We start from the raw sequence: 69159 nt of genomic DNA on the forward strand, positions 1-69159 counted from the left end.
CAATACTTGGATTTAAAATTAGTAAAATGGGGGCTGGGAGTTTGGCCTAGTGGTAGAGTGCCTGCCTAGCGTGCACGAAGACCAGGGTTCGAATCCTTGGTACCACATATACTAGAAAAGACTGGAAATGGTGCTGAGGCTCTAGTGGTAGAGCTCTAGCCTTGAGAAAGCCCAAGGACAGCGCTCAGGACCTGAGTTTAAGGCTCAGGACTGCAAAAAATAAATAAAATAAATAAACTGTAGTTGGTATTGATAATCCATATCAATTCTCTCTCTCTCTCTCTCTCTCTCTCTCTCTATATATATATATATATATATATATATATTTGTACATGTGTTAAAAACACTGGAGTTGGACTGTTGTGAAAACGGAAGAATGACAGGATAATGCAGGTGATTACCCAGATTCCAACAATAGAAAATCCTAAAACGTCCTACTGAATATAATTAATAAACAAAAAGGGAAAAAATATGAATAAATGCTTAAGAAAACATGAAACGGGGGAAACACGCAAGCCTTTATGTACAAAACCCCCAAACTGATGAAAACAGGAGAACAGTCCTGGACAGTGTCCCTCCCCGTAACTGCCAGCCTCAGCACCACGCTGGCCCTCTGGCCTGAGATCTGTGACAGAACCACGTGGAAGGAAAGGAGAGCAAGGAAGAGGAAGGAAGTCACCAACTGACGGCCCAGCCTCGATGGCCTGCGGCGTCAGACCTGGCGGAGGCACGAACCCAGGGCCAGGCCTGCTTCTGGTCCTCAGGAGGCGGCTGGACTTTTCCAGCCCTCCTTCTCATAAAGCCCAGCACCGAATCTGGAAAAAATTGGCTGTACACGGTCATCTTAGAAGTCAGCGAGCTCAGATGTGGAAGCTCTTGGCCTGCCGCTCAGCCCCACCTCAGAGTCAACCAAGAGCCAGCCAGGACCCGGCCCTGGACACCACAGGGCCGGCCAGGACCCGGCTCTGGGCCCCACAGGGCCAGCCTGGACCCGGCCCTGGGCTCCAGCACCGTGTCCCTTTATGCCGGTCACCCTGGAAGCCTTTTCTGATGGATCTCCTGCAATGGGCCGCGCAGGCAGTGGGACGAGAAGTCTCTAACAGCCTCCAGGATGTAACCAGTATGTTTCAATGATAGACTTGTTTACCAGTGGACAGAACAGACAGGAGTCCTCACTCTCACGGAGCTTACGTTCACATTGTAATTCTATTCCAAGATGGTGCCACCGGTCTATGTTCCTCATAGACCACGCCCAGGTCCCGGGGCATAACCCCCGCCAGGGGCCACATTCACTGTATTGTGTCCCCATAGGCACTGAGGTCATTAACTGTGAAAGGATACACTGCATTATTATTTTACAGGGTGTATGTCTGTGTCTGTCTGTCTGTCCCAGGGCTTGAACTCAGGGCCTGGACACTTGTCTCTGAGCAGTTTTGCTCAAAGCTAGTGTTCTACCATTTGATCTACAGCTCCACGTTCAGCCTTTCGGTGAGGAAATGGAGAGAAGAGTCTCACAGACGTTTCGGCTGCCAGGGTTAGCTTTGAACCTCCATCCTCGGGTCTCAGCCTCCTGAGTAGCTAGGATGACAGGTACGAGCGGTGTCTGACTGTTTTTTAACTCTGAAAAGGCACTTTTGCACACACATTGTGATTATTGATGGGTCCGTGCCGGGTGGAAGTGGTGCTGCAGGGCAATCCAGCTAAAACCAGCCCAAGGCTTTATTACACACACACACACACACACACACACACACACACACGCACGCACGCACGCACGCACGCACTAGCCTCTACAATTCCAGAGTCAACAAAAGCAGATTGTGTTTCTTTGGAGATTTGCTGGCTGTCATCCTGAAGACGGGAAGGGGGAAGAACTGGAGAATCCACTACATCCTGGCAGAACCCCAGATCCCACTCTGAATTACAGCGGAGAGTGTGATTCTAGAGTGGGGGCTTGTTCTCAGACTCGGCCTCCAAGGGCCCACAAGACCCCTGACGTTTGGGCAGTGATGGGCAAAGAGACAACAGGCAGGGGTTAACTTTGAACTTCGAAAGCCCACATTTCTTCCCCAGGGAGGTGGAAGGCCCACCATGATGCTAAACCAGCCATCTCATTTTTGCCAGGTAAAGGCATACTGGCCCTTCTTTAAAGCAGAGGAAGTACTTTTCCATAAGTGGGGAGCAAGGATGGAATGATGGGTTGGCTTGTCCAGGAGAATGTTTATTCACGATGAGGGATCTAGACATTCCCCTTGTGAAGAAAATAAACTCTCCCAGTCATGTAAGGCACAAATATTTTCATTTAGCCTTTGACCTCTGGGTTGATTGCTAAACAGACGGACATTTTGATGTGATCGGTTTACTCCCCCCTTCCTCTCCCTGTCTCCTTAACTATTTCACTAAGCACTTTAAACATATACTAAAGTAGGGTGAGTCTTATCCTGAACCCCAAGGATCCATCACCCAGCTCCAGAGTTCTCAGGCCCCTCATCTTCCTCGTTCCCCTTTATCCAAGGCTCCTGGAAGCAAAATCCAGGCGTCATACCAATTCAGCAGTGTTTCCGAAACGTGTTCTCTAAGTCAGTGAATCCATAAATAACCACAACACACGATTCCACGTCACTGAATAAGGAAACGTTGCATTTAAATCACATAATGGATTGACGACCGGGAGAATTCCCTGGGTGATTTGAAGCTGAAATCCAACCGTGTCTAGTGAGATTCTTTCAACGACACCCGTTCTTTCAATGCCCACGCAAGCTCCCCAAGAAAAGCAATTCTTAGTCCTCACATCTCAAACTCAGAAACTTTTGAGTGAATTATTCTGATTCCTCTGTAACGGCTGGACTCTGAGAATTAGAACTGCTCTCTACTTGAAGCTTCCATCGCCATTGATTATGATGATAATCAAGTGAATTATTCTTCCCCTCTTAAGGCCTACTGAGGTCTTTATACCAGTGGGTAATAAAGACTCCAGGACGGGAAAGAGAGAGAATAATAATCTGAAAGCTCAACTCGGGCAAGTTTCTCAAGAACACACTGGCTGCCTTGGGGGGGGGAAGACAACACTGGCTTTATAACAAGCGTGAACTGTATATATTAGTTCAGTCGTAAATATTTACATAGAAAATAACGTGATGTCGAGAATATGCCTCCAAATCATTCCAGGGGAAAGAGGGGTGGCCGTGAATGGAAGTATAAACAAAACTAGATGGACCGTGAGTTAATAAAAGCTGATGATGGATGATGGGAGTTTGCGTATTATTCTGTCTAATTTGGTATGTTTAAAAACAGCCAGAACGACTTTTATTAAAGAGGATAAGAACCACATGCAAATAAGCCAAGTCGGGAAGCACATTCTGCACACCTGACTCCCAGAATCCTTTTGGGAAAAGGAGCATCTAGTACAAACCAAACTTGGTCTGGGATTCATCACTTTTCAGTGGCTCCAAAGTGCAGCTGAAGACTCAAGAGACAGGAATCGAACAATGTCTGAACCGACTGTTGTCCACCCTTCTTTTATTAGGTATGGGCTAGGCTAGTTTTATGAACATTAAATGCAACCAGCTTCAGATGGCATGAATCATTTCCTGGTTTCAGGGGGGTGACTATTAGATGATCAGAGGGGGAACGTAACATTTTCCTGGAAAATATGGCCCATGAATCAAGCCAGCCTCAGAGAAAAGAGGGGGAAAATGCAGCTTAATATTTCAGAGCAGACTGAGAACTCATGAAAAATGAATCCTTCAGCTGACACTTTTATAGGAAATATTAAAAACAGAGTAATGAGTGAACAAACCCTAATGAAAGTGAGGAAAGGGCTCACTGTTGGTGACAAAGGGATCTGTATGTTGATCAAACAGGAAATCCAGAGAGGAAAAAAGTGCACAGTTCTATGAGGGGGAAGGGGGATAAGGAGGGTCTGCTGACAGAATGTGGGCCTCGGCCATAAAAATGGGCTCGCCCCAGACTCCAGTACCTGCACAGCCCGAAGCCATCTCCGGGGCCGCAGGGGATGAGATGGGCACTTGGACAAACCTGGCACTGGCAGAACCCTGGCGAAGATTCAGGGAGCAAAATCGCCACCACACTGCCAGCCCTATCCTGAGAGAAAGGTCCTTTGAAAACCCTAGGTTCCCAGAGGAGGGTGAGGAAAAGAGGAGGAGGAAGAGGAAAACGCAGAAGAAGGGCAGAGAGGAGTGAGCAAAGGAAACGAAGAAAACAAATGGCCATCGTTTACCTTCTTATCTAAAAGAGCAAGTGATGCTTCAAATCTTCCAAAGAGGAAAAAAAGGGGGCGGGGGGGGCCTAAAAAAAAATCCCAAGTCAAACTTTGTTGTTCTTTAGACAGATAACCTGGTTGAGCTTCCTTCTATTTTAACTGCATCTGTCCCTCCCATTTCACTTCTCCAGCCTGGAAAGACTAGGGTTCAGGAGTTGATTTTGTTTTTGTTTTTGTTTTTGAGAACAATGCCCCTATTTGTTTGGGGGGCTTACTAATTAACCCAGTCATGGATACACTAAGGTGTAGTGTATAAACACAACAGCTGTGGCTCCGGTACCTCGAATCACAGGCCCACAGTGAGAGCATGCAGGACAGCTGCTGTATTTCCGCTTACAAAGTGAGATTTTTATAGACTTCCATGGATATAGCAAACACATTTCACATTTAGTTACGCTGAGACAGAACCTAAAGTCCACACTTTGCCAGACAAGTGCTGTTTGAAGTGACTGAATGTAAAACTCATCCCTACTGTTTAGGGGGGAAATATGCTTTATCATTCATATATACAAAACATAAGAAAAGTATTTCATTTTCACATCGAGAGAAAGGTGGGATTTTTTGTAACCTTTCATGCATCCTTTTGGAGAGGACTCTCCGAAAGCAAAGACCTCAAGAATGCAAGTTGTAATAGGAATGGCTAGTCAGCTGCACTGATTTCCAAATCAGCTAACTAATTATCTTGGTACAGTTTTATTTCACACATAAGCCTCTGTCTTTAAAAGTTTTCTTTTTAACCAAAAGCCAAATCTGAGAACTGTATTTTAAAAAAAAACCACAATAAAATTAGACTCTTGTGTCACTGATGTTCAAAAGCAAAAAACAAAACAAAATAAAAGCTTAAGAGCCAAGAGTATCTATTGCCTAAACTCATGATCTATACAGGACACAAAAAAAAAAAAAACAAAATAAAATCACCAAACCCCACAGATCAATGTCTAAATTGTACATGTCACTTATAAGAAGGTATACACAAAAACATGCATACTGAGAACCTTGAAATTGTGAGAGCCAAAGCTGTCTTGGACTCTACAAATATCCATTGATCGAAGAATCATAATATTAGCCGTAATGTAGAGAATAATCTGAGTTTCCCCAGCCAAAGCAGCAGGCAAAAAGTCTGGAATACATCTTAGACCCACAAATTCCAGTGTGCTATACTCAAAATAACACAGCTCTTGGAAAAGACTGACAGCACAGGAAAAGCGCTAAAGTTACTGAATGCTGATAAATTGCTGATAAATTTCAATGCAGGTAACATCCATTCTTTTTTCTTTAATTTTAATGAAAAATCTTGGTGTTTCAAGCCATAAAAATAGGCAACAATAATTAAAGGTCTAAGACCTTCAGATGATGAACCTTTGTTCAATTATTTTTTGCCTACCTTCACTAAGGCTTTTTTTTTCAATTTTTTAATTTGTTGTCTACCTACAATCATCTCTTTTTGTTTTTTTACTATTTAAGCACAAATTTCCATTAATTTTTATGGGTGCATTTATTAGTGCAACCAGTTAAACTTCCTAAAGTTCTCCTTCATAAAAATATAAATACTACAAATAAATGATGTGCGAGGATATGTTTCCTCGGTGGATATTTTATAAAATAACAAGATGTATGCATTTATCAAACAATTGTTTGTCCATAGAGACTCTTGGCTTTACAATATGATCATCCCGTTAAAACACTGGATCAAAATCAGCATGGGGCACTGGCCAAAGCCCCCTCCCCCAAATTAAAATCCATACAGTTGTTCCTCTCTTTTGTGAAACATGAAATTCCTCTCTTGCCTGGTTAGGTACTTCTGGGGCCATGTCTATGATTACAGCAGTTTTGTTTTGTTTTTTTTCTGACTCTGGGAAACAAAATGCAGGTCACTCGCATCCACAGAAGGGTAATTTTGCATTTTCCAGAAGTAATAGCTTGCAGACCAGATGCCACGAGTCTGCGCGCTGCGTTCTCCTCCCCGGGTTTCCACAGGACTCCTCCATTCCGCGGAGCACTTCCAAAGACAGGCGAGGTTCTTGGCCTTGGCAAATCTTTGCCTTTGCAGTTTGGAGAAAGCCTCTTCATCTGGGTAAAATTCAAGTTTAATTCTAAGTCCACTTATTAAAAACCAACCAACAACCCTCAGCCAGAAAACTGCCGTCGGTCACCTGTGGCATTCCTTGTGACCCAGCCCAAGAGGGGGACTCGCCTGGACCCGCTCTGCCCACAGGCTTGCTCCGGGCGGTGGGGCGGAGAGGGGAGAAAGGTGGACACACGGATTCGAACCCACACCCGGAGCGGGTAAGGCTCGCGTCGGGCGCCTGGGTTCTCTACGCCAGCCCTTCTCAAGTTCTTCCTGCAGCTGCGCTGCGCCATCCTCCCCGGACCTGGGCCTGGCCGGGCTGTGGACGTGTGCGCGCGTGTCTGTGTGCGCGTGTGTGCGCGCGCTTTCCTCTGCGCTCCGTCGTGGGCACGGCCTGGGGACCGGGCCTGCACCGGGACCCCCCCTCCCCCGCGCCCTCTCTCTTGCTGGCTGGAGTTGTGGGTCTCACGCCTGGCACTGGGGCCCCCCCGCAAGCTCCCCGGCCCCGGGCAGGGAGCCCCGGCCAGGAAGAACCGCGGAGGCCGGGGGAGAAGGAGGCTGGACGCCGGAGAGGCCTGAGCGGTCTCTCCCCAGCTCCCCTCCCGCCCCAGCCCTCCGACGGGGAACCGGACAGTTCTCGGCCCCGCTCTCCTGCACCTCCAGTGCTCGGTGAATAATGACGCCCGCGGCGCGGCCGGCCCGGCTGGGTTCCCGCGGACCGCGGCAGCCCGGGCCAGGCCGGAGCGCGGGGCCTGGAGACCCTGGACGGGGCCAACGGGTCTCCCGGACGATCAGAGTCCCGTCTGACTTGGGACGGCGGCCCGCAGCTCCTGGAGACCGGGAGCGGCCCAGGCCGGGGGAGGGGGACGCGGTCTGGCTTGGTTTCCGTGGCCACACCGGGGTGGCGTGGTAAAGAGAGGGGCCACGGGGAAGAGAAGACCAGGGCAGGCCTGAGACCCCGCCAGCTTCCCTCCGTCCTTCCTCCTTTTCTTCCTTCTCAGGTTAGTAGTGTCCCCAGAGTCCAAACCCGCACACCTCTCAAGAAATCAAGGCACCATTTCCGCCTCCGCTCCGCACAACCGGCCTAGGCCCTGCAGGGGGAGGGAGATGGGGAGGTGAGGGTGGCCGGGACCCGTCCCCGGGGACCCAGCGCGGCCCTGCAGTGCGGGGGCTCCACCAGCACTGCCCCCCAGCCTTCCCTCAGGGCCCCACCTCATTTGTTTTCCAGATTCCCCCCACCGCCCTCCCAAGCTGGAGAGTTCTCAAGACCAGAGGAGACAGATCTGATTTTCCAAAATAAAAGACGGGGAGGGCGGGAGGGAGGGAGGGAGGGGGCCTTGGCCTGTGTGGTCCAGACGAGTGCGGGTGCCGCGGGGAGCAGCCCAGAACTCGAGACCGCCAGAGCCACGGCCCTGGGGCCCGTCCTGACTGCGATTCTCGAACACAATTCTGGAGAATTGGAATCTCTCCCTCCCTCCCTCCCCCCCCCCTCTCTCTCACACACACACACACACACACACTTCTCAGGTGTGGCTGTGGGCTCACTGGGGGACAGCTGGCGCCCCCCTCTGCGCACGTTTGAGGCTGGAGACGCTCGTGGTCTCCCCAGCCACATCCCAGCCCGGGCGCAGGAAATCCCGGCTGCGAAGCTGCGCCTCCCCGGCCTGGAGCGGCCCCACGCGCCACCGTCCTTCCCCTCGGCTCCCAGCCCCGCGTGGCTGCAGAGCAGGGGGCGCGGGCCTGCGCCCCGTGCCGTGGAGGGCCGCTGGCGAGGGGAAGGGGGACAAAAACGCCGTTTCTGGGGGGTGCGTTTGCTGCCAGTTAGAAGGGCCTCGGTGCCCGCGGGTCCATGCACGCCCACGAGCCGGGCCTGGCCGAGCTGGTGTGGCCGGCGAGGCCCCGGCAGCGGGCTCAGGCCGGGCGCCGCCGCCCGCCTCGCTCGGCACACGCGCCACGAGTTCCATGCAGAGGGGTTTTCAGCAGCAGAAGACGACAAACCAGAGGCCCAGCCATGGCCCCGGCCGCGTCCGCCTGGAGGGCAGCGAACGTCCGCTCTGCCGACGCGAAAACGCGAACGCGACACCAGAACCACGAGTTTCAAACCCGCGGAAAGCGAGGCGCCCTCGCCGCGCCCGGCCTCTCAGCCTTCAGGACGGAGGAGGGAGCGTTGTGTCACCGCAGAGGCCTGGACGGGGTCCCCGGGGGGCCGGGGCGCGGGGCTGACGGGGCCGCGCCACGGGAGACACCTCGGCCCGGAGGGGCGGACGCCGGGACCCGAGCGTGGCTTCCCCGCGCCCGGCTGGAAGGCCTCACGTGAAGGCAGGCCGTTGCGCAGGCCGGGGTCCCCGGCGTCCCCCGCCCCCGACGCCCAGCGTCCACGCCGCGAGGAGGGGCCGGGGACCGAGAGGGGGGCGCCCGCCCGGAGCTTCCCGTTCTTCGCCCAGGATCTGGCCTCAGGCAGCGGCTAAAACCCCAAAGTCACGTTTGCGCCCCCCACGCCCTTCCATGGGAGGGCGGGGGGCGGGGGGCGGGGGGGGGCGCACTATCCCGAACCGCGGCACGGGAGGCTGCGGCCGGCCAGCCGTGACCACCGCACCCCAAACCCGAGCCGGCTGGGCTGGGGATCCGGGGTCCCCACGGGGGGGGCGCAGGCCCTCCCCTCCCGACGCCCGCCAGCGGCGGCCATTATTTATTTATTCATTCATTTATTTCGAGTTCTGGAGTCCCGACAGCCAGGGGAGACAGGGAAAGCGAGGCTGGGCCTGCTCGCCCCGGCGCCCGCCCCGGCCGGCCCCGCGCACGCGGCCGGCTCGGCGCCCAGGGCTCTGGAGGGGGAGCTGGGGCGCGCGCGGGGCCGGCGGCGGGGAGGCTCCACTTACCCGGGCCGGGTCTAGATCTCGGACGAGGTTGGCAGCTGCGAGCGGCTCCGCGGTGCGCGGCCGGCCTGGGGAGGGCCCCGAGCCGCGGCCCCGGCCCCGCGCACGCCGGAGCGTCCGGGCCGGAGCCGCCGTCCGCGCGCGCGCGCGACCGGAGCTGAGCCGCGGGCCGGCGCCTCGGCGGGCCGGGGCGGTGCAGACCCCAGCCCAATCCCGCCCCTCCCCTGCGCCCTCCCCCGGCCCCGCGCCTAATGAGGAGGGTTCTCCGGGCCCCGGCCCGAGACGGGGTCTGGCCTCACATCCGCCCGGGCGCCCGCACCAACACCAGACCCTCCACCCGTCCCCACCTGGCCCTGGTCCAAACAGAAAGACCCCAGACCCGCGATCCAGTTCTTCCGGGGCGCCCTCGGGCCCCTGCCCGGCTTCTGGTCACCAGGCTCGGGGTGCGCGGCGCGTGCCGGGCCTGCGTGGGTCTGGCGCTCGGTGGGCAAAGAGCCCGGAGCCTGGGCGAGCTAACCTGCTGTGACGCTGCCAGGCCAGCTGCGAAGAGAGAGGGGCCTGGGCCGGCCTGCGGCCTGCGAGGCCTGGGCGGCTTCAAGTTCAAGCTGAAGGTTTGGCGAAGGGAGCAGTTCGGGAAAGGACAGCAGGGAAGGCTAGGGTTTCCGGAAACGGCCTGGGTGGGGCCAGCTAGCTCCGGGTTAGACTGGAGGGGGAACCGGGCAGGGCCTAGGAGGAGTGGGACCTGTTGAAGGCCTTTTTTTGGCCTTCTTATGACCCGGGGTTTAAACTCTGACACCCCAGCTGTGACTCCGTGGATGGTCCATGAGCCTTGATCTGGCGCCAGACAGAACCCCATGGCTCTCAAACCACGCCACTGTATAGACACGTCCACCGGTGGCCAGAGAGGGGAGCATCAGGCCAGAGAGCTAGGACTTGGCTTCCTCTCCTGCCCAAGCCCACACTTCTGGTCCCACTCTCACGTTTGCATCACATGAAGCGAAAATCCTGTCCCTGCTGGGAGACCAACATGATGACCCATACCTGGGGTGGGGAGGTGGGTGGATGGGTGGGTGGATGGATGGATGGATGGATGGATGCCTGGATGGGTAGATGGATGGGTGAGTGGATGGATGGATGGATGGATGGATGGATGGATGGATGCCTGGATGGGTAGATGGATGGGTGAATGGATGGGTGAGTGGATGGATTCATGGATGGATGCATGAATGAGTGGATGCATGGATGGATGGATGGATGAGTGGATGAGTGGATAGATGGATGGATAAGTGCTGGCTGGATGGATGGGTGGAGGATAGGTGGGTGGGTGGATGGGTGGATGGATGGATGGATGGATGGATAGATGGATAAATGGTTAGGTGGGTGTGTGGCTGGCTGGCTGGATAGATGAATTGATGGATGGATGGATGGATGGATGGACGGACAAGTGGATGAATGGAGGAGTGTATGGATTGTGTAGCTAGGTGGATGGATGTATGAATGGATAGACAGATGAATGGATGGATGAGCGGATAGGTGGATGGATAGATGGGTAGATGAGTGGATGAGTGGATGAATGGAGGGCTGGATGGGTGCCTGGGTGGATGGATGGATGGATGGATGGATGCTCAAGATAAATCCTCAGAATCCTTTAAGCGAGGCAATGGATATAGGGGGAAAGGAGGAGAGGAAGGAGGAGGAAGGGGAAGAGAGGAGAGGGCCTGGTTTGCAGGCCTGGTGTGTGTCAGGAAGAGCCCCAGCCCTCCAGAACGGCATCCCATCGCAATTCCCTGTCCCTGTCCCGGGCCAGGGGACAGGGGGACGCTCTCCAAGGAGCTCAGGTAAGCCCCAGAGGGAGGGGGCTCCGGGAAGGACAGGGAGAGACCCCAATTCAGACGGCCCGAGGGGGCTCCCGGCGGCTGCGGCCTCTGGGCACCGCCAACTCCCTCACACCAGCGAGGTTGGAAAGCAGACACGTGGGCTCCCCGAGCCGGGAGCCGGGCCAGGCTTCGTCGGTGGGCGGCGGACCCCGGCTTCCGCCCGACCCCCGACGCCCCGCCGAGGGCGGGGTCCCCTCATGCATATGCATGAGCACGTGGACGCCAGGGCGGGGAGGGGCGCGCGTGCGCACTGCCTGTCCAGCAGGCCCCAGCGGGGCGCTTTCCAGAGACACCCCCCCCAAGGCGGCTGGCGTGATGGTGCAAAGTGAGATCGTACACACGCACACGCGCACACGCACGCTGGGGAGGACCGATCCCTCCAGAAGCCAAGCTCTCCGCTTTGCCCACGCCCCCTCCCCGGCGGGGCGGCTTCAATTTTCTTTTCCAGAAACTCAGATTCCCCCCCCCCCACGTAAAACCAATTACTTTTCCTTTAATAATAGCAAGATGCGCTTCCGGTAGCTTAATGGACGTGGCACGCGAAGGCTGTGGATGTCCACCTGCCGATTGGACGTCTGCAGCCTCCCGCGCGCCCGGGGCGCCCCGCGCGCCCGCCCCTCCGGCAGGGCCTGCGCCCAGCCAACGCTCCTCAGGCTGCAGCCCCGGCCCCACGCATCATTCCCATCGTCCACCGCTAACTCGGGCAGCTCAGCTCCACAAACACGCCTGCAGCGCAGCCTCCCCTGCAAACCTGGCCGCCCCTGCCACCAAGCCAGCCTCAGGGCCTTCGGACAGCCTGCAGGGGGGACTTCCCTGGGTGGGGGTGGGAGCGGGGGTTCCCCTGGCTCGGAGAGAGCCTCTGGGCCCCCACAGCCAGGCCCCCAACAGTCCGGGACACTGTTGTCACCTTTGTGTGTGACATCACCGCACGTCCAGCCGACTGCACCCCAACGCTGGAACTTACTCCTACGTGATGTGCCAGTTATCCGCCCTCATAGCAATCTTACTTTCTCTCTCTAGTTGAAATGGGAGACTTTCAGAGGCGGGATAGGAGGTTGTGAAGTTGAAAAGTTAAAGCCAGGCTTTCCTGTCTCTGCTAGACTAGGGAGGGCCCGTCGTTCCACGGACATTGTATTTTCAAGGAATCTGAGATGGAGGAGACACAGCCAGCTGTGATCCTCTGGATGAAAAATAACTTCCTCTCCCCCTGTCCAGTGCGACCACACGGTCCTCCGGAACTCTGGATCCACAGAGGGCAACTTGGAGAACTGGGAATGTGTGAGCGGGTCAACCAGGGAATGGTCACACCTCCAAGCACTCTGGAAGATCCAGGGCCGGACTTCCAAGTCACTTCCTGAAAAGTGGCAGCAGTCAACTCCAGCTCTACCAGTCCTGAGTCACCAGGCTCCTGACACTGCCCGCACTGGGCCTTGACGAGGACTTCCTGAAGCTTCCAGCGCCGGGTTGGGTATTTTGGAAGCATCTCAGTTGCCAATCCTTTAGAAGTTCTGAGGAAACTTCACAAGCAGCAAATTAAAAAACAAAACCAAACCATCTAAATGCCAAGTCCATCAGGAAAGAAGGTGAATGCTATTTTCATTGTCAGCTAAAGAAGAAGGAAAAAAGAGGGGGGAAAAAGGCAGATGAAGCAATTGAAAGGTTACATCTTTCTTTTGGAGGTGGCTTGCTTCTTAAAGGTTAACTTGAATGCTTGACTTTAAAAAATCAAAATCATCAGCTGCAAATGCTTAAAGCAGCTGGGGGTAGCTTTTGAAGAACAAAACAAAGGATCTGAAATGTTTGAAAATTACTTAGCCCCCATGTAAATAAATGGTGCTTGGATATTTATAGGCTTGCTCTATAAATGTGCACACACACACACACACACATCACAACTCGTTTCTCAGCTATGATTGCTTATACTCAGGCTTTTTCTGTTGACACAAAATAACATTTTTAATAACTTGTTAGCTGTACTAATCATTTGATGGATGCTGGAACCCAATGCAGCACAATGTGAACCAGCATGGCTTTCTGCCTAAATCAAAATCTGCAGCTACACAGAAAAACTAACCATTTGCAGCATCCTAGGCTCCTGCTAAATAGAGTTGAACAATATATTTCGTCTTTCACATTCATGTATTTCAAAACCTAATAGCCCATGAAGAAAAGTATGAAGAATACATCTCAAGAAGCAGACATTAAAGGTACCAGCAAAAAAAAAAAAATAATAGACTACATTTAAGTTTAAAGCATTATTTTGGACGGCTTACATCATTAATGACTTTTTTCCCTTTGTGGTGGGAGTGTTGGAGGGCAGAACACAGAAGGGAGTTTGCATAAATGTTGGCTTCTCCGAGAAGAGTTCCACTGCCGAGTGTACACACACACACACACACACACACACACACACACACACATCCACTGCTCTTTTTTTTAATGACCTTTTCAGAGAACCCTTCAAATGTATCAAAAAATTCTTTGACTGCCAAAGTCTAATAAATACTTGGAATACTTCAACATTGGCATTTTTAAAAATAAACATGTACTTCTAAAAAATTGTTTTATTCTTTCAGCTATGCTACATAAATCATGCTGGATATTCAGTTACTTGCTACTAGAGCCACAGTGACATTCAGGCGCATCGTAAGAAGCAAACTTCATTTAGAAATGGTCAACGCAGAGTTACCCCTTCCCAGCTTCTTCTGACAGAATTCCAGAAGGGAGGGCAGCGCTGTGGTTCCCCCTCTCATCTCCACACCTGGCTCTCAACCACCCTCTCCAGTGGGGAGAAGGGTTCTTAAGTGAGCTGTGACTTTCGAGAGAGGGGCCATCCCCACTCCTCTTCCTGCGGTTAACTATTCCGTTCCACGCCTACAGGCATCACAAGTACCATCTTGTGCATCCGTTTCAAAACTTGCAAAAGGCTGTGTGGGACCCAGCCTTGGGTCTCACTCATTTCTGGAGTTAGCAGAAATTCCCACTTAACACATTCACCTTCCTTAAATCTCAACAGAGTTTGCAAGGTGGCGCTCTTCTCAAGAAAGACCAGACGTGGCTGTTGCCGTCAGAACATTTTTTAAGTGAAAACATCACTATCTCCAACTTTTCATCAGCTGCCAGAAGTCAGCCAGCCAAGCTGCTCATCAAAGACTGACAACCAGTGGCCAGTACAAAGAACCCGAGGACGAAGAGAACGAGCCGGTCAAGTATTTTTAAAGAGAGCCCAACAACACAGGCCACAAACCTAATCTGAAACTTGAAGCGGCTTGAAGACAGATGTGAGGACATGCAGTGTCTCTGGGCCCTCTGCCTGTGACTTCCTGCGTCCCCCGCCTTGCTCCCCCCCCCCACCTTCTCTCTCACTCACCCAGGTCCCTTCAGCCACAGCCAAGGGTCTGATTTGTGATCCCCATCTACTCGGTCTGCTTAATGGGCGATCCTGCAAGCCACAGCTAGAGACAAAGGAGCCCACTTTCCTACCAGCCAACCGAACTTTCAGGAAGCACCAGCGCTTGCAAATCGATCAAACTAAACTGCAAGAAAGACAATCTGATTTAGAGGAAAGGGCTTTCTGCCACAGTCATTAAGCACAAGTAATTTAGATTTTTTTTATATTGTCTCCTCATTTACAAATTTACTGTATCAACTCCAGCCAACGGAACGAATTTCTTAAGTAAATGAGAAATAAATAAAAGAGATAGAAAGATAATCAAATTACATAAAAAATAATTCTCCTCTCCAGATGTATGCTTAAGGACTAATAACAAAATTATAGGAATAATAACATATCCCAGGAAATAATTAATTTAAAGGAGCATCGATGTTGGAAAAAAAGAATCTATAAGTGAAATGCTTTATGGACATTTATGCTTTTGTACAAAGAAGGCCCGGAGAAAGCATGAGTCAACATCCTGAAAAATTAGTTATGGCCATAATGGTATAGACAACAGCAACTGCAAAATACGACAGTGTAAACCTTCGACCCGTTTTGGGAGGAGGGAATTTAATTTGAAGGGATGGGGGGGTGGTACGTGGTAGAATCCTCAACTGGCATCAAGTTCATTCACAGAATGAACTTCTAGGCACCCTCTCCTGCCTGGCCTGTGCAATCTACTCCTGTTATTTTTATGGCTGTTATTCTACTTCGGTAAAGGTCATTTAAATTATACTGCGGCCCGAAAATTTGTTTCATAAATTTTGATATAAATACTAATTACACCCTCTCGGAGAGTCAGCGGGGAAGTGTTCATTTATCAGGTTTATAGGACGGGCAGTTGACGGGAGGAAGGAGGGAGGGAGAGGAAGGAGGCAGGCCTGCCCGGCGAGGGGGCAGGCCGGAGAGGGAGCAGGTTGCTGGCTCGTTGTTGGGTCTGGGGGTGAAGAAGAAAGTCCTGCCACAATGAGATTCAAGAATCTTTAATAAGGTACGAAAGGTTACCAAACAGTTCTGGGAACTAAAGTGTACATACGAGGTTTTTTTTTTCTTTCTAGCCATAAATATTGAATTGCTGTAGCATGGATAAAGCGGCCCTTTACATGCGGATAAATATGGAAACTACGAAATATATACAATAGGTGGTTGCATCTCTTTTTCTTCTGTGTGCCGAAAGCAACGGACAGTTAATAGTTTATATCTTTTTTCTTTTTTAATATCACTTTACATAAACAAATGGAACAGTTTGACACGGATATCAGGCTCGTAACTCTAAGACAGGACGCGAAACAACTTTTACTGCACTAAAGTACTCAAACTTTGGGACGAGATGTTTGCACTTTATACATTTAAAAAGAAAAAGCACATGAATGCCGATAATATTCCGTGAGGCCGACGTGGGGGGACGGTGACCGTACAAAGTAATTCACATTTTGGTGCACATGGACTAGAACATTCTTGCCATTCAGTACAAACAGTGGGCTTGTGGGCGCCCCTCCCCTCCCTCCCTCCCCTCCCCTGCCCTCCCCCCAGGCGAGGACCCCGGACTCCACCACCCCACCCGCCCCGCTCCGACCCGGAAGAGCACTATGTACAGAGTCCAACGGGAACGACGGTCAGCTAGTCATTCTGTATTTACAAGAAAGCCAAGGATAAAAATAAGATTAACCCCACGGAGAGAAGAGGAGGAGGAGGAAGAGGAGGAGGAGGAGGAGGAGGAGGAGGAGGAGGAGGAGGAGGAGGAGGAGGAGGAGGGAGGGAGGGAAGAGGGGGAGGAACGGAGTAAAAAGAAGAGAATAAAATCGAAGCCAGAAGTGGCTCCGGGCTCCCGGGGGCGGCTGCCCTGCGGCCGGGCGGCCACCTCCGTCCCCACAGCCCCGCGGCCTTCTCCAAAATGAAGACGAAAAATCAAACTATTCACAAGCAAACCAGACGGTTGTGGGGGGGCGCGGAGCCCGCGGGAGGCCTGCGGAGCCCTCGCGGCCCTGCGTCCCGGCCCGGACTCGGTGGCCTCGGCGCCGCGGGGCGCGCGGGGGGCGCGCGGGGGGCGCACGGCCCGCTCAGTCTCGGCGGCGCGGCGCTGGCCGCGGCCTACACGTACCACTCGTTGAAGTTGGAGGACAGCGCGCCATGGCCCGCGGCGGCGGCGGCGGCGGCCGCGTGGTGCACGGCGGGCGCGGGCGGCGACAGGGCGCTGGCGGCCGGTGCGTCGGTGGACGGGGACACGATGGTGGGCGGCGTGGACGACTCGTAGCCCGAGCTGGCGGCGGGCGAGGGCTGCGAGCCCTGCGAGGACTCGTGCACCTGCGGGGACACAGAGCCGCGCGGGGCGGCCGGTTGGCTTCCTGTCCCCGGGAGGCGCGCGCGCGGGCCTCCGGCCTCCCCGGCCCCGGCCCCGTTGCTCCGACCCCGGCCCCGGCCCCGGCCCCGGCCTGGCGGGGCTGCAAAAGGAAGCCCTCCCTTCCCGCCTTCCTTTTCCTTTCTTCACTCAAGGACCGAGCCGCCCGGTAAAGTGGGGGCGCAAACCCCTCTCCCCAGGCCCGGGCCTGCGCCCCGCGCCCGGGAAGGCGCCTGCAGCCCCAGCTCCTACCTGGGGGACGAAGGCTGGCACAGGCCGCTCCCGGGGCTGGTTTCTGGCTGGCAGGGTGAACCCTTGCATTTTCCACGGCCGGGGGTTTGCTCTGCGCCCCCCCCCTGCTTCCTCCTCCTCCTCCTCCCTCCCCTCGTCCCCCTCCTCCTCCCTCTCCTCGTCCTCCTCCTCCGCTCCGGCTCTCGCCCCGGCTCAGGCCCGCGGAGCCGCCCCGCAGCCCGGGTTCCTGCGGCCGAGGCGGGCGCGCCCGGCCCGGCCCCGCGGTCACCTTCATGTGCTTGCGCAGCGAGCTGGGGTGCGTGTAGGACTTGTCGCACATCTTGCACAGGTAGGGCTTGTCGCTCGTGTGCACGTGCATGTGTTTTTTGCGGTCGCTGCTGTTGGCGAAGCGCCGGTCGCAGCCCTCGAACTCGCATTTGAAGGGTTTCTCCCCTGGAGCGGAAAGGCGAGGGGTGGTCGTTATTATTATTATTATTATTGGTGGTGGTGGTATTAAGAATAAATTCAGGGGCCATTTCCAGACTTTACATATTTTTTAAAGACGAGAACAAGCCAAGCGCCCGGATCGGAGCCCGCCGAGCCTCGCGCCGGGCGGGCCCGCAGCGGGCGGCGGGCCGTGGGGCGCCCTGGGCCCTGGGGCGCTGCTGGCCCGGGTCGGGGTCGGGGTCGGGGTAAGGGCGGTGGGGGAGTCGTTACTTGGTCCTGGGTTTTGTTTTTCAGACCCGATTGCCGTGGTGGACCCCACGCTGGCTCCTCGGGCGCCCCAGACCCGGGATCCCGCACCCAGGACTCACGCCCCCAGCCGAGGGCGTCCAGTCCCCCCCCCCAGCAACCGATCCTCTCCCCCCTCCGCGCCCTCCCCTGCCCTCTCCTGCCCTGGAACACGCGTAGAGAGCCCCGAGCTGGGCTCCCCGCGTTCCTTCCCGAGCCGGGTGCCCGGCTCACACTCCCAGCTCCCTTCGAGACCCCCACCCCACCCGGAAAGCCGCCCCCCCCAGCCCGTGGCCCTGGGGCTCCACAACTCCCCCCCTTTTTAAAGCCGATTTGTTTTGTTTTTTTTCTCCCCAGGCCAGCTGCCAGGAACGCACCGATTCCACAACAGACCCCACGCAGTAAGCAAGTGAATGGCAAGGACCCCGGGCCGCCCCCTTCCTCCCAAACACGCGAGCATCCGCGGGACCCACGCGCGTCTCCGCCGCGCCAACCACGGCCTTTCACCGGCGCCGCCGGCCTTCCCTCCCCGCCGCGCCGCTCGCTGCTTGCCGGCTTTCTCCCTCTCTCTTTCTTTCTCTCCCTCTCTCTCTTTCTTTCTTTCTCTCCCTCTCTCCCGCCCTCTCTTCTTCCCCTTCCCCCTTTTCTTTCTCTTTCTCCTTTCCCCACTCTTTAACCATCTCCTAGCGCGTCCGCCTCGGCCTACCGCAGACCCAGTCGGTGCCCGGCGAGCGCAACGCAGCAGCCGGAGGCGCCCGCGCGTCTGCGGCTTCCAGCGCCGCGGACCCCGCTCGGCCGAGCCGGGCTGCCGGGCGAGCGCTTCCCCAGCCCCTTCCTTCTCCTTCCTTCACCCCGGCTTTTCTTGAAGCCTGGGTGCCCGGCCCGCCCCGCGCGTCCCCTCTCCCTCTCCACCCTTCCGCGCCCCACTTCGGTTTGGTTTGCCGTGGGGTCTGCGCACTTTCCCCGGAGCACCGTGGGGCCGGAGCCTCTCGCCCCGGGCGCGTCCCGGACGCCTGGCTCTGGGCGGCGATCTCAGGCTCTTGACTCCCAAGGACCCCCGACCTCGAGCTCTCCGCGCGCTTTCTTGGGGTCGGGGGTGGATCTCCCCTCTTTGGAAGAAGGGCGGACGCGCGTCCCGCCTGCCCCGGGCCCTTTGGGCGATCGTTCTCTTTTTTGGGGGGGGAGGGCGGGGGCTCGGGGGTCAGACCGGCCCCGGCGGGGGGGGCGCGCGTGCGTACCTGTGTGCGTCCTTTTGTGGATCTTGAGGTTCTCGGAGCGCGCGAAGACCTTGCCGCAGCCCGGGAAGGGGCAGGGGAAGGGCTTCTCGCCCGTGTGCACGCGGATGTGGTTGACCAGTTTGTACTTGGCCTTGAAGGGCTTGCCCTCGCGCGGGCACTCCTCCCAGAAGCAGATGTGGTTGCTCTGCTCGGGGCCGCCGACGTGCTCCACCGTGACATGCGTGACCAGCTCGTGCATGGTGCTGAAAGTCTTGTTGCACGACTTCTTGGGGTTGCTCAGCTGCTCCGGCTCGATCCACTTGCAGATGAGCTCCTGCTTGATGGGCTGGCGCATGTAGCGGAAGAAGGCGCCGGCGCCGTGGTGCGCGGCCATGTTCACGTTCACCGGCGCGTAGCCGTGCAGCTGCGGCGCGCCGTAGTGGTCGGAGCGCGGGCTGGTGACCTGGCCGTACTGGTCCGGCCGCGGGTACATGTCCCCGGAGAAGCCCAGGCGCATCTGCCCGTTCACCACGTTGGGCGACGCGTGGCCCGCCGCCTGCTCGTGCAGCCCGGGGAAGAGCAGGTGGCCGGCGGCGTCTGTGTGGCCGTGCGGACCCCCGAAGCCGCCGGCCGCCGACGCGGCGAACAGGCTGTGCTGCGCGCTGGCCGCCGCCGCCGCCGCCGCGTCGCCGAAGCCGCGGTTGCGGAACAAGAAGTCCCGGGTGGAGTTGAAGGCCGCGCTGGAGTAGGAGCCGACGTGGCCCGGGTGGTGGTGGTGGCCGAGCGCCGCGGCCGCCGCGTAGCCGGGCGCCTGCGACGTGAAGGCCGTCTGGCCGGCCGAGGCCAGCTCGTGCGAGCTGGGGTTCAGCTTGAAGGCGCCCATGCCGTCGGCGAACGGGTTGAGGCCCAGGCCCACGTCCCGCTCCGCCACGTCGCCCGCCGAGTGGTGGCGGGAGGCGCCGAAGGTGGTCACGCCGATCGCGGGGTACTGGGGGCCGGCGTCCAGGAGCATGGTGGCTGCGCGGGGCGCGCCCCGGCCTCCCCCGGGCCCCCCACCCTCGCCGCCCGCCCGCCCGCCGAGGAGGGGAGGTGGGGAGGAGGAGGAGGAGGAGGAACGGGAGGCGGAGGAAGAGGAAGACGACGAGGAAGCGGGGAGGGAGGGCGGGAGGGATGGAAGGAGGGAGGGGGCGCCGACCCACCTAGCGAAGTCCCAGCCCGCGGGGGGCGGCGGCGGCGGCGGCCGGACGAGGCCCGGAGCCCGCCCGGCCCGGCCCGGCCCGGCGCGGCGCGCGCGCGGGGGACTCGGCGCGGACGGCTGCGGGGATGGCGGGCGCTCCGGCTACGCGGCGCTCCGACCCCGCCGGCCGCCGCTGGGCGCTGCCGGGTCGCCGCTCAGCGTCGGCCGCCGATCCGGCCCGGCGCGGTCAGGGCAGCGCGGGGAGAGGCGGGGCGCATCCCAGGCCCCCTTCCCCCGGAGGAGAGGAGGAGGAGGAGGAGGACGGGCAAAACTTCCGCCCGGGGCTGGGGCATAGAGCGGCGGGCGCGCCGGGCTCCGCGCCGGGCCCCGCGCCGGGCTCCGCGCCGGCTCCGCGCCGGCCCCGCGCCGCGCGCCCCTCCACGTCTCCGCCGGCTCCGCGCCCTTTCTTCCCCGCGCGCTCGCTCGCCCGCTCGCTGTCTGTCCTCGCCTCCCGGCTCGCCGCCTCGGCTCCGCCACGCTTTTTTTTTTTTTTTTTTTTTTTTTGCTCTTCCCTCCTCTTTAAAAAAAAAAAAAAAAAAAGGAGAAGGAGAAGGAGCGGGGGGCGGAGGAGGAGGAGGAAGAAAGCAGACGCGAAGGCCGGCCGGGCGCGGCGCGCACAATATGGTCTGGGGCGGCGTGTCTTCCCGGGGAGAAACTTTCACCTCCTCGGCCGGGCGGAGAGCGCGAGACTGATAGCGGCAATCATTCCTGCAGATAAATGAATTGAACGCGCGCCGCGGCCCCCGCCCGCCCTCCGCCCCCCCGGGCGCGGCGCGGGGGCGGCGCCACGTGACGCGGGCGCGCGCGCCGATTGGAGCCCCCGCGCCCCCGCCCGCCGCCCCGCGCGCCGCCCATTGGCCCGCGCGCCCCGCCGGCCTCCGCGCCGGCTTCCGCGCCGGGCCGGGCCCAGCCGACCGGCCGACTCACCGACGGGTCCGCCCGGAATCCGGGGGCCGCGCCGCCTCCGCGCCCGCCGGGGCGGACGGGGGAGAGGGGAGAGGGAGGGAGGGAGGGGGGAGGACAAAATAAAGTGGAACTCCGGGGGCCCGCGCGCCGCCGGCTCCTTCCCCCTCTCCTTTTACTCCCTCTCCCTCTCTCCCCCTCTCCCTGTCCACCCCCCCCTCCCCTGAACCTGCTGCGCCCAGGACGGCGGGCGCCGTGCGTCCCCGCGAGCTGCAGGCCGAACCCCGGCCGCTCCACCCGCCAGGGCACTTCCAGAATGTCCCGATTCAGCAACTTTTTCCATTCCGTCTCCCCCCCTTACCTCCCTCTCCCCTCCCCTCCCCCCTTCCCCCCCACCCCCTGCCCGGCAGCCGAGCGCGCTTTTGTTGTTTGCTCCTTTTGAAGTTGTCTCCCTCCCTGGCCGGGCCAGACCCCCCTTTACCGGTGGAGAGCCGGGTGGGTGGGTGGGGAGGTGGGGGCGCATGGCTCCCCGCGCGCCCCTCCAGCCGTGGAGAGGCCCCTCCAGCACGCTGGAGCCCCTCATTCTCCCACTTTTGGGGGGGGTGGGAGTCAGGTCGGCCACGTTTCTCCCCTCCACCCCCCTCCGCCTCTCCCCCCTCCACCCCCCATACAGGTGGATGGGGGTTCGCTCCACCCCTGGAGTTGGGTTTTGTTTGTTTTCCAGGGCGAAGTGGAAGTGCTGTTTTCACCCTGTCCTGTCTGTCTGTCCGTTTGTCTCCTGTTATCCCTCCCCCCTCTCTCCCCGGCCTGACACCCCCTCCCTCCTAGACACCCCCTCCCTCCCCTCCTGCGCCCACCCCCGCCTGTTCCCAGCCTGGGCCCCTTTTCAAATCAGGTAAAACTGTAAATTTCCCCACTGGGCCGCCCAGACAGCAGCCACCCCCCCCCCACCGCCCCAGACCCCCTTTTTTTTCTGTATTTAAATCCCCGCTGGAGAGGACCAATGTAAATTTTGTGACATTCAAACCTTTTTCTAGTTCGCAAATCAGTCACCCTGTCACAGTTATTGAAATGCCGTAACTCGCCACACCAAGACGGTGGAAAAAGCGGGCGGGTCTTTGTTGCCGACCAGGCTTTTGAGCGCCAGAGAAAATTTACTTACCTTCAGATGAGTGAGCAGAAAAAGAAAGAACACTCCCTTTGATTTAGTTAGGAAAATGCGGACATTTGGAATCAGTACAAACATACAACACTCGCTTGTTTTGGCGATGCGGCCCTCGATTAACCTGTCTCCGCCCAGAGCGAAGTCTATTCAACCACTGCGCGGAGTTGCTTTTTTTGTGAGGTCCACAAAGAGCCATTGACTATATATTAAAATGATCGTTGAAAGGTAGAGGGGTATGGCACTTAAAAGCAAGGAGGGGGGAGGGAAAAATCCCTGTGACTCAATCAATTCAACCGAGCCACGTTTCCGCGTTTCTGGGGTGGGGGCCGTGCGCCCGGGCGCGCGGGGTTGGGGTGGAGAGGGCCGCGCTCCCCCTCCGGCCCAGGGGTTTGAGTCTTTGCGCCTGCATATTCATTAGGTCTAATTATTTTCTAGTAAGGAAAACACAAAAAGCCAAGAGTCGGAATCCTTCAATTTGCCTTTTGTTTCTCACTTCATTTGGCTTTTTTTTCCCCTCCTCCTCCTCCTCCTCCTCCTTCTTCTTCAGCGGAATCAGAGCCCTAAACTCCTTTTCCAGACAAAGAGACTCCAATCCTTCCTTTCAGAGGCCCGGGGGGCTCGCAAGGCGCGGGTGCCCGGCCCGGGAAAGTGAAAATGGTTTTTCTCCCCGGTCCTCGGCCGCTGGCTTTCCAGGCCGGCCGGTGGAAGGCGAGGGCCGGCGGCCGCCACGGCTCGCCCCCCTGCGGGCCCGGCTTTCCGGCCTGGCTTCTTCCCCGCGGTGTTTGGAAAGAGCCAGTGGCTTTATTTATTTTCTTCTTTTTTTTTTTTTTCATTTGGTCGCCTGGCTCCAACGCTAGATGACCTGGGAAAGGTGGAAGGTGGCCCTGTGTCCGTCCACAGAGAAACGCACAGCAGCATCTGTGTTTGCTGTACTGGAGAAATATCATCATCACCATCATCAAAGCACAGGAAGAGGGAGGATTTAAAAATAATCATTAAAACCCGAGTGTCCAGCAACAAGTACAGCCCAGTGACCTGCCATTTCCCGCTAAGCCTGAGTAGAACCTTGTGGGTCGTGGAGGAAAGGGCTGAAGTGTGCGTGCGCGAGAGATCATTTCACTTTAAAATCTGTGATCCATTCTTATAAAAAGGTGTCTCAAAACCACACGGTCATTTCTGCTACCTATAAAAGAAAGGTGGATCCTTGATTTTAAAAAGAAAGAAAGGCAGAGAGAGAGAGAAAGAGAAAAACAACCCTTGTCTTCTAGAAGTTTTCTCTACAGGCGTTCTCTCACTCCAGAGAACAAATATTGAACCCACCTCGCCTTTTTCCTTTCAAGGAAAAAAAAAACCCCACTCTCACAAGGGAGGGGGCCTGAGGGAGGGGCAGGGCAGCCGCTGGGAGGGGAAGGAAAATAGTTCTTCCAAAAAAAGGGGGGGGGAGGAAGGAGAAGAAAAGGGGGGGTCAGCCTTCTCGGCCTGGGGAGGGGGTGAGGTCCCCCGGACGCTGACCACAGGGCGTTTTGGGGAAGCCCACCCGGATTCTCGCGGCGTGAGAGTGCCCGTGAGGGGAGGGAGGGGAGGGAAAAAGTTGTGGGTTGTGGAAGTTATCAAGCGGGATTTGCGGCGCTCTCTGCGGGGAACGCGAGCGGCTCCAGTTCAAAGCCACATGAACCAACGTGACACATAAGCCATTAAAATATCATCCCGCCGGCTGGGTTCTGCCTCATCATACCCGCCCCGACGAGGCTGGGAGAGGAGAAATGAAGGATGACCACCGCGGCCGGGCCGGCGGAGCGGGGCTTGCGGGGACACCCCGAGTGAGGGACGGGGAGAGGTGACCCCGCAACAGGTGGGACCGGGTGAGTGCTCCGCTCCAGGCCAGGGGCGCACGGCGGCCTCCCGCCCGCGCGCGCGCGCCGCACCCAGGCCCCGGGGGGACGGGGGTCCAGGCGCGCTGCGCCCCCATCCGCGGCCCCACCCCGCGGACGCTGGGCTGCGGGGGCGTCCCTCCGCGGAGGGGCAGCGCCGGAGGGCCAGTCCGCGTCTTCCGCCCGGGAGGAGGCGCGGAAGGGGGACCGTGGGTGACGGCCCCCCTCCCCTGGGCTGGGGCGCTCTGAGCCGGACGCCCCGCCGTCCGCCGCCTTCTCCCCGCGGGGCGCGACCCTCCTGGGGCTCCGGCCTTGGGCGCAGGAAAGGGAGGGCCTGGGCGGGGGCTCCCCAGGCCGGGGACCCGGGGGCCGCGCCGGGGGAGCAGGCCGCGTCCGCGCGGGGAGCGGCGCGCGAGGCCCGGGCGCCAAGGAAGCCGAGCCGGGCCGGAGCCCGAAAGTTTGCGGCCGCCGAGGGCCCCAGGGGCGGCGGCGGGGGAGCCGGGGCGCCCGGCGGGCGGCCGCGGGGCCAAGGTCACGGCGCCCGCGCGGCCCGGCGCGGCCCCGGCCGCCTCCCCGCCCGACCTCGGCTGCCGAGGGCCCGGGCGTGGCCTCGCGGGGGTCCCGGCCTGGCTAAACGGACCTCCGAGCGCCGGGCGAGGCTGGAGCGGAGAAGGCCCCGCAGCCCGGGGCTCCCGGCGGCCTCTGCCCGGGTTTTTCCCCGTCTGCGCGGCGCGGGCGCGGGCCGAGCGGAGCCTCCGAGGCCTGCGCGCCGCCGCCCGGGTTCACCGGCGCTGCGCCCTGGCCGGCCGACCCCTGCCCTCTCCCAGGGCCCCTCCTCGGGGCCTCCGATGAGAAAGAGACGTCCCTCCTCCAGTCCCCACCGGTCCACCTTCCCGGCTGTCACCCGGGCACTGTCAATCACTGGGGATCCGGGGAGGGGGGCACGAGATGGGGGTGCGGTGGTGCCGAAGGGGCCGAGTTTAGGGAGCAGTGGAGCCAGCTCTGGTCTGGGGGGGATCCTGTCCTGGGGCTCTCAGGTGTGGCGGGGGGCGGGGGGCAGAGGCAGTTCCCAAATTCCCTCTTGCCAGCCAGGTGACCTGCTCGCCAAATGGCATCAGAATTTGAACCCTGGTCCTCCAGTCCGCCCCTGGTCACCTGACCTGGTCAGCAGTATTTGCGTGTGTGGTGATGGAGAGGTTGGTGAGCACAGGGACCCGGGCCCAGCCCCCAGCGGGGCCAGCCTCGTGGGTGGACTCAGGTCCCTGGGGACCTCACCCCGTCTCAGAAGGGAAATGGAACTTCTGTGATTGCCAACCAACCACGCTTTGGCGGTGCCACAGACCCTGCCAAGAGGAGATTTCAGAGCGAGGACACTCAGCATGTGGCCCTTTCTGTAGGAATGCAGCCTCCATTCTGGAAGCAGAGTATTGCCTTTAGGGAAAGCTGCCTCTCGGTTAGAAAGAACTGGAAATAAGTAAGATCCTCTGAGTGGGGCGGGGAGGTGAGTCCGGTTCTCCTCCTCCTCCTTTGCAGAAGAGAGGGAAGTGTGGAGGTCACCAGGTTCCGAGGGTGTTGGGGGGATGGGGGGGGCTGAGGAGGAAGGGAGCGGGAAGGGTGACCAGCAGGGCTGGCTGTGCTGTGAGGTAGCCAGGCTTCTTTGCTTGAGTCTGGCCTGTGGTTCAACAAGTTAAACAGCCGCTTGCTCTGGGAGCTGGAGTGTGGAGACGGGCAGACGTCCTTATTGACAGAGGTCTCCCAGTGTTTGTCCAGTCCGAGACCTTTCTCAATGACTGTTTGTCTTTTGGGGGCCGCAGCCCGAGGGCCACCTCTGTTTGGTTTCACTGCCCCCGGCCTGGCGAGACACACGCAGGAGGCTTCAGGAAGCCTTGATCTCCTCGGCCAGGGGATAGCTGTTTCAGCTGCTGTGACACCTAACCATGTATCTCCGGGGAGGGGTCTTCCTGCTAATTTTCTCAACGACAAAATGGAGACAGACTGGGTCAAATGATTTTTTTAATGATGCATTTTTAATCTGGGGGGTTTTAAATTAATTTTTTAAAATAAGCAGTGATGGTTCCCCAATGGGTCTATGGATGTGAACCAGGTGAATGGGAAAGAGTTTGAGAACCTACAGATCTCTTGGTTTCAGCATTCCAGGTTGCTAAAACCCCTTCCCCTGGGGCAGAGCTGTGGGGGGGGGCATGAGGGAGGAGAGCCTGCCTGCCCCCCCCATAGCTTACAACATTTGAATGGTAAACGTGAACAGATAGTTCTTCTACAAAAATTATAAATTCAAGATGTGACAGAGTTGCTTGTTTGTTTGTTTTGACACTAATGAAACACTTCCACCTGCAGGATTTCATATGAAATTCTAGCTGGGAAACGAGACTAGTTCAATGTTTTTATTATTTATTATTATTATTATTATTCTGACCAAAGACATGTGATTTTGCTATACATGTGGGCAATTCCCATCAGAGCCTTTTTCTTCAACCTCCAAATTGGAAAATGGCCAGAGGAAGATGGAAGGACATTTCCGGGCTCCTATTTTCCTTTCATGTGGACATTCAGGCCCAGACTCCTGTGTGACATTATCTAAATGATGGCTTCTCCTTCCTTCCCCAAACAGGCCCCAAGTCGGAACATGAGATACAAGACTTCCTTGGTGATGAGGAGACGTTTACGACTTTACCGAAATTCTCTGAAAGAGTCAGGTAAGTTAACATCTCCTTTTAACTACGGATGTGCTTGGAGTTTGGGGAGGGGTGTTTTCCCTGTCCGTGTGTGCTGGCACGCGCACTTGAGCGTGCACGGCTTGGCATGGAAACTTTTGTCTTTTGCTGAGCGCTGAGTCCGGGCGTGAGTAGCCACACTCTGCTGCTGGATGGGTTAGCACGCGAATCGGCGGCACAAGGCCCTCCGTCCATCCCACCAGAGCTGCTAATCTTCCTCCATGCCTTCCTCATTTGGGTACTTCCAGAATTAATATCTGACGGACTCTCTCATTGAAACAACCACCCCTGACCTTCTGCGATTCCACTGTCACATTATTCTATGACATATTCATCTTGAATTCATTTCCGGACAATTTGATTGGAATGAGGTTTGACATGTATTGGCTTCCATTAAAGGAGCAGACTTTGATCTCGGTGATGGGGTTTACATAATAAGCATCATCTTTACCAGGGACACCAGCCTTCTGCAATGTGGCATCTGAACAGGGAATGACTGACAGTCACTCTGTCAGAAATACCTTCATTGTGAAGAATTTAATTTAATATTCCATTTAGAACAAGCATATGATTTAGGGGTGGATGTCTTCCCTTCCAGGCAACCCCTTCTTCTTTCAACTCCACCATGAGTGAGCACAGGGTTGGCTCTAGAGATGTTTCCCCCTATTGGTAGCCAAAGCATTCTTCCTGACAAAAGTTAAGTGAAAAACTCGGGAAATGGCTTGCTTCTATTATTTAGGGACGACTTGATGGCTGAAGTCTCCTGCGATGGGATGGGGTTATTATGTAAATTTGTTTCCATCCCTTTTAATGCTGTTTTGGTAGGTTTCTTTAGCAATGTTTCCTCATCTTCTGTTCAAACACAAGCCACAGAAACCTTGCCTGGAAATTAAATTCTATAGAGGCCTATTTTCTCCCATTCTCAGTTCTATTAATGATGATCAAAGCCCACCCTCATCTCCCCATAGAAGAGAAGTCTAAAATCACTGCCCCCCCTGCACACACACACACTTTACAAAATCCTGATACAGCTCATCTCCTTGGTATAGTCTGGCACCAGTTTGGCGCGGTTTGAGGCCCATGACTGACCTCGGGGGCTGTCCTTCCTTATTCTCATACCACAATGTAGCAGGAATTTCTTCCCGTGCAGTAGATGTCAGCAATAACCGATGTCCATGGATGAATAGTGTCTGCAGAGACATCGTCAGCATTTGGGATTCAAGAAATACAGCAAAAATATAGAAACACAGCATAGGAAAGGTGGGGAGGGGGATTGAGCAAGTGCCTGTAGAATGAGAAGAATGTCCAGAGTATCCTAGGCCCAGCTCTGTACCATGCTCCTGAAATTTCTATCCCAGCAACATGGCAGTAGATCATCTCTCCCTTTACCATTGTTCCAAAGATCACAACCCAGAGGAAAAGCCAAAGGAACTCAGCCATCAACCTATCATCTCCTCCACTCTCTCTCTTCCTGTTCCCAAGGCAGAGAGATCAGGCCTGTCATACAAGGAGCTCTGCCAGATGGTAGAGCCACCAAATGTCCTATTTCTGGAAAGTAGGACTAGGGAGTCATTTGTTTATGCCATTGCTGTGGCCTCGCCATGGGGAGATAGCCAAGGTGCCCAGGTTTCTGGGCACGGTTTGCAGAGAAGCCAGTGGCTGGAGGTGGAATCTGGAGACAGGTTGGGGCTGGCGGCAGAGCCTGCTCCAGATAGGCCTTTCAGAAAGCCTCAAGGGCTTTCTCTTCCACATCTGGAAAATACCCCAGGGATGCATACTATTCCTTGTCTCTGAAAACGAAGCAGAAAAGTGAACCCCTTGCTGTTTGGTTAGGGATGGAATAGCCAACAGTGGGGGGACAGGGTAGTGAGGGGGCTACCGGAAGCCAAATTCTGGGGACCAGTGTGGGAGGGGGCACTCCTGGCAAACTCAGTCTTTGAATTCTGAGATCCTTGCACCCTGAGATCTCAACGGGGATCCCCTAGAAGACAAAGAAGGAAGGAAAGAAAGAAAGAAAGAAAAGGAAAGAAAAAAATGTGCTTCCAAAACATCTGTACCTCACTGTCCATCCTCTGTGGCTTCTTTTAGAGATACATCCTGAAGACCCAGACCTAACCACTGAGTTCCTTGTTCCTTGTTTGGAAATACTAATGGGTTGAAAAACAAAAACCAAATCCCCTTTTTTCTCCTGTGTCTCTGGGGAAAAGTCCTTGTAGGGAAATGTCTGGTTCCTCCCCCCCCCCCATACTTAGCCATCCGAGCTGTGGGCCATATGTTTCTAAGGGAGATGCAAGGATCAAGCACCCTCTATGACCTATGGGTCAAATGACCTCTGGCTACTCAAGAAACATCTACCCAGAATGGGTGCAGATGTTTGCCTGGCTCATAGAAAAAGCAGCGTCTGGACGGGAGCTCCAGGGGGCCGGGCCTACTGTCAGTGATTTTGGCTGATTCAGATGTGTCTGCCCTTTTGCTGGTGGAGCAAAAAGCCACCCACATGTTCACGGTTTTTCAAGGGCACGTCGAGCCAGGGAGAGTGTCTAGCAGACAGATCCGCTTATGTAGATAAGGCTTCGGCCATTTTGTGCCTGGGGCCCACTCAGTGCTTAGACTCAGTGCTAAGAAATTCATGAGCTTAGATGCAAAAGAAAATGTTTTCTTTAAGTAATAATAATAATAATTAATAATAATGCACCTTTCTTTCTCAAGTTGTTAATGGGAGAAAAATCCACATTTTCTTTTATTATGCTTAAGAACAGCACAGGATGCAGAGAGTCAATAGACAGGCTCACAGGCCTTTCCAGAAGGGTCCGCAGTGTAACAGATGAGCTCTGTGCTGTGGGTGCTGAGATTGGAAGCTTCCCCTGGGGAGGGGGTGGGGGCAAAAGCATGTGTACATCCACTGAAAGCTGCTGGGGTTGGATTCCACAAACATTTGGTTGTATGTCCATTCCTTACCTTCACATGGGAGATAACAGAGTGTTTTAATGGCTGGACTATGACATGCACTGCACACCTACCGTGGTCAGTTCTTGAGGTGTGGAGGGCAAGAGGAGGAGGAGGAGGAGGAGGAGGAGGAGGAGGAGGAGGAGGACTGAGGAAGGAAGAAGAAGGAGCTTGGGTTTGGATGTTTGGGTTTTTTGTGTGTTTTATGTTTCTCTCTCTCTCTCTCTCTCTCTCTCTCTCTCTCTCTCTCTCTCTGCATGGGTGTGTGTGCATGTGTGTGTGTGTGTGTGTGTGTGTGTGTGTAACCTTGACTGCTCTGGACAGCTGCTGCTTTTGGCTGAGAGAGGAGACTGGAAACAATTCACGGAGATTTGGGGAAGAGGCTTAGAGGAAGAGAGAGCCAGTGGAGGAACCCGAGCGGCATGCTTGGGGCACAGAGGGTAAACGTGGAAAGCGAGGATGGAGTGGGAGGCTTTCTGCCAGCTCTTGGGGCAGGTTTGGAGGGCAGGAAGGGTCTGGCCTATCAGTCAAATGCTCTTCTGAAAACCTAAAGCTAAATGCAGAGAACGTGCTGACAATTGACTGAGCCCTGCCTGCTGGGGAAGCCCAAAGGGACGGCTCAAGTCTGAGAGAGATCATGGAAGTGAGCGCCTTACCAAATCCACGATTACATTTATTTAAAGCACAAAACCAGTTTTCTTTTTAACTGTCCAGTGGTCTGCAGCGGGGGGGGGGGGGGGGGATGAGGTAGACTCCCCTCATGGCTACATAATGCTTGTTCCCCCCAGATCAGCCCCAACTTTTTCCCTCTGCTAAAGAGCTCAATCTTTAGAATTTCTCTTTTAAGAAGGAAAAAAAAAATCCCAGACTTTCTGTGCTTGGGAGCTGCTTTTTTTTTTTTTTCCTGCAGCCAGGGAGGTCTGACCACAGTGGCTGGCATTTTTCAACCATGGGGAGGAGGCCGGGGTCGAGGCCTGCAGCCTTTCACATCCCTGGACAGACGCAGCAGCTGACCCAGGCCAGTCCTTGCAGACAAAGGACACTGCCTCCTGTTATGCCACACTCCACTAGGCCAGAACTGAAGTTTTTCTTCCACCACTGCAGCGATTTGCTGGCCAGGCTGGAGGCTAGGCGCCACCCCCCCCCAATCCTCCTAGAGCTGTGGACTAAGAACCACAGAACCTCCAGGGAGGACTCGGCCAGGCCTGTGGGCAACAAGTCTCCCCAGCTGAAACGGGAGGGCCGGTCCATCCCAGCCTGGGAAGGAAAGGCCAGCCTGGTGAGGTGCCTTCTCCCTCCCGAGAGCCCAGGAGGGCTGCAGGCCAGCCTCTCACGCGACACCGGGGCTGCCCTGGCCCAGCCCTTGCTGTGGTCAGGGACCAGGGTCCAGTTACAGCGTGCAGAGCTGGGCACGGAGTAGGAGGGTGTGAAGACGAAGTGGGGTGAGGGTAGAGGGGAGGGAAGGGGAGGATGAAGGCAGCAAGAAGGCCCAGTGGGGGGTGGGGGAGACAGAGAAAGGGAGGAAAAATATCTAGGGAAGAAAGAATTTTCGGAGGAAAATAGAAGAAAAACGGGCCCTGGAGTTTCTTGCTCCTCTCCCAGTTCTGGGCACCCCACAAGGCCCCGGGAGATCCCTGGGGGAAGGGCCTGGGTCTTCTGCTCTGCCCAGTGGACTCGGTGCAAGCAGTCTTGGAGGAGGAGGAGGAGGAGGAGGTGGAGGCAGGCAGGACCCCCCCCCCCTCTTCCTCAGTCCCTCAGCCCAGCACTGGGAGGGGAGGGACAGGGCCCAGGGGGAGAGAAAGGAATCTGAGCCGGGGTCAGAGCGCATGAGCAGTAGCAGCTGTTGGGGTGGGGAGGGTGGGGAGGAAGTGTGCGTGTGTGTGTGTGTGTGTGTGTGTGTGAGGGGGGAGGGAGGGGGAGGGAGGGGGAGGGACCTGTCACGGCCGACACGGGGCCGGGCGGCGGGCCAATGGGCGTCCGGGCGATTGTTCCCGGGCGCAGGGCTGGGCCCGGGTCTGTTCTCCCCCGCGCCCGCGGCTGCCTGGGCGGCGCTCGCAGTCTCCCCGAGGCTCCGGGGAGGCGGGGAGGAAAGCCCGGCCGCCAACTCCGGAGGAAAAGCCCGGCGCACGTTGCATAAGTTCTGGTTGTGGTTTCCTTGGCCCTTGTCCCGCCGTCGGGCTGAGGCCCGGGGCGCCCGGGGTGCCTGGGCGCGGGGCCCGCGGTTCCCACGTACGTCCAGGCCCGCGGGCCCCCGCGCCCCTGCTCAGCCCGGCGCGCCCCCAGTGCTGGGGGGGTGCACGTCGGACGCCCCTCTGGAAACCCTTCCCAGGGGCCCCGCTCCGTCCCCGCCACCCGCCCCACCAGCCCTGTGCGCCCGGGCCCTCTCCAAGGAACGGGGCGATCGGCCTGGGGCCTGGCCAGGTCTGCGGGGTTCACCGCTGGGGCGAATGGGGCGGGGGGGCCGATCCCAGCTCCGACGGCAGGCGCCGGGGTGCCGCTGGAGGTTGGGCCCCGTCCCCCCATCCCATCCCCGGAGGGGGGGCCGGGGAAGAGCGCGCGCCCGGGGCTCACGCGCGCCATTTGTCTCCACAGCAGGTGGCAGCGCCCATGGCGCGCAGCTCGCCGACGCCCCCAGCCCGTCGGGGCTCCCGGGCCTCCGCCAGCAGCCTCAGCGCGAGCCCCCGAGCCGTCCTCTGAACGGACTTCTGCGCCTGGGGCTTCCCGGAGACATGTACGCGCGGCCCGAGCCCTTCCCGGCGGGGCCCGCGGCCCGCGACGCCCTGGCCGGCTGCGGGACTGGCGCGCCCCACGGCCCCGCCGCCTTCTTCCGCTACCTGCGCCAGCCCATCAAGCAGGAGCTCATCTGCAAGTGGCTGGCGGCCGACGGCCCCGCGCCCCCGCGGGTCTGCTCCAAGACCTTCGGCACCATGCACGAGCTGGTCACGCATGTCACGGTGGAGCACGTCGGCGGCCCCGAGCAGAGCAACCACGTCTGCTTCTGGGAGGAGTGCCCGCGCCAGGGCAAGCCCTTCAAGGCCAAATACAAACTTGTCAATCACATCCGCGTGCACACGGGCGAGAAGCCCTTCCCCTGTCCCTTCCCGGGGTGTGGCAAGGTCTTTGCTAGATCAGAAAATCTCAAAATACACAAACGAACTCACACAGGTCAGTACTGGGCGGCGCCCTGTCCGGGTCGGACTCCCGGGCCGGGACGGAGGCCCTGGGGTGTGGAGGGAGTGGGGGGAATGGAATTCTTTAAGTCCCCCCACGGAGGGGAGGGAGGGAAGTGCGTGGGAATTGTCTCCAGGCGTCGGATCCGTGGAGTCGCGCTCATGTATGTGCTCCTAATGTCATCGTCTCAGAAGGCTCTGGAAGCTGCAGCATGTAGGGAGGGCAGCGGGAAGACTTGTGCTCAACGGGACTGGTGATTCGGTTCTTCCTTGGGCACAAGTGTCCCTCCCTGAGCCTGCAAGATTGGATTTCTTCCTTTCTTCCTTCTTTCTTTCCTTCCTTCCCTCGCTCCCCCCCTCCACATCCCAGAGGTGGGAATCCAGAAACTTCCTATCAAAGCCCCCTGCCCCAGCACTGCCTCCCTACGGTGTGATTGCCAGGCTTTGAGAAGCAGACGTGGAAACGATTGTGTTAACCTTTTCCAATCCCTTTGCATTTGTGTGACAGGATCACCCCCCCTACACACACACACCAACAATCTAACACCTAACCACCGAGCCTGGCCCAAGGGGTCCTCACTCCCTTAGCAGGATGTGGGGGCTTCGGACTAACTTGTGCCCTGCTTGGGGCTCCGGGAGGTCTCACGGCCCAGAGGAGGGGGCCTTGTTGCCAACCCCCACTCTTCCTTTAGCAGAGACCAATCCCCCACCCCTAGGACGCCACAACTTTAGTAAAATGTCACTGGCAGAGCTGGTAAGTGGCCCAGAGACCTTGCCAGCCTCCCCAGTTCCTTCTTCTAGTTACCATAAGGGAAAGGATTGCTGGGGCCGGGCTGAGCCAAGCTCTCTGAGGCCTCTTTGATGAACCCAATTGCCCGAGAGAAGTTTCCACACTCGCAGATCCGTGTGTGTGTGTGTGTGTGTGTGTTTTCATTAATTAGTTCAGCAGTCAGAGGTTGTGGCTCCGCATACCCCTCCCCCTCCAGAAGTTTAAAAAGTCAGAGCTCCCCCTCTCCCATTTGGGGAAGTAGGGAAGGGAAGGTGAAGTCAATTCCATCTGGGGGGGGGGGGGCCCGGTGCTCCGGCGGCCTTCCTCCACTTCTGGAGGGGACCAGTCAGCCATTGTTGGCTGGCAGAGTCAGGGAAGCTGCCCCTCCCCCGTCCCAAACTGTCCTCTCCGCGGTGCTCCAGGACGCGGGGAGGGGGGGCGCAGAGGCAAGACCCAAGTCCACTTTGAACTTTATGCTTTATTTCCGGAAACATTGCCCCCCCTCCCCAGTTCTTTCTGCCCCACCCCAGCCTTTCCCACGCGTCTTCCCAGTTCCAGCCCCAGGGAAGGGAGAAGGCGGCCAGTGCCCTTCTTAGCCGGGCGCAAAGGCCTGCTGCTACCCGGCGCTGCCGAGCTGGCAGCGGGGACCTGGAGACAGACGCGCAGTCCCGAGCAGGAGAAAGGACTCATCTCTAATGACAGGGCTTTTTAAACAAACAAACTTTTACTGCTCTTAGCCGGCTACTGTTTGAAGTCTGTGAAGCAGAAAATGGTGAGACTCTTAGCGCGAATCGACCTACAGCAGAGACGCGAGTTCAGTGCGCCTGGCTGGCTCTCCAGATAGCATCCATCGATTGAGGACGGAAACCAACCTGTGCGTTCTTTCTCGCTCGCAGTCCTGATTCATTGCCACTTGGGCTGGGGGAGAATTTTAGATATATAATCGACAGAGCCTCTCCAGCTCCAGTGGTAACCTGGATCTCCTCCCATGTGATGGAAAGAGAAGGGGGGGCCTCAGCAGACTGTTTCTCAAATGGCAATAGACATCACCACAAATTATTCATGAAGACAGTTCTCGATTCAACAGGAAAATAATTGCCTTTTCAAATATTAATGGCGTTTCATTTCCTCGAGTCGCGGCAGCGGCGGACAGGAGCCGGTTTCTCGGGAGTGGAGATTCTCTCCGGTCGGAAGCCAGCCGGGCTTGAGATCCAGGCGGCGCCCGGCGCCCAAACCTCTCACCGAGTAGCGATCCAGGAACAATGGTGTGTGTGGCCGCCGGCGAGGCGGGCGCGGGCCCGGCGCGGGCCAGCCAGCCGGGCTGCTCGGCCCCAGCGCCCCCTTCCCCCGAACCATCCACCCCGCGGCTCCGCGCGCCTTCCCGGGCAGCAGACGGGGGAGGGGGCGGGGGTCGGGGTCAGAGCTGGGGGGTCCTCGGGGGAGGCGAGACCACGCCGGGGCGGAGTCACCGTGAAAAGCCGACCCAGCCACAAGTGCGAGAAAATGGCGCTGGCCCGGAGGCCCTGGCGCAGCCCGATTTGGTCTTTAGAGCCTGGCGCGCGGCCGGGAAGGAGGCCCGGCCTGGCCGTGGAGCCTCGGGCGGGGGCTCTGGGCCTTTCCAGCTGCGATCGGGGCGCTGGCCGCCCGGTGAGCCCGGCCCCGGCCTCTCCACCTACCGGCCGGGGCGCAGCGCGGGACCGGGTGGCGGGGCGGCGGGGCGGGGAGCCGGGCGCTGCGGCCTCCCCGGGCCCCCCGGGCGATGGTGAACTTCCCGGCCGCCCCCGGTCACCCCAGCGCCCCGCGTTCCTCTCCCCAGCCGCTGGGGCTCAGTGTGGGGCAGGATTTTTCTTTTCCTTTTGCGCCTGGAGGGAACCGTCGCCACGTTCCGGCTCTCCCTCCGCCGCCTTCCCCAGAACCCAGCGGGGACGCGGCGTTTCTCGTCCCCAAAGTCGCACGGCTCCCGTAGGCAATCTGAGAGAGGGAGGCAGGGAAGGGAGAGGAAGAAGGAAGACCCGAAGGCAGGAGGGGAGGGGAGGGAGGGAGAGGGAGGGCGGGGCGGCGGACGGTCGGGCGCTCGGGCACGGGGGAGGGGGCGCGGGGTTAGATGGGGACACCCGTTTCGCCTGCACCGCACCCCGTTTTCCCGGAGCCGGGGCCAGTCGGGCCCTGCGCGGCGGCGCGCGCCACACCTTCGGAGGGCGCCCGGGGCCGAGCCCAGGGTTTCCAGTACGAACCGTGGGCTCAGCCAGAGAACCGAGGCTTTGTTCCACCCAGCCAGCGACAGAGAAATAAAGCATTAAATAAAGATAAATGGAAAGCTCCCATCTCTCCTGGAGGCGGCGGAGACGCGGCCGCGGAGCCGGGGCCTCGCCGCCCGCCCGGAGCCGTCGCCGTGCCGGTCCCCGTCCGCGGCCCCGGCGCGTCGTCTCCGCCCCTCCCGGCCAGCGAACGCCGCGCCCGGGTCTGCACCCTGGGCGGCGCTCGCGCCTTCCCCGCGCCCTCTGGAGCCCCGCGGAGGGCTGGCTCGGGGGACCCGGCGGGCGAGGCCAGAGGCGCGCGGGGGGCCGGGCTGGTGACCCGACACCCCGCCCGGCTGGGCGGATCCGGGCTGATCTCGGGGGCCTCAGGGCTGTGGCCGGGACGTCATCAAATGCGATTAGACACTGTAACCGGGATCGCCCCCCGCCCCCGGGGGGGATCTTGGGTGGCTCAGCAGGATTGGAAGAAATGCAGCTGAATGTGGAGCTGGGGAGGAAAGGACGGGGAGGGCAGGCTGCGCTGCGCGGAAGACCAGCTCGGGTGGGGGCCCTGCTCTCAGGATCTCGCCTGTTACAGGAGCCCGCGTTGCGCGCGGGCCGGGCGGCGCGGGTGCCTCGGGTGCCGCCTGGGCCCCAGCCCGCTCCGTCCTCCGGCACGCAGTGGGCACAATGTGCAGAACGATCCGCGTGAATCAGGATTCCTCTAGGGTGGAAACTCAGCCAAAATGGAGTCACTGCTGCCCCCCCCTCCTCCCCGCGCTTCCCCAGGCCCCAGCTGGAGAGGGGGGAGGGCGAGGCCTGGAGGGGAAGGGGGGTGGAGGGACGGGGTGGCACCCCCAAAAGAGGGCTGCAGCTATGTTCTGGCTACGGGAGGAGTGGGGTGGGGGCGCCCGCACCCACTAACGTCTCTGCCTTGTTCCCTCCCTCCCTCTCTCCCCCCCCAGGCGAGAAGCCCTTCCGCTGCGAGTTCGAGGGCTGCGAGCGGCGCTTCGCCAACAGCAGCGACCGCAAGAAGCACTCGCACGTGCACACGAGCGACAAGCCCTACCTCTGCAAGGTGCGGGGCTGCGACAAGTGCTACACGCACCCCAGCTCGCTGCGCAAGCACATGAAGGTGCACGGCCGCTCGCCGCCGCCCAGCTCCGGCTACGACTCGGCCCCCCCGTCCGCCCTCGTGTCGCCCTCCTCCTCCTCCTCCGACGGCCCCGACCCCCCAGGCGCCTCCTCCAAGGCCTTGCGTGGCGCAGATCTGAACGAATGGTACGTGCGTCCGGGGAGCCCACTCCCTCCTGGCTCTGCAGGGCTGGCCTGGGCCGGAAGAGCCTGGAGAGCGGGCCGGGGTGCGGAGGGCTGCGGAAGGCCCGAAGGAAGGAGGAAGGGATGGAGGAATCCTCCAGACGGCCAGAGCAGGCTTCCCTTCCGTGTTAGAGCTGGTGTGCCATTCTGGCTCTGCAGCTGCCACATGGTCTTGCAGAATGGGAAGCAAGCCTGCCTGCCTGCCTGCCTGCCTTCCTTCCTTCCTTCCTTCCTTCCTTCCTTCCTTCCCTCTGCCACTGTCTCCCTGCCTCTCTTTTGCTGATCCTGAGGTTTGAACTGAAGGCCTGGGCCCTGTCCTGAGCCTCCTTTTGCTAGCGCTCTACCATTTTAACCCACAGCGCCACTCCTGGTTGTCTGGTGGTTTGCTGGAGATAAGCGTCTCACAGACTTTCCCGTCCTGGCTGGCTTCCAACCGTGATTCTCAGATCTCGGCCTCCTGACTTAGCTAGGATGACAGGCACAGGAGCCACCCGTGTCTGGCTAGAACGAGAATATTTTCCTTGAGGCCTGCTCTCTTCTTGGCTCCCAGCCCCCCCCCCCACCTTGTCTCCTCTGCTATCCATCCACAAAGCCTGGAGGGACACGACATGCAGAATTCCAGAGGACTTGCTGCCTCTCCTTCTTTCCTGTCCTCCCTTGTCCCCAGTCAACTAAGTTTTCCAGCCATCTGTAAAAGAACATAGAGGGTGTTCATTTCACCCCCTGGGCAGGCAGGGGGGAAATCACAAACTTCCAGTCCTGGGACATCCATCTACCACAGACATTGTACCCTTGAAGTAGGAAATGAGGCAGGCCCAGGGGAATGAGTCAATGTGGTGTGTGTGGGGGGCTCAGCCCCTCACCATCTCCCCAGTCCACACCCTGCCTGTAGGATTTGTGGAAGCTTGGGTTGGAGGTGGACCCTGGCTGATGATGTCACTCTGCTGCTGAGTCCCCCATCACCCAGGGGCCTGCCCTAGGTGAGGTGTGTGAGCAAATGGAATTAATTCTATCAGAAATCAATTCTTTCAGAATGCAGAGCAAGGGGGGGGGAATGAACCATAAAGACTGTAAAGGCAGCCACACCCCATGTGTCTAAATTGAACCTGTCTTAAAGTCCCAGAACCAGATGTCAGAGGTAGGTAGAGAAGGAAAAGGCCTTTAGAATTGTATCCACGAGTGGGGAAGAGAGGGAATTCTGCCCTTTCACGCTGCCAATCTCTGCAGGAAGAACAAGACTGCTCCTAATCCTCTCTGAGGTCTGATGTATGAAAACTGTGAAAGGAAATGTGTGTGGGGGAGAAAGGAACCGCCCACATGTCAAACCCTAAGAATCTGGAAGTAGGTGTAGATTCAGGGGAGCACTATCTGCTCCTGGAAGGAGCTGGAACTGAGGGTTTAGCTCAGTAGTTGAGCACTTACATAAGGGCAGGAAGCCTGAAGACAAGCTGTATTATATATTACATATCTGATATCTGAAATATGCACTATCCTATATATATATCACATATATGAAATCTGTGTTATATCATATACGAGCTGAGCTATGGATAGATGGATGAATGGGTAGATGGAGAGATAGGTAAATGGTGGATGGATGGATGGATAAAGCCAAGCAAATGAGTCCTGGCCTAGATGCAATGACACATTTTCTTCTCTTCAAAATCCACTAGGTAATTCTCAGTCCTGCTCTTCAATTTCCCAAAAGTTTCATCAGATGAGAAATACCCTAAGCCTGGATGGCTCACGCCTGTCATCCTAGCTCCTCAGAAGGTTGAGATCTGAGGATCATGGTTCAAAGCCAGCCTGGGCAGGAAAGTCTGTGAGCCTCTTATCTCCAGTGAACCACCAGAAAACCAGAAGTTCAAAGTGGCTGAGCTCTTCAGCTCAGGAACAGTGCCTAGGCCCAGAGTTCAAGCCCAGTGACCAAAACAAACAAGCAATACTTCTCTGGTGAATCTTCTCCAACAACAACAGTAGCAATCACACACACACACACACACACACACACACACACACACACACACACACACACACACAGGGCCCCAGGCTGACAGTGGTTCTCATGGCCATATCTCACTGCCCAGGTGAATCTTTAAAACTTGTTTCTTCTGCCTCCTCCCTTTTGTTAAGCACCCCATTCCTTCTCTGTCTAGGCTTCCCAGCAGGCACCCCATTTGGTCTTCCACCCCCATCTCTGCTAGCACAAGGAAATAAACATGTTTACTCTCCCCCTAATCATGTTTAATTTTTCATTGGCTTGTTACAGATGTCCACGGCGGCTGGGGCTAAGGTGCTCACCCTTTGTAGCGGAGCGGGGGCTTCAAAGGCCTGGGCACACAATACCCAGCTTCCTGGCCCCAGCCCATCTTCATGGTAAGTTAAGGTCTCCATGACAATGGACGACTGGCACTGAAATCCTGAAAGCCCGAGCCTGGAGCCCGTCCAGGCTTTTCATGAAGAACATAATATTTACGTCTAGCAGGCCTTTTTTCTTGTGTCTACAAGTATATATTTTTGTTGGACGCGGACTAAATCATTTTCATTTAATTTCCGGTAAACAAAACCCACGCGAAAGGGCACTTGTTCCCTCCGGTCATAATAAAAATGGATAAAAAAAACCCACCCCACAACACAACACAAAACATAACACAACAACGCGGGGACAGAAAAGGCGCCGCCTGCGCCGTCCTCTTTGTCTCTGCTTTCTGCGGTGATCAGAGGCCGCATTTGGGTTTGATGACCGGGGTTTCTAAAGGCGAGGAAATGGTTTGTAAGAGGGGGGGAAGAAGAAAAGGAGAAAGGTCTAATCAGGCTCGGGTTGTTCAAAGAGTTGGGGTTTGGGGGTTGAAGTGTGAGTTTGACGTTGCACCCCACGCCGCGTTAGGCTCGCCTTGGAAATGGGCGCCTTCAAAGGGGGCCCACTTCGCCGCGGACACTCCATTAAGATACATTTGCGCTGACCTTTGCTTTCAAGCCATTTAATTCTGTCACCCGACTCTCCAGGCCTGGCCCGGCGTTTAGGGGCTTCACCCTGGCCCCTGATGGAGGGGGCACCTCCACACATTTGGGGAAAGGGAGGAAGCCACCAGCCCCCAAAGAGGCCCCAGGTCCAGGGCCACCTCACTGGCCCCAGCTCAGCCTTGGGGGGAGTGGGGGGTGGGGACTGAGCCCAGCCGGTCTTGGGTTGGCACTTGCTGGGGGAAACTGAGGCATTCAGGCTGGGTCCTAGGGATGTTTTCAAGGTGGCTCCCTGCACTGTCCGTGGGTCTGTCCATCTCAGAAAGTCTCTGGAGGCGCCTTCAACGTTTTCCTCTGCAGGAAACCGGGAGTGTTGGGATCTGGAGGCCTGAGCCAGCCCTGGGCACGCACTCAAAAGCCCAAGGCCAAGGGGATGGAGAAAATGGCAGGAAAGTTAGAAGTCCACGTTCTCTTAATTGTCTTGTTGTTTATTTTATCCAAGTACCCCAGTGAATAGGGGAAAAATAAACATGGTGGAAAAAAAATCAAACAGTGGAGTCGTCTTTAGTGCCAGTCCTTGTGGCTGAATAAAAAGGATGGCCCGCTTTCCATTGAGCTGAGAAATCTTTGAAGTGGGAGTTATTATCTGAGACATTCCAGCTTGTCGTCCTAACAACGCCGGTGAAACGTAAAAGGTTCTTTGTCAGCGATTTGTTCTCCTCTCTGCCAAACTCCCTCAAACCCCGCTAGTCTCAAACCGTTTCTAAAGAGATAAAAATCAAACTTTAAAAAATATATATATACCCACTCACACATGCAACACCAACAGATAACTCTGGGGGGGGGGAAAGTCCTGTAGGGAAGAGGGAAGGAAGCCCCCAAACTCTGCCAAGTCTCCTGGGCATTAGAGCCTGCCCAACCCAGTGTATGGAAGTTGAGGAGATCTTCAGAATGAGTTGGGGGGAGGGAATGCAGAGAGTGTGTGATCTGGGGTGCAGACCCTGCGTGCTGGTCCTGGTATCTGTGGCTCCCAGTGCTGGCTTGTCTGACTTCCTGACCAAGCCCTGCTCAGTACTCGTGCGGAATTTTTGGAAGCCAAGCTTGCCCGGCCAAGCCATGTTTTAAAAAGTCTTTCCCTCCTACAAAGGTACCTCTGCTAACCTAGCTCCATTGGGTTCCCATTAAACCTAGAGGGATGGGGGGGACAGTGGATTCAGAGAGGGAGGGAGGGAGGGAGAGCGAGCTCTCCTTCTGTCCCTGTCCAGGTCCCCCCCACCCCTTTTGAGGTGTTTTAAATAAACAAGGCTTCGCCCAACCCCCACCCCACCCTGTGCTACTGAATGATTTGTAAAGAACCTCCCCCCCAGCTGTAAACTCATGCTGTTACTATAGTTGTTGCAAAATGTTGTCTTTTATATTGATTTTATTTGTTTACTGCCGGTCTCCATATGTTTGTTTATGTCACTAATTTATGGGGAAATGTAGTGATCGCAATGAATGTGGGTTATACCAAGAGGGGAAAGCATTTTGTGGTCCTATTTCACACACATACACGCACACGAAGGCCGAGTCCGATCTGCCTCGGATTATCTGGAAACTTCCCTACCTGCACTGTTCCTGATGCATCATCTGAACCCTTAGAAACGGTTCACTTCTGAGCTAACTTGCCAGGAAAGGGAGGGAAAACACTGTTTGTTTTGTATTTGACTGTGATGATTGTGAAATGAAATACAAAAGTGGAAGCCAAGAGCCTGCTCTTGGAAAGATGTAAATGTGCGTGAATAAATCCCAGGGCCGCCTGGCTTGCGTCCTGGAGCTCCAATTTGCCATTTCTCTTGGGAATAAAGGACGCGATGCTTTCTTCTTTGGCTCTGGGTGTCTCCTCACTGCCTGTGGTCCAGGAAGAGTTTGGGGGCTCCCCTCCTTGACCCCCAGTGCCCTCCCCCTCTTTCCACGCCCTTGAAGAGAAACTTGCCTGTCCAGCAGAAGGGCCCCCAAAATGTGTGTCCTGTTGGTCCAATTTAGCCCCGATGGCGGGGCGGGGCGGGGCCTGTGTCTCCTTCGGGAAGGCAGGGAAGGTGAAGGTGGCGCCCGGGACAGTTGTTCCCCTCCCCTCCCCTCTCCCTGCCCAGGGCTGACCCCTCACACCACCCAAATACCCCGAGAAAAGTCTGGAAGCTGCCAGCTAGGGAAACAGCTAAAAGTGCGCGAGGGGCGCGCAGGCTCCAAGCCCGGCCTGAGCCGGGGTGGAGGGCGGGAGCCGGGGCTCGGCGGGGCAGTGGCCTCCCCAGGGCCGGTCCTGGACCCCTGAGGCCTGCCGCTGGAATCCCGGGGCTAAGCGGCGCCTGCGGGCGGGTTGGGGTCGGAGCTCAGAGGCACACGGCCCGGGCCCGGCCGGACCCAGCGCACAGCCCGGCGCAGCGCCTCCGCCCCTGGTTCGACTCCCGGCAAGTTGGGTCCCGGTGCCCGGCCGGGATACCGGCGCCAGGTGGACGGGGGGGGGCGAAGGGGGGCCCGGGCCAGGGCCTGCAGTCCCCGGGAGGCCGGAGGGGGAGAAGGGAGGGAGCCGAAGACGGGACGGGGCGTGGGGACGGTTGGGGCGTCCTCGCCCTCCCTCCAGGTCTCCCAGACCCCCGGAGACCCCTTGAGGCCCCCACAGAAGCGGGGAGGGTGGAGGCGGCGGGGACGGCTGCTCTGCGGGGAGATGGGGTCACTGCTGAGGGGGGAGAAGGCGCCCCGGGGGCGCCACGGCGATGGCGACGTCCACGCAGGGCCCGGAGGAAAGACAGGCCTGATTTTGAAGCGCCCCTGGCCCTGTTAGGACGCAGGAGGCCACGCGGGGCTGCGGGCGGGGTGCGGGGACAGCCCCCCCCGCAGGTCCACACCTGTGCCAGAGTGGCTCCAGGAAGCGGAGGGGCAGCAGCTCGCATGGGGCAGACCCCACCCGCCACCCACCGCTGCTTTTCATGGAACACAGGTGAGCTCCAGGTGGGTAGCTGGCCTAGCGTCCTGCCGCGGCCTCCCCGACGAAAGCCACCTGCCCGTCCTCCAGCATGGCTTATGTTTTTCATTTCACTTGGCATAACACTCTGACTTGTCATTCATTCATTCATTCATTCATTCATTCATTCATAATATGGGGTGTTGAACTCAGAGCTCCCAGCCCATAGCCTGCATGGCTTCAGACAAACTGCGTTGTCTTGAGGGGGTTGCAATGTGTTCAGCACATGAATCCTTGCAACATTTGAGAATAGGTGTGAGTTGTTACTTGGGGCTTTCACATGTCATTGCTGGACCACAAAGTTCTCGCCAGCCTTCTCAGCAAAGGGGGCATCCTGGGGTCAGGGGCAGGCTGCCTGGGGGGGGGGATGGGTGCCACCATGAGCTCAATTTTCTGAGAATTCCAGCTCCCATGCAGATAGCTGCCAAGCAAAGACATAATTTGTTTTTAAAGCCCAAGGGGGGGATTTTTAAAGATGAAGTTTATTTCAGTATTGTATGAAGCCATACTGTTACCCTTCTGACCTGTTACAACTCAAGGCTTTGTAGAAAATCCCCGTGGCCCCAGCCTGGTCAGCTGTTGATTTATTTGTATCATAAATTTCTGTGGTGTATTATGAGTCCCATGTGTTGGGGAGGGGGTCAGACCTTCTCAAGACTCATATTTTGGGGGATGGAAGCTGCAGGGGGCAGAGAACAGGACAGCCAGTGTCCAGTGTCACACAACTGTATTCTGTGCAGCAAGGCAGAGGCCCTGGTTCACAGGCATGGTTTCTGTTGTAGAAGACTCCTGGTGGAGAAAATTGAGAAGACCTTGCTCACCGAGCCATCCAATGTTTTACCCTGGAACTCTCCACATGTCACCTCTTCCTCTGTGGAAGGGATTGTCTTTCTTGCAGAAGGATATCATTCAAGAGAGCGATTCAGTAGATAAGTGTGTGTGTGTGTGTGTGTGTGTGTGTGTGTGTGTGTGTGTGCTGGGTTTTGTCCCTGAATAGTGGAGTGTCTTTGTACCCATCCAAAGCAAAATGTAGAAAAGAAGAAGAAAATACATGAATCCCCAGAACACAGATTCAAGAAGAGGAAGCAGGGCGTGGATTTAGCAACTTGTCCTCCTGTTTGGGCAGTGTTCTGTGTACACCTGCGTGCAGAGGGATAATATTCATGAAGTCCACACAAGGTGAACGATGACTGGATGGACAGCCTTGAGACGTGTCAGCAGAGGGCAGGAAACCGAATTAGGTGCTCACAGGATTGTGCCTCACAGTTTTGTCACAATGGCCAAAGAAAGTGGAAAGCGTCTAACACAGCTTTCCATGACACCACTGCCAGAGGCCGACTCCCACCTTTGTCCTTCTTTGTCAAATAGGGCAGACAACTCAATATCCTTTTATTTGTGGGTGATTGCAGATTGTTCCTTAGTTGGTTTTTACTGTGGCTTTTCACTCATTAAGATATTAATCAAAAGCTAAAAAAATCCCCAGCTTTCAGTAAAACAATGTTTTGTTTGAAATATGTGCATTTCTAAGCCATAAAAAGTCTGTCCTTGCAAGACAAATGTTTTCCTCTTCATTTCTCTAGTCAAAAAGAAAAAAGAAAAAAAAACAAACAAAAACCAAAGAAGTCATGGCTTCATGCACACAATCAATACTTAGTCAAGAAGAAAGCCGTTTCCACCTGAGAAAACGTAACTGTGTCCTACAGATCAGAAACTTCCTTACATTTTCTGCTATTGCATTTAGTGAATACAAACCTGCAGTGAAATGTTTCCTATTGTCTTGAAAACCAACCAACTTTCTTTAAAAAAAAAAAACAGGAAAAAAACTAGAAAAGAGTAACAACAACAAAAAAGTGCTATAGAAAAGCAGTCTCCTTTAAGCAGGAAATATCATTTCATTGTAAAAAAAAAAGGGCAAAAAAAAGTGGTAATCCAACTTGCGGAAACTGTTGTGAATTATTTCACCAGACTCTTTTAAAAAGGGATTAGCGGGGCTTTGGGGCCAAAATCCTTCTGTTTTATTCAATCTCAGATTTTATGTTATAATTACTGGCTGTAAAGGCTCTGGAATTAGTATGCGGAGGCCATCAGGGCGTAATGCAGGTGTTATTCTATGGCTCCGCTTTTTAATTAAGGGAAGAGGTAAGGAAATGGAATCATAAAAACACTTTTGTGAGAGCTGAGAACATTGCAGCCACCACATGAATAAAGCCTTTCTTTCCACCTTCCTCTGACAGGTCAGCCACAGAGGTGCGGACTTCCCACCTTTTCAGAGCCAGACAATGGTCCCAGTGTTCTCACCTTGTCCGCTGCACGGAACATTCTCTCCTAGCACAGATCTTATGGAAATTGCCTTAAGTAGCTTGACTTCCACAAAAGATATTGCTTTTAGAACCCAGACTGAACCTCCTGCTCTGAGCTCCCTGCTCTCCTGTTTTCCGAGGTGGAGGGGGGCGTGGGGGGCTGCATGTGGGAGGCAATGGGAAAGGAGGGGGAAAACTGAATCTGCCCCCAAACACACACACACACACACACACACACACACACACACACACACACACACACACTCCTGGCCCAGGTGATGTCTCTATCCTTGAAGAAAAATACCAGGCAGTTGTGGCCTGGTGCAAGGTGGCATAGGCCTCTGGTCCTAGCCACGCAGGGGGCCTGAGATTGGAGAGCCACAGTTCAAAGCCGTCCCTAGCAGGAAAACCCAGAGACTCTCATCAGCAATGAATCAGAGAAATGCCGGATGTGGAGGTGTGGCCCCAGGGATAAAGCTAAGGGGTGGTGTCCAGGCCCCGAGTTCAAGCCCAGTTCTGTCCCCACCAACGAAGCAACCCGAAGGGAGGGAGGGAGGGGGCACAGAAGGAAGGGAGGAAGGGAGGGAGGGCGCGGAGGAGGCCTGGCTTCCCGCAGCGGGCTGCTGGAAGTTTCCAAGTTCCCCCAGCTTCCCCTCCGCACTCTCCCCGCCCCTGGGCCGGGGACCCCCGGGCCGGCCCGGCGCCCCCAGGCCTCTCCAAGCGGCTCCCGCGCGCGGAGGTCCCGGGACTCCGCTGTCCCCCGGCACCCACCGCCTCTCCTTCCCCGGGTGGGTGGGTGGGTGGGTGGGGGCCCAGCCAGGCGAGGCGGCCGGGGCGAGGCCTGGGCCCCCGGGAGAACAAAGCGAGCATTAGGATATCAGTGGGCCTCGCACCCACCGACGCTGCGCTCAACGATTTTGTTTTCACGGCTGAGGGGGCTTTTTTTTTTCCAATGTAAATCAAGCGCTTTAGTTATTAAGGCCTAACACTAATCTCCGACAACCTTGACAGAATGTGGCCGGGCGCGCGGCCCTCTTCGCACCTGCAGTCTGAATAGGGCCCCTTGTCCCGGGGTTACGCTTGTCGCCCGGCCGCGGAGGGGGGACTGAATAACCCCAGCTTTGTGAACACCCGTGCGCGCTCTTCCTCCCGCCTTTGATCACACAAAATGTCTTCTAATTTGTCCCCCTTTTTCATTGTAACAACGTTTTCAAGGCCCTTTCTATTTTTCTCCCCCACCCCAACCCAAACCACATTTTTATAAAGAACATAAATCGCCCCCCCCCGAAAACAAAAGGGGCGCGCGCCCCCCAGGCCAACTGGAGCCACGCTGCCTCGGCTTCCACTGCTGCTGCTGCTGCTGCTGCTGCTGCTGTGGAAAGACGGCCGCTTCTCTCCCGGTCTCAGAGAACAGTCTGGAAAGGCCCCGAAGGCCCAGGCTCCAGTTTCAGGCCTGGGGAGGGAGGAGGGAGAAGGCCCGTGGGGAGGGGGAGGGACACTCAGTCTGGGGTGGACTCTGAGGTGGACCATCGGGCTAAGGGGCAGACAGGGTGCCTGCCAGCTGGTGGTTCCCAGACCTGGGGGGGGGGGGAATGCAGTGGGGACCCACATTTCTTTGCCAGACTCCACTCCTGCCCCAGTCACCACACCCCTAAATCCTCCCCCCAAATCCAAACTTCAGGCCTGCATGGCCCTCCATAGCTTTATGGGGGGGGGGCGCCAGGCGTCTCCACCCGCTAAAATCCCACAGGAAAGCTGGATGACCAGTGCTGTTCCACCCAGCACACCTTCTTTTACTGGAACAGGAGTTCATTGAAAGTCTCCCGGGGGTCCGGGTGGGGGTGACACCGACATTTCTGCTGTTGAGCTCTGCTTTGGTGGTGGGATTCGAATGCTCAGGTTGCAGATCAATGAGCGCCCTCCCCCCACAGTCAATCAGACAGACAGACAGACAGACAGACAGACAGACACACACACACACACACACACACACACACACAGAGTTATGTTTGAATTGTCAACTATTGAGCAGTCCCTGGCCAGGACATTTTTCTGTTGGTTTCCTCTTGAGCCCTGCGCCCTGGAACCCGGGAGAACTCCCCGGGGAGCCGGGTGGCTGGACGCCCCTTCCTCCCCACCTCAGCTATTGGGAAGGGCGCGGGCCTCTGTGGAAGGAAAGCAACGGAAGCCGTTGCACACTGGAAGACACTTGGGTGCCACGCCGAGACCCGCACCTCCTTCCACGGAGAAGTCAACATTTGTTTTGTTTGGGGTCCCCCCCATTAAATGGCGTTTAGTTGCCAGTGGGGGAAAAATAATTCTAAGGACCACTTTTTAATTCGATGGGTAGCAACCACAGGGGTCTAAAAGAAAATAAAACGACAGCGATAGACACAAATAACTAAATTACCAAAACGTTCGTATATCGCCCGGCTTCATTAATATGGAGCAGACACCCTAGTTAATCTCCAAAAGCGACGGTTCCCCCTGTAAAATGGCACTCTGGGACGAATTGTACATGAGATCAATCACCGCTAATGCAGGAAGGTTTCCTGCAAGAAAGGGGGGGCCGCGCCTTCACACCTCCAAACAGAAGCTTCTCAGATGGGCGCGGAAGAGCCATCGGCCAGCGCGCCCTCGGGGGGGGGGGGGGGAACTCGGGGAGGAACTCGGGGGGGGGAACTCGGGGGGGATCTCGGGGGGGGGGGGAGAACTCGGGGACGCGGTTTATCATTTCCTGGGTGTCAATGGTCCTGGAGGCCTTTATGTTTATTTTTATTATTTTTTTCCTTCCCTTCTCCTTTGCCTTTTGAAATCATCTGACTGCTGGGAAGGCGGGGAGGGGGGACCCCTGGACACGCGGAGGAGGGGAAGGCAACACCGCGGGAAAGTTTGTGTTTGCATAGACTATAAGTCAGCGTCGGACTCGGAGGAGAGCAGCGCGGCCCTTCCTTTGTTTATTGGTGGCGGGGAGCGCGACGCTGGCTCTCCGGAGGTGGCAAATCCGCAGGTGGCCCCGGGTTCCCCTCCTCGGTGTCCCCGGCCTCTCCACCCCCCCTCCCTCCTCCTGGTCGTCGGGCCAATACAGACCATTTCTATCCTCGCCATCCATGCTTCCACGCATCCTCTCCCTCCCTCCTCGCCTCCAGGGGGAGGGGACCTGTCCCCGCGCGTGTGCGGGGCTCCGCGTGGCCAGGGGCGCCGCGCCCGGCGGCGGAGCGCTGCCCCACGCGGCCTGCCCGCCGCAGTCGTCCGGGGAGACGGCGCTCCAGGCCGGGCACGGGGTCGGGGACTCCTGGGGACCCCGCTTGCTGTTCGCCAGACAAAAGCATATGCAGTCCCTAAACATTCCGGCAAAGACAAAGGCCGCGCGGTGCTCGGATTTAACCCCGGCTCAAACTCGCCCGCCGCCCAGCCCCCTCGCCCGGCCCCGCCGCGGAGGCGCCGGCCCGGCTTCCCACCGGGCCCGGCTTCCCGGCCCAGGCCCCGGGGAGGCGCTGGGCGGCCGGGGTCGGTGTGTGTGGGGGCTGTGCTGGGCCCAGAGGCCGAGCAGAAGGGCGAGCCCGGCCTCCGGAAGGCGCACACAGCTGCCGGTCCGCCCCGTCCCCAGAGGGACAGAGGCCCGGGTCAGCGCCCGCCAAGGGGGCAGAGTGGCACTGTGCGGGAAGATCGGGACGGGGCTCCGTGGGCACGCCTTGACCAGGGCGCGCCGCCCCCTGGCCCTTCCCTCCCCAGCCTCCGGAGGTGCGGCCGTCCACGGGGAGCAGAGCTTGTGCGAGCGGGGCCGTGCGTGGGCCACGGGAAACCAGCGATGGTGCCACACCATCGAGAGCGGGGGCGCAGGCTGGGGTGGTTTTCTTGGCTTGAAGGGACTTGGTGTGGCCTAGGAAGGGGGGTTGGTGGCTCTAAGTCTCCCGTGGGGACAATTCCAGCGACTGTCGGGTGGACGTGACATCGTCTTATAGGTAGCAAGAGGGCCCACTTCAGGCTTGCGTGATGGATGAAGTGGAAAGCTCAGGTGTTTGAAGGAAGGGGGCCGTGAACGCAGAAGAACGGTGCTCTCACCCTCCCCAAAGTTAACACAAACACAGTCAGTCCGGACTGAAGATAAAGTATCTAAATCAAACACCCCAAGGCTGAGAATGGACGCCACAAAATAAATTAATAGGCAGGGGATGGGAGAAGGGATAAAATTGCCCTGAGTTTTTATTGTATGTTTTATTACCTAGCCTTTCCATGTCATTTTCCTGCATGGAATTTTCATTCCTTTTGATAACTACTGCCAAGACTGAAGAATCGGGCTTGGGCTGAGTCACTCAGTGTATGATTTTACTTCTGAAAGCTTGCTCCATTCCGGGCTGTGCAGAAGAGACATGGAGGAGAGAAAATGGGCTTAGAAATTTATTATTTTCTTTTTAAAAAGGAAGATACAATCCTCTTGCATATCTCTCCAAAGAAGTCCTCGCTACTTAGCATGCTGACTCCAGAAAGGGGGGGAGGGCAACAATGGATAATAACTCCAGTTAAAAAAACAAGCAAATTGTTGACAACGAGGTTTAATTTCACTGTTCTAGCAGGGAATATCATTCACTTATTTTTCAATTGCCCCTCAAGATTTTCTTCTTAAGTTTAAATTTTAATGCTCCTCTTCTCTCACCGTACGACACATTTTTTATAAAAAAATAATAGAAGGTTCCCTTTTATGATATGTTTTCAATAGCGGAAGTCTCTGAAGATCTATAATATTATTATTTATCTGAAATTTGTGGCTGTGCGGGCTGTGTACATGCTGTAATTGCTTTAACATCTTTTCATAAATTACATTCAGAAATGTGTCATAGTAAATTACCTTTGTAATAAAATGTAAAAAATGCAAATGGCTGTTGTCTTTATTGCGTTTTAAACCATTGGTTTATCTGCTTTATTTCACTTGTCACTTGCACACTATGTTGGCGGAAGGGTGGCACAGTTGGATAATGGAAAGCCAGGTTCTGTGTGTAATCTTGCAGGCAAGTTCTCGGGGTCATTTCCTCGCATCCCGCAGAAAAGACATTATCCCGCTCGTATTTACATACTTTTCAATATTTGTCAAACAATCATAAATTATAAATTAATGAAATGTTTGACAGTCTTCAGAGATCAGACTAATGAAGACAGCTACCTTTTTTGGTGAGGCGGAGTCTCATCCTGGCAAGTTTAATGGCATTTGGATGCTGGAGTTGTCCCAGGCGTTATTAGATTTTCCCCTCCCTCCCGCTGTCACTCAGATGTCTGAGCAGAAACATCACCTGCTTCAGGTGTGTGGGCTCCTCACCGTCCCCCAGGAAAAGTTCCAAACAAGGACTCCGCAAACTTCAGTTTAAAGAACGCGGGGCAAATTCCGTTTGAAAAGACCACTGGACTTTAAAAAGAAAGCAAACCTGCCTGGTGATTACTTTTTATGAAACACTGCTACCTTTGTGTCACCACCAGGCCGAATTCGATACTTTTCCTACACAAATGAGCAGCTGCTGAGCTATGCGGTAACTTCCAAGCGATTCACAGCAATACAGGAAAGGGGAAAGAGTAGCCATGGCCTAATTTTTTTTTTAAGTTTTATAAATTCTGCTTCCCAGGAGACGTCCAGTGGAACCTACAGCCCCTTGAAGCAAGGAACCCCACAGACCCTCTCCTAAATCAGGCCACCCACGGTCTCGCCCAGCTCCTTCCTGGTCAGACTAGAGATCTCTCTCCCCGAGTGTCGTGGCCCCTGCTGGACCCATGAAGGAAAACTGCAGATGGCCATTCGTCCATCTGTCTCACCAGGGACTGAACCAGGACCGCAAGGAAGCTAAGTCGCCCCATCTCTCGGGATAAGGAGAACTCGATGCTCTCTTGATGACGGATGGCCCCTGTGCTTTTCAATGAGATTATAGGTGATGGATGAAGTTCCATCTCCAGAGGTCAAATGATTCTGTCTGACTTACCATTCTAACAGTGAGGTCCCAATGCATACCAACGGACACTTATTGCCAACCAAGGTGGGAGGGAGAGAGGTTTTGGGGTGTGTGTGGGGGGGGGGGATATCTGACTGCAAACAAAGGGCAAGGAGCCCAGAAAGTGGGGCAGAGAACGCCTCTGCCATCAGTTTTAGGAGCCGGCTTGCACATTTCATCAACCCACAGTAGCACATGCCCCTACCCCCCACCCCGCCCTGTGGGCACAGCTGTCCACCTTGCCAGCAAGTAGTAGAAGAAATTCAAGACGCGGGTGCAGCCTGGAGAGGGTTCTGGGAAGGATGGGGGGCAGTTCACAATCCAGTACATTTAAGGGGAACCAGAAGCGCCTGTCCCCGAGAGAGGGAGGGGAAAGAGAGAGTGGAGAGGGGAACTGAGGAAAAATTCAGGTAGTCACCCCTTCTCCCTCCCCCCATAACACTCTGTAAGAAGTCCTTCTTGTTGGTTTTTTATGCTTTTTAAAATGTTTTTGTTAACCTAGCTTTGAACCCAGGCCGATGTTGTGACCAGATGGATGGCAGGAGTGGGTGGAAGATATTTCCTATTTCCTCAGGGACGGGAATTTCAATACTTAGTCTCTGCTCATATATATATATATATATATATATCAATAAAATGACAGTCCATGAAATATCACAACCAAAATCTATAAAAATGTGGGAAGCAACTTCAAATATTTCCACACATGGACTCCCCACCTCTTTTTTTTTTTTAAATACACAACGGAGAGTTATTAAGTGACTTCTTGGTGAAGCCAGCCAGGTTTCTGCAATCATCGAAAATTGATATGTACCACTAGTAAAGTAATTAGGCTCCATCCGGAAGGGAAGGGGCCCCTCCATTGTTAATCCTCACCCTCTCGCACACCCGGTGACTGCCAACATCCAGTTGCAAATAGCTTAATTAAGCCTTCCACGTGGACTGCACACGTACGGCTCGGGTTGCAAGAGGCGCTGTATCTCAATTTATTGGCACAATTAATGCCCCAGACCCAGCTCAGGTGGAAAGTCCGCTGCCCGATGCCCAAGTTCTCTCTGAGAGATACTGCCCAAGAGAGAAAGCCAAGCACATGTGAGAAATAAAAAGGAGAGCGGGGAAGGAGGGTGGAGTGTGTCTTGGGCAACCTCTGGGTGCGGCGTTGTCACCTACAGTGGAGGCCCTGCAGAGGTGGGGGCACTGGTGTCCTGGACTTCTCTGGACTGGGTACTGTTGGAGGTGGTGGTGGTGTATTTCGGTCCGCCAGAGGAGTCTTCCACCAGTTCACTACATTCTTAAGGGCTGAGTCATTCAGCTGGGAAAAAGTCGGGGCCTCGCAGGTGCTGGGTCTCCCCAGGGCTCCCGCAGTGGAGGTCCCAGCAGCCCCACCTCACCCAGTGCACTCGGTCCAGCGAGGAGTTGGTTCCTCTGAGGTTGAATCACAGGTCACTTCTGATTCAACTCACGGGATTTTTGCCTCTTTACAAATGACCAAGGCGCAAACTTCTGTCAGGGAATCCCCTGTGCCCCGTCTGCCCCAGCTCTTCACCCAGCCGGTCCCCGCGCCTGGGCAGGGGAAGGGGCTGGGAGTGTGGGAGCAGGGCCAGAGCTCAGCCCTTGGTAACATCCCCTCCTTCCCTCTCCTGTTCCTCCCTCTTACTCTTGCTTTCTCCCTCCCCCTCCCTCCGTCCCTTCCTTCCCCCCTCTCCATTTCTGAACTTGAGAGGCCCCGGTAGTTGCTGGATGGGCTTCAGGAGGCCAAACTTTCCATGTGGCAAGTAAGAGGTGGAGGTGTGATTGCGTGGTGGAGTGATTTCAGTTGGTGCGAGGCCCTGGCTCCAATCCCCACACCGAAAAGAGCAGGCTGTGGTGGGAGGGGGAAGGGAGGGGGTGAGTGAGGCTTTCCTCAGGCTCTGTCCAAGTGTCTGGGCACCTCTGGGGAGGGGGGGCGTGAGGTTTTTTTTTTAGCCCTTTCGTACACATTGATTGACAGGTGTCTCTTGGAGCCTCTTTCTCCTACTGCCAGAGCACAGGTAAAGAGGGTGATTTCCACAGCACAGTGGGCCTCTGAGATCTCTTCCCCAGCCTCCTACTTGTCCTGGAGCTTGGAATCTGAGTTTGATCCCCTGCATCCCTACAAAATCCATAAAACTTGAGCAGAAACAAAGATTCAAGGCGTGAGCCCCCAAAGAACAAAATGCTGAGCCTGTCCACCCAGATTGAGAGGCTTCTTTGAGGTGTGGTGGGAGGTAAGCAGCCAGGGTTGGGGGGCACCTCTACAGCTCCCAGAGTGGAAGACACCTGCCCTGGGCCTGACATCGCCGGCAGGGGTTGGAGGATCCAGTGGGGTTAGGTGGATAACCTTGTTAGCTGGACACTTTCCAATTTGGAGAGAAAAGGGAAGGAGGGCTGGGGCTGGATTGGCTGGGACAGGGGTAAGGGATGACAACTGGCAAGCAAGGCATAAACACCTCCAGAATAAAACCAGCCCGTCGCCAGCAGGCCCTCTGTGTAGCCAGTCCTGCGTGCTTTTCTAGGGACACTTAGCACTCACACTTCTGTTTGCAACCATCAGGCTTACAATACCCACACTGGCAATGTCCTCTGGTGTGGCCATTTTACAGATGGGGGCACATAGGGCCGGGATGTGGTGGTTCAAAGCCTGGCTGTGGATCCAGAGGATGGCCTGCCTCAGGCAGGAAGACTGAGGCTCAGGAAGTCTATCTCCTAAAACACAGTCAAGGCAACCTCTCTCCCTCTGTACCTTCATGTCTCCCTGTGGGCCCCAGGCCCAGTTAATTTGGCTGGGGGTGGGAGGGATCAGAGGTGGACCTGTCACCTGCCCCCTTCACCTCATCCTCAATGGCCAGGACACTGGACCGGTGGAAAAGCCTTCCTCCTAGAACAAGGAAACTCATCCAGTAGTCTTGCCCATTCCCATTATCCCATTATCTCTGTAAGGGCCTTGTCCAGTCGTGGGGTAGACTTCCAGTCTCACCGCACCTCTGCCTCATGGGTTTCTGACTCCAACAAGGTGGTTCCCACCAGAGGAGCAATTAACTTCCCAAGTCAGAGGAGCACTGTAGTTCCAGTGTGTGTGTCTTCAGACCCTAAGAAAGTTAAAGGGGCATGAGCCAATACCTGAACCAGCAGTTCATAGCCCTGCTGTTGAAGTTGGATGTGTGTGTGTGCGTGTGTGGGGTCGTTGAGGGTCCCTAGAGCGTGAGTCTGATTTCTCAGGGGGCCATGGCAGGGGAGGGTGTGAATTGGGGAGCCATATTCCTCCTTACAGTCAGAAGTTTCTGCAACATGGATGGCTGGAGAGATCTGAACCTAGAACCTGACAGAGGAGGCCCTGAAGTGAACCTACTTTCCATCTGTGGAGTTAGCTGAGCTCCAGGCTAGGAAAGCTGGATTCTGTTACCAAGGGTGAAAAAATTTTCAAAAAATGAACATTGCAAGACAGATCGAGATCTTAGGAGCAAACTCTGGGATGGAGGATGGAATAGGGGAGCAAAAATGAAAAGGGAAGAAATGAAGGAGGAGAAAGAAGAGGAGGATGGAGGAGAAAGAAGAAAAGGAGAAGGAGGAGGAGGAGGAGGAGGAGGAGGAGGAGGAGGAGGAGGAGGAGGAGGAAGAGGTGATACATGCAGGATTAAATAAACTAAGAGGGAGGCCAGGCTAGGCCTGTGGAATTAAAAATCTGGGTTTTGAAAATGAAGATCGCCCCTCTACCTTTGGCCATCTGGCTGTTTTAAGCTGTGCCCCATGCTGTATGATTTTAGCTGAAAATCTCTTCCGCTGCAGCTTTGCTCTTATTGAATTCATCAAAAGCAAACTTTCCCTGAGTTTTTTTTTAAGAAGGCTAAAATAATACGCCGACCACTGTGACATTCTTTGCTCCTAGGCCATTTTTCATAACGCCGCCGATCCGCTTTTGTGCCTCTGAGGCGACTAAATAGATGAATAACGAGCGGAGTCTGCCCGGAGTAAGCTAAGCTCCCAGCTTTTCTCAGCTCGGAAAAAGTTAACTGAAAATGAGAGTGGCAGGGTCCCCACTGAAAATGAGAGTGGATGGGGCCACACTCCAGACGACTAGTGTGTCTTTTTAAAAGCCACCTACTCCCCACATCTGCACACACACACACACACACACACACACACACACACACACACACACTCACTCGCAGGAGTTGCTCACAAAATCCACATAAACTTTAAGCCCCTGTAGCCTGGCAGGTGGCCATTGAAGTTAAAACTGTGAGACAGAGTGTGTGCCTAGGAAGAAATGGGAAGGAGCCTGACTGGTGGTTTTTTTTTGTTTTGTTTTTTGTTTTTTTTTTCCTTTGATTTTGGTCTTGTTGAGATACTTTTCCCCCTTTTCTTTTCTTTTCCTTGTTACCCTGCATCCGCAGCTAGTTTGAGAGCTTGCTTCTGCCCATGGCAAGACAGAAAATGCTGCCGCAGAAACTAAAGGAAGACACCAAAACAAGTACAAGGACGCCCGAATGTGGTGTGGTGACGGGTCGGGTAAGTTCCGGCTTTTCGGCTGCTTTTGCTGCGGTTTGGGAGGGTGTACAGTGAGCATGCACGGTTGGGGCCGCGTTTCCCTGCTGGTTTGGGGGAACCCGTTTAGATTGTCCCCGGGACTTGGCGGTGGCCCTGTGCGGGTCCCCTCTCCAAAAGGGCCATCGAGGCTCAGGTCGCCTCCTGGAGCAGAGGCAACAAGTTGGTGACTTTTCCTGGCCCCGGGCGGAGAGCGCTGGCGCCGGCCTGTTTTCTGGAATAAACGATTCGCTGGTGGACGCGCACAGCTGCGACTCGGGTGGATGGGGGTGGGGAAGGGCTTTCCTTAAATGGGAGATTTGGGGAAGGGGGAAAAAAACCCCTCAGCCATTGGTTCTCTCCGACCCGACGAGCAGGGGCGCGCAGCAAACCCCACGGGTCGCCGCGCGCCCGCGTGGTGAACTCTTACAAAGTTGACATCGATTCCAAACCGTGGCTACTTTTCTTTCTTGTTTTCATTAGGCATGGGAGATGGAGGGGGGAAGGTTGGGTATGTATCCCCTCCCAGCAGAGAATCTCCGAATGGAGAGGAAAGTAGCTCCCCAAGAAAGTCCGGGGCGCCTGGCCGGGGCCTCCACTGCGCGGCGCGCCCGGGTCCACGCGGCCCGCGCCCGGCTCCGGCCTCGGTTGGTGTGAGATGGTGCATCGCTGCCCACAGCACGCGATTGTTTTCGGTGGACCGGGCTCCCTCCCGCTCGGGCCGAGGGAGAACGGACTCCGTGGCTACGAAGGCAAAGTAGACTCCATGCGGAGTGGATAGCCGGGCGCAGACGTCGGTGCCAGCTGACCAGGGGGGGCTGACGGGAGGCGGTTGTTGTCGTCGTCGTTGTCGTTGTTGTTCATTTGCAAAACAAACTTCAGAGCTTTGGGTTTGACGGGCTGAGTATATTTAAACAAGAAAAAAGAAAAAGGAGAAAAACAACAACAACAACTTTTGCCCCAGCGGCTCTGCCCCATTGGCTCTCTAGGTGAATTAGCGCACACTGTGACCGAACAGTCTTTGACCTTTGCCTTTATGTTTGCGCAAATGTTTGCCTAAAACACAATCGGGCCTGACAAGGGAGCTTGCTCCCCTGACACCGCCCATTCACCGGCTAGTCCCCGCCACACAGGGCCCAGAGCAGCCTTTCAAATAGCTTAGGTATTTGTAAAAACCGTATCAATTAATGTCGGATGATTGCTAGTTGCTGGGTAAATAGAAGATCATTTATATGTTAGATGTTCTCTCTCTCTCTCTCTCTCTCTCTCTCTCTCTCTCTCTCTCTCTCTCTCTCTCTCTCTCTCTCTCTCTCTCTCTCTCTCTGTCTCTGTCTCACCTTTCCTTTTTGTTTCTAAAAAGTACTTCTAAATTATCCTGGTGGCTCAGGAAAGTTGGTGAGGAGCAATAGCTTCTGGTTGGGCCATAAAGGAGGGGAGGGAGTGGACAGAACGGGGAGGGGGATGAGCCAGGGTCCTGGAGGGAAGGTTTGGAATTCAGACCCCAGACTCCCCTACCACACACACACACACACACACACTCAGGCCTTGTTCCTGGAAGGGCCTTCGGCAAAGCAGAGGCTGAGACACCAATGGTTCTGATTTTCTGAGCACCGCGGCCGGTCTGAATACTTCCTCCAAAAAAGCCAAATGCTTGGGGTGGTGGGGGAAGAAATTGCAGAAACATCTTGTAAAAATCCGAAGTTGATAGACCCTGTTTTAATTTTTAATGTTTTATTATTTTGTAAGTAGTTGTATAAAGGAGGTGCCACCTAACAAAGCAGTTTATGAATAGAGTTCTCACTCCTTTCCACACTCTTACCCCCTTCATTGGCCCTAGCCCTTACTATTCTGAATTTTGGGGGCCGGGTGAGGACTTCTTGACTCCCTTCTCCCCCTTCCCCCTTGATCCGTGTCCCCTCCCCCGTGGTCTCAACCCCTGTCTTGGGTGCAACCATTTCCTGGGTGTTCATTTTGTAGAGCTCTTAAATCCCTCACTGTGGACTGGAAGTGATTTAGAGGACCAAGTTCCAGAACTTTCAAATTGTATTTTAGGAAAAGAGGTTGGGGGAGGGAGCAGGGGCTTCTTTCTTAGCCCTTTCTCTTTGGGTTCAGCATTCTGCCCCCCCATCTGACCCTCACAGGTAAGGGGGGGCAATGTCTGGGTGCTGGGACAGCTGGCAGGGGGGGGGGTGAGGAGAGGAAGAGAAGTGAAGGCTCCAGCAGGGGGTAGGGGCTGTCCTGCGGGAAGAATGCAGCGTTGGCTCCACCTTTCCAAGCCCTTGCTCAGTGTGGTTTGGGAAGGAAAGTTTGAAGGTCTGGGAGGCCCCAGCTTCCAGGGCCGCCTCCAGTTCTGACTGTCTGCAGGTGGCAGGGCCCTAGAGCCTGCCCTGAACTCCTTCCCGACACGTCCTCCCGTTATTTCTTGATCTGTTGGGCAAAACTCGCCATCATTCTGCTAGATTAGGAGTAAAAGAGACCAGGGTAATAGATATGTTTGTCAAACAAACAAACAAACAAAAACAAAGAACCAGTTTCCAGATTAAAATTTTGGTGCAGTTCAACAGCAGCAAGAAAGTAGGCCAACCAACCAAACCCTCTCAAGAACCGCCCCCGCCCCCCCCGCTCCCCCGCAAGCACCGGGCAAAGCAAGCAAGACAAACATACAAGACCCTGGGAGAAAGAGTAGAGAACTGTGCTGCCAGGAACTTAGAAGTATTCCTGTGATGATCGTGGTGGTGGTGGGGGAAATGAAGGAGTCTGTTTTCGTTTTGGCCACCATTTATTTGGTTCACATTCCCGACTAACAGCTTAGTGTTGTTGTTTGTTCTTACTATCCAACTAGCAACCCGGATGGATGGAGGCTGCGGAACTCTTCTGAATAGTTGTTTAAATTTGCTGCAAACTATGCGTGAGTGCTTTGTGGTGCAATTTGGATTTATGGTGTAGAAATGCAGGCAATTGAATATGCCAAAGAATTGCAGTTGAGGGCTTGGAGAGTATCTGTGCATTTTCTTAAGCGTATCCATTTCTGACTATTGTTTCAGTTTGGAGTGAAATAACCAGGCCCTGTTTCCCCCTTCTCCTTCCCAAAGTCCTCGCTCCTCCTGGAGAATTTAAAAATTCACATGGTCGGGTTTTGTTTTATGAGCCATCTTCAACAACACAGAAAAAGCAAGATGTGCGTCTAGCCTTTGCTTTGCCGTATTTCCGCTTGTAGTGGATGCGATCGCTTTAAGGTTGTAGCTGAAACTGGGAGCTGGAATTCACGATTCAGGACGTGAGGCAAAAGGAATTCAGGTTGGAGCCTCTTCCTTAGAAAGGCCAGCTTAGGACTTCCACGTTCCTTTAGCCTGAGATAGAAATCTTACTGAACCACATCAAGTTAGGGGGGGAACCCCCCAAAACTAGACCATATATTTATGTAAAACACATTTCACATCTATCATAGCCATCAATAATTCAAGTACTTAATCTAGTCACTCAGTTCAATTCAATTGCAGTGACTCAACTTGAAGACCAGAAGTAGGCCCGTTTTATATATTGCTGACAGAAATCAGGGCTTGTTGCATATTTCTGGCTGACACTAAAGCAAAATTAGGCACGTGTAGATGTGGCCATGGCTGTCTTTTTGGGAGGTGGCAGACGTATAGTAATTCACTGATATAAATAAAGACATAGCAAATCACCAAAGCAGTTCTTATTTAAATGGACACTAATTTCAGTTGGGAAGAAAAGATTTTTACAAAAAAAAAGTATCTAGGAGTGATTACAGGAATGCCATTGTTTTGTAAGAGTTAAACAACCAAAAAAAAAAACAAAAACCTGTCAAGGTAGCTGATTTACTTTTTGTAAAAGGTATGCTGGGATTCTAGGGTTCACTTGAAATGAACTGAAGCGAAATGAAGACTCCTCAAAGTTAAAATGTTGGCATCTACCGAACACTAAAACTGCATTTGTGTTAGATGGCTGTAGGTGTGTTGACAAATCTCCTCATTGAGTTGATTAGAAGATATGCTGCCTTCTACAGTTGGTGACATTTTAGTATTTCGTCACAACAAGGGAAGCAGAATGGAAGACGTCGCGTTAGGCTTTTGAACTCGGTGGTTCTGGTGGGGTCAACTTTACCTTCCTCCCGCCCTGTTTTCTGGCAGCTGCTCTTCTGGGGTTGATGTGGATGTGGCTTTTCAATTCCACTCTGCATGTAAAAATGGAGCAAGGATGGGGGGGCGGATGAGAATTTAACTACCAGCTAATGGGCTTGAGTAGGGACAGCCCAGATTTTGGCTTGTCAGGTCCTGTATTTGTGCAAGGCGTGTGTGTGGGGACTCTGGGTTGGATTTTGGGGGGCAGTAAGCGAGGTTTGCCATTTTGATGGGGTAGGAAGGGGCCAAGGGTTTACTGGCAAGACCCTGACTTCTAGTTACTCTGCGTACACTCCCCCCCCCATTCAATTCTGTTTTGTTTAACAGACCTGGGTTCAAAGTTGAGCAAGGGGGGGAAGGAGCAGAGAGAGAGAGAGAGGGAGGGAGAGAGAGAGGGGAAGGGAAGAAGGAGGAGAGGAGGGAGAGGAGAGAGGGAGAGAGTCAGCCTGCACCCCTGAAGAGTCAGGCTGTACCCCCAGAGGTGTGGGAGCCAGTTCCCACCAGGTGTTTCAGGACCCCCTTAATTTGCCCACAGAGCTCAAAAAGGCCTAGGCTTATTGGCCACGTGGGGGGGAAGTTTGTGCCTGTAGGGAGCGTGGACTGGTTAGGTACCCCAATGCTTGGGGGGCCTGGAGGCTCCCCTCTTCCCGTGTATCTGAGAGCTAGCTGGTGGAGCTCCCGGGACGAGCTTCCGGGTGGGTTGACCTGTGGATCTGGAGAGAGGGCTGGCCTCCCTCCCCCTCCCCCTTCCTCTTTTTGTGTCTCACACCCTCTCACCTTTCCACGTCCCTCCACGTCTTAGGAACTCCCCCCTCCCACAACCCTTCCCCGCAGTTCCTCACTTCCCCCACCCCTCCCACCCTTTGCCACCCCCCTTCACTCTTCACCCACTCTTCCCCCTTCCCCCCACAATTCAGGTCACCCCCACTCCTCCCTGCTGTCCCTTCAGCTCTCCTCTATTACCCTCCCTGAGGCTGAGGTCCTCACCGTCCCCGGGACACCCCTCCATGCGTCCTTTGCTGCAACTCCATTTGGGGGGACCCTTACCACTAGCATCCTGTCCCCCACATCTTTCAGATTGGCTCCACACTCCAGGAGCCTGGTCTCCTGAGCCCAGCCTGTCTCCTGTCAACAGGTCAGGGAGAGCTTTCTTTAAACTCCCTCCCGACGCCCCCAGACCCATGCAGTCCACCAACACAGTAAACACAGGGCCCTTTTACCCAAAGTTTGCACTTCTAAGAAGTTCTCTTGAGTTCTTCCCAGACGAGGGCTCCCCTGGTGCCCTGAGAAGATGTGGGGAGAAGTGAGAAATCTCAGAGCAGTGACTAGGGTGAGAGGGGGCAGATGGGAAGAGGGCTCTGCAGTGAGGCTTCCTTCAGGGCCTAAGCATCTTCCAGGAGGCGGGGAACAGGAGGTGGGGCCCGGGTGTCTCCTTTCCCAAGTTTACACTATAACTTTTTTTTGAATAGTTAGGAAATTAGCTCTTGATAAAGCTCATTTCATTGCATTTAGAATGAAGGGATCTGGAACTTGGAATGTTGGAAGCCATGGGCCGCTGTAGACAGAGTGTGTGAGCTGTGTGTGTGTGTGTGTGTGTGTGTGTGTATGTGTGTGAGCTGTGTGTGTGTGTGTGTGTGAGCTGTGTGTGTGTGTGTGTGTGAGCTGTGTGTGTGTGTATGTGCTGTTTGCAGGCCAGTTTTGTGCTTAGGACATCTCAGGCCCTCTTTCTAGCTGTTGTGGTTGATTCCTTTGCATCTGTCTCAGAGGAGAGCTCAGCTCAGGAACCTTTCTCTTCAGCATTTTCCCATAAGGGTTGGAAGGTTCTATTCCAGTTCACACCAGGAGCTGGTTTTCTGCGTTTATTTAGGAATTCGTGCAAAGAAAATGTATGGGGTAAAAGCATAGGAAATACGTGAAGCTCTCCAATTGTATTATTATTATTGTTGTTGTTGTTGTTTGTTCATGTGTATCCAGGGTATGTTTGACCAATTTTGAGAACATACATTTGGTAAGAAGGACGTATGGTAATAGAATTTTAAAAAAGAAGTCACACAATTCAAGAAGAGTGTCCACCTTATATTTGAGTTCATTTGACAATATAAATCCCAGATCGTTGTCACTGAGGCACATACCCATTTCCTGCTCCACTCTGGGAGTGAGTTGTCAAATCTTATTTCCTCTAGGTTTGGAAACCAAAGCAAAGTCAGCCATGAGAAATGATGGGGAGATTGGAGTTCTGAGGTCTTGACCAGGGGTTTGCACAACCCTCTCCCTGCTCACAAATCCCTAGTACCCACTCCCGTTCTTGTCCTCTTCTCGATGTGTAGCAGCTACTCAGATCCTACTCAGATTCTGCATAAAGTTCTACTCCTCATAGCCTGTCCAAACCAACGAAACAAAGCCCTGATTTTTATCTCTAGTGCAGTCAGAAAAAAAGAAGAAGAAAGGTAAAGAAAAAACCCAGGGTGTTTTTGTCACTGCTGTTTTGTTTTGTTTAACAACGAAAAAGGACATATTCAAACTTCATCTCTGCCGTGTCTGTTTTCTAGATTCTCAGTGTCTGTTTTCTAGCTTATAAAGCTTCAGGACATTGATAAAATGTTTTTAGCATACCCTCTTGAGAAAAAGTAGGAGGTTGAGCATGGAAAGAAGCCATGTCTAAAATTCAAAAGCTTTCAGGTTGTTCTTTTTTTCTCCCTTTTCTTACTTGGAGTCTTTCATTACGTTAAAAAAATTAAAACAGGAAATTTTACCTTAGTGTATTTTACTAGAGGAAAAAAGGAGGAGATTTAGCCAAAGATTTGGACAGGAATAGAACCAAACATATATATTTCCTGAAGTATGCAAAATCCATTTTCTCATTATTGTGAAATGAAGATGAAGGCACTACAGATGGATCTGGGTTTTCTTGCTACCTAAATAGGACGTTTTGGCAGAACGAAATAGAGCTATCAAAGGTTTTATTTGTGTACTGGGCCCCAAGCAATCAGTTCAAGGAAGTTAAGTGGTAGGTGATGAATTTATTACCTGAAGGATGGCTGCAAACATCTCCTTGGTCTTGCTTCTCGTGGCCAGACACTTTTTTTTAAGCTTGGAGTTGGTTTCCTAGCAACACATTGTGGCAAATGACATCTGATGATAACGAAAATCTTAATGTCATTGCCTTGGGAGGGGAATGGGGGTGTTTGGGGGGAAAGTTTCCCCCAGCTGGTGAGTTGCATCTTCACTCACTCCCGGCTGGGCAAGCCCCCATCCCCTGCCCACTCGTGGAAGGGGCCGTTGTTACGTGGGGAGCACCTGCTTGCCACCGGACAGCCAGGACTGAGCAGGCATTCCAGCTCTGCCCCCCTGTCCCCAGCCTCCTGGCTGCTGAGTGGAGGGTCCAGTCTGGGGAGGGAGGTGTCGCACAGTCTGCCTCCTGTCCTGGGGACTGCGTGAAGCCTGGGCTCCCCAACTCCCCGGCTTTGGGGGGGGGCAGCACGTTCTGTGGGTAGAGCTCCCCCATTTGGTGGAGTGGCAATCACAACAACAACAACAAGACCCCCAACTTTCCTCGGTGACTTTGTTCTTTTGATTTTTAATAGATCAAAGCCTGGGAAGGAAGGTGGGAGGGAGGGAGGGAGGGAGGAAAAGCCGGGGAGGGTACGGGAGGGGGGGGACTGTGGACGTGTCGGGAGGTGGCGCCCACAGGAGGCCACGAGCCCTAGAGGAGGGAGGAGGGGGCCAGGCCCTGCATTGTTTTTTTTTGGGGGGGGGAGTGGACCCAGCCGCTGGGCAGTGCCATCTCCATGGCAACGCAACCTGCTGCTGTCGCCGCCAAAGTTGAAGGCGTTTTGAAAGGCCTGCCCGAGACCAGGCCTCAGCCCTCCGAGGGCTTGAACCTCCTGGAGAAGGTGGGGAGGAAAAGGAGGAGGGGAGAAAAGAGTGGAGAGGTGGGGATGGAGAGAAGAGAGAGATGGAGGGAAGGTGGGAAGGGAAGAGAGAGAGAGTGGGGGGGGAGTCACCGAGAGAGAATCTGTGTGAATGAAGGGGGGAGTGGACGTGAGAACTGGGGAGGAGAGGCTGGAGAAACCCCTTCCAGGCCCATGAATGCTGGCATTGTCTCTTCTTTTCTGAATCCGATTTACCATATCATAACCCCCAGGAAGAAGAAAACATCAATATCCAGAAGGAATGGAGATGTTTCTATGGAAAACCTAGGAATTTTAGTCCATAACAGATCTGGTGTTTAAGAAAGAAAAAAAATCAAAGAGATCAAAGGCGGGGCTCCCTGGCGTATGGATGGGCCTGTGAATTAAAGATGGACGAGCCGACTACAAAGTGCTGCTTTTCTTTCTTTTCTTTTCTTGTCCTCTTTTTTTTTTTTAATTCGGCGCCCTGTTTCCATTTCAAGGGAGGCGTCATATCTAACTGGACCGGCGTTTTGAACAATGCCGTGGGGGGGAAATGGAGGGAGTACCCCGGGGAACTGGGTGCCTCTGCCTTGGCTGTGTGTTTCTAATCGTGGTCTCTGGGCTGCTCAGAGGGGGCTCGAACCCTGCCCTGCTCACAACAGAGCCCAGGAACAGCCCATCCCTGCAACCCCTGCCCCCTCCCCCACAGAGACTCAAGGACCAAGAGGGCTCCAGTCAGGGGGAGAGGTTGTTGGAGAGTTCAGTCCCCCAGGCACTTGGTCTCATTTGCATATCTAAGAGACAAAGCAAACTAATTTTGTTTGTTAAGCACTTGAGCGAGCCACACCCAGGGACTTTGGTGTTCTTACCTAATTGTTTTCCCTCTTGTGGGGCCTGGGGCCGGAACATCAGGCTCTCCAGACTTGCTCCAATAACAAGATAGGCCTCTCCAATCCCCTCCCCACTCTGCCTATTTATTTAAAATGCTAAAACAGTTTACTTAGAGATCGAGGGCTGGCAGTTTCAGCTCCGTCTCCCAGCCTGCCTCCCCCTCCCCACAAAAAAAAAAAAACCTGCCAAAGTCAACCCTAAAGCCCCTTCCTTTCCTGTCTCAAGCAGCTCAGGGAGACAGCTGGGAGAAAGGAACCGCCAGCGAGAATCTGGTCAGGGCTGTATTAAAATTTTTTTAAAAAAGGAAAGGCTTTATCCATGCCTAAGGCTAGGAAGGCCTAGTGATTTTTAAGATCTTTTTCTTCTAAGGCCCGCCACCATCTGCAGCCCAGACAACAAGTGGAAGGAAGGGAGGATGGGTGGAAGGAAGGATGGATGGGTGGGTGGAGGGGAGGAAGGAAGGAAGGAAGGAAGGATATGTGAATGGATGTAAGCATAGAAGGATACATGGATGGTTGAGTATAGATGAATGGATGGCTAGATGGAAGAAAGGAAGGAAGGAGGGAGGAAGGAAGGAAGAGAGGGAGGAAGAGAGGGAGGGCACCTTCTGCTCGTGCATACATAGAGTTCTCTGGCCTGGCCTGGCCACATGTGTTTGCTGACTGTTTTATTTGGTGGCAGTGTGGGGGTCTTTCCTCACCTCCTTCTAGATTTTCCTTGTGCTAAGAGATGAACACAATACCTTCCCTGAAGCCAGAGGCAGCGGCCCTCCCTAGTCTGAGGGCATGTGGGCACGGGAGGGCCCCTCCCACAGTGGGGACCTCCCCGCAGGCCACCATTCTCCCCTACCCCCCCAGGCCACACCGGTGCTTGCTGACTTGCTCAGGAGCAACTGGGAAGTCAAGGCCGACACAGGAGGAAGGCCTGGCCCAGCGTGGAGTTAGCTGCCTGGCCTGGTAGCCACTGGGGTCAGCCTGGAGGCCAGTGGCTCCTTTGTGCTGGCTGCAGCTGTCCACATGGCCTTTGTGGGCCCGGGGCTTGAGGAACCTACCACACGGGTGCAGAACACACACGGCAGAGTGGGGCAGGCTGCATGAGACAGACAGACAGACAGAGACAGAGAGGGAGAGACAGAGAGAGAGAGACAGAGACAGAGACGGAGGGAGAGAGGGGGGAGAAGCTAGCACCACCCCACGGTCTTAGGTACACCCCCAGATCTGGACCACCAGAAAACAGCTCCCGTGGCCACTTTTTTTCTTAGGGGCAAATCTAAAACGCAGACCTTCCTCCCCACAGCTCTCTTTCCACTAGGCTGGGGGCCCTGCTGGTGGGGTGGAGGCCAGCAAGTTTTAAGCTAGTTCTGTCTGATGGGAACACCTCCACCTGCAGACACCCTGACTTCTGCCTAAATAGCTGAGGTGGCAGAGGGGGAACAAAAAGAGAGGGAGACCAGAGACTTCAGACCAGTGTGAGTGGTAAGGAGTGAGGCCCAAACCTCTCCCCCACCTCCAGCTCCTCCCCTCCCAGGGAAAGCGGGGAGGGGATGTCTTCTAGGAAATAGTGGGAGCAGTCAGTGCTAAAGTGGACAGTGGGCCATTCAGGAATGAGTGAATGATTAATTCATGTGACCAGCAGACACATTTTAAGCATTCTGACAACAGCTCTTCTGCTGTGATTTTCTGGAGGGAGTGGGAGTGGAGTGGGAGCCGGGAAATGAGTAGGAATGGAGAGAAAATTCAAGTCAGTGCAGGAGCCAGACTCTCCATGTCATAGCCCACAGGCCAGCTGTGGCAGCTGTGACCAAGCTAACTCAGTGGTGTCCCCAGCAAACCACGGCGGTAATTCACTGGACGCAGACGCTGATGCTGGGGTTCCTGGGCTTTGAAGGCAGCAAGGGAGAGGTGAACTAAGGAACTGAGGAAGGACTCACTCTTCCTTGTCCTGAACAGGTGACCAGTGGGTTAAACCCACGAGACCCAGTCCACAAGTCCTCCCAGCCCAGTCTCCAGAGACACATGGAAAGGGGCAGGTCTGATTGGGAGGGGCAGGAGACGAGACCTCAGATCCCCACGGGGGAAGGACTTATTCCATCTGCTGTCTGGAATTTAGGGGAGGGGGCAGGCTGGGCCCCTCGGCTTCCGGTCCATGTTCTGCTCAGGTTCTTTCCCCCAGGTCTCTCCAGGACTCACCCCTGGGTGACCAAGTGTGGTGGCAGTGGTGGTAGTGTGTGTGTGTGGGGGGGTGGTAGTTAGCAAAAACCAAACCCCCCTGGGCTTAGGAAAGGCTAGAGTTAAGATGCCAGAGAAAAATAATGGTCTTGAGAGTCAGAATGGTTTCCAAGGGTCCCAGATCAGCTCTGTGTGTGTGTGTGTGTGTGTGTGTGTGTGTGTGTGTGTGTGTGTGGTGGGGGAAGAGCTGTAAAGAAAGTCCACTATGCATTGTTACCCACACCAGGTCAAATCTGATCTCAGTCTCACCTCCACCACTGCCCTTCTGGGGTCCGCTGGCCTTCTGGGGGTTTTCCTGGGTCTCCTGGCTCTCCTGTCCTCTTCTATGCAGGTGATCCCCTGCTCCAACAACCTGAGCCTTGAAATCCTGGAGAAGAAAGAAGCTGGGCTCTCAGTGAGCTCAGGCAAGCTTGTCCACAAGTGTGTGTGTGGAGGGTGGTAGGATGGAGTGGATCCTTCCAGGAAAGGTGTGTCCTGGGGTTGACAGCCACACACCGCGAGGCTGGACACAGACACACATGCGTCACCCACCCACCTTGTGGCTGTCTAGTGCCTGTGGCCGAGTCCTACATGCGGATGCTGCCATGGCAAATCTCTCTGCCCACCCTGCGATCTGCACGTAAATAAGAGAATAACCACAATAACAAAAATGTCCCCAGTGAACTCGAGTGTGTGTGTGTGGGGGGGGGGGAGGCAGGCAGGCAGCCAGCATTGGCGAGGGCACAGACTTTCTGAAGGCTCGGGTGGAATCCTCCTGTAACTATTTTTCGGTTTATCCCCAGGCTCTTCTCTGAGCAAAGTGCCAAAGTAAATAAATACTTCCCCACCTCTCCCAAGTCAGGCCTTTAAAGGGAGAACGGCCCTAATTACTGGTGAAAGAGGCCAGGATGTGTGAAGATGGGGACCCCCTCTCCCTCCCTCCCTCCCTCCCTCCTTCCCTCCCTTCCTCTCTCCCTCCTTCCACTCCACAAATAATTGGGCCTTTGTGTACCTCAGGCCTGACTCCAGCCCTCTCGGTTCTCCACTGGGCGCTCAGAGAGGTGGCAAAGACCTCCAGACTCCTGCCTCAGTTTCTACCCACTGGGGGTCAAGATTGTAGAAAAGAGGCTGGGTGGGGGGAAGGGAAGAGGGACCCCTACCCCGCCCCCCAGATTCAGAGCAGACGTCTCTTTGCCTTATTCTTTGAGAGCTATTTCACAGATGTGTGTGTGTGTGTGTGTATGTGTGTGTGTGAAGAGAATTGTTTGACATAAACCTTTCTTTGGGTGGAGGGAACTGTCAGGGAATCCTTGAGGAAAAGGAAAGTTTGGGGAAGCGTTTAATAGCAATTCTCACCTCCATCCCGAGGGCTCCTTAACACTGGCAAAAAGGAGAGCTTGGGAAGACATCCCATTTCTCGCTGGGGAATTCCACGAGGTTTCCAAGGAACAGTGCCAGGAGAGCCTTCACGGGCATAACTTTACTAAACACAGCACACAACAACCACAAAACCCCAGGGCCTCCTCCCGGAGCTCCTCCAGGCCCGTGCGGCTGGCTCACTCCGCAGGCAGGCAGGCAGTGACAGATGGCGCCTGGCCATGGAGGAATTCCTCAGCCCACCCAGTCCAGGATTTATTCCCATCCACTTCAATCCAGCTAGATTAGTATTTCAGCCATATCTTTAGATCACGTTCTATTGATTATCACCAAATCTCCAGATTGCCTATACAAAACACGATCAAATGACATTGTAAGGGTTCTCATTAAGACTCATCTTAGATATTTCCGTGCAGTGGAAAAATTCACAACATACCCTCTAGGAAAGTAATTTTGCAAGAATGTA

At 55.3% G+C, this 69159-nt stretch overlaps 2 protein-coding genes across 5 annotated transcripts; one reads left to right on the forward strand and one right to left on the reverse strand.

The window, feature by feature from the left end:
- Positions 1 to 16547: 16547 nt before the first annotated feature.
- Zic1 (Zic family zinc finger 1) lies at positions 16548 to 20134 on the reverse strand. The gene is made up of 3 exons (XM_090323217.1): positions 19079 to 20134; positions 17398 to 17561; positions 16548 to 16843 (listed from the first exon to the last, which is right to left on the reverse strand). Exons 1-3 carry the CDS (start codon positions 20067 to 20069, stop codon positions 16631 to 16633), a joined length of 1368 nt encoding a protein of 455 aa, XP_090179343.1. The 5' UTR covers positions 20070 to 20134; the 3' UTR covers positions 16548 to 16630.
- A 3943-nt stretch (positions 20135 to 24077) lies between these two features.
- On the forward strand, positions 24078 to 42199 carry Zic4 (Zic family zinc finger 4). Of its 4 annotated transcripts, XR_016533454.1 has the most exons (6): positions 25395 to 25734; positions 26863 to 26947; positions 32504 to 33076; positions 37053 to 37368; positions 39674 to 39780; positions 40726 to 42199. XR_016533454.1 is itself a non-coding variant. In XM_090323229.1 (5 exons), coding segments are annotated over exons 2-5 (960 nt in total). In that variant the 5' UTR covers positions 24078 to 24224; positions 26863 to 26877; the 3' UTR covers positions 39675 to 40082. The 4 variants fall into 4 exon arrangements, 3 of the variants coding, with proteins under 3 accessions (XP_090179355.1, XP_090179353.1, XP_090179356.1); XM_090323229.1 differs by lacking the exons at positions 25395 to 25734; positions 40726 to 42199 and adding an exon at positions 24078 to 24224 and having other exon boundaries at positions 39674 to 40082; XM_090323227.1 differs by lacking the exon at positions 40726 to 42199 and having other exon boundaries at positions 39674 to 40082.
- Positions 42200 to 69159: the final 26960 nt, after the last annotated feature.

This window comes from Megascapheus bottae, chromosome 32 (genome assembly GCF_031878675.1).
Source record: "Megascapheus bottae isolate mThoBot1 chromosome 32, mThoBot2.hap1, whole genome shotgun sequence".
NCBI lineage: Eukaryota > Metazoa > Chordata > Mammalia > Rodentia > Geomyidae > Megascapheus > Megascapheus bottae.

Bases quoted from the DNA above. Each gene is read 5' to 3' on its own strand.
- Zic1 (XM_090323217.1), bottom strand. From the start codon at position 20,069: ATGCTCCTGGACGCCGGCCCCCAGTACCCCGCGATCGGCGTGACCACC. The intron at 17,562-19,078 runs GTACGCACGCGC...TTTCCGCTCCAG, and splicing joins CCACAAAAGGACGCACACAG to GGGAGAAACCCTTCAAATGC. The intron at 16,844-17,397 runs GTGACCGCGGGG...GTGTCCCCGCAG, and splicing joins CGCTGCGCAAGCACATGAAG to GTGCACGAGTCCTCGCAGGG.
- Zic4 (XM_090323229.1), top strand. From the start codon at position 26,878: ATGAGATACAAGACTTCCTTGGTGATGAGGAGACGTTTACGACTTTAC. The intron at 26,948-32,503 runs GTAAGTTAACAT...TTGTCTCCACAG, and splicing joins AAATTCTCTGAAAGAGTCAG to CAGGTGGCAGCGCCCATGGC. The intron at 33,077-37,052 runs GTCAGTACTGGG...CTCCCCCCCCAG, and splicing joins ACACAAACGAACTCACACAG to GCGAGAAGCCCTTCCGCTGC.